This window comes from Cervus canadensis, chromosome 3 (assembly GCF_019320065.1).
Source record: "Cervus canadensis isolate Bull #8, Minnesota chromosome 3, ASM1932006v1, whole genome shotgun sequence".
NCBI classification, from domain to species: domain Eukaryota; kingdom Metazoa; phylum Chordata; class Mammalia; order Artiodactyla; family Cervidae; genus Cervus; species Cervus canadensis.
The window spans coordinates 75,417,900-75,489,988 of record NC_057388.1 but is presented as its reverse complement, the minus strand read 5'-3'; the positions used below and the strand labels follow the sequence as shown (position 1 = coordinate 75,489,988).

Sequence of the window (72,089 nt, the reverse complement as noted above, 5' to 3'; positions counted from 1 at the left end):
CTAGAAGCTTCTTTGTTTTGGTGGTCTGGTAGAGAAGCACTCACCCAGAAAATGAACTCAAAAGACTCTCCTATGAGTTCTGGGTTCACTGTTTTATTTTTCCCATGTAGTTTGCCTTCCAAGAAAGGCTGGAATGAACAAGACAAGCAATAGATAAATGAAACTTAATTTTTCTCTGTTGTTTGTCTAGAACATAATAGGCAAGAAGATTAGTAAGTAAAATGATAGTTTTTTAAAAATTTTTCTAGAATTGTTCTTGAAGCGTATGTATGCATATCATTCTAAATGTTTGTGGTAGATTTGGGAAAGAAGAATGCTCTTCCATTTAATCAAAGAAGTAATACCAGTATATCAGTGTTTTCTGCCAACAAAGTAAAAACTTGATTAGAGCTATAGGAAGTGTTCTAATATTCATGTGGATAAAAAAATGAAATGTCTGTTTTCCTAGGTCAAAACTAGTTGGGTATTGGAAATTTCATATAGTCCGATCCATGGATGAATTAACTGGTTAATTCTTTCAGTATTCAAGGAATAGCTATATGTGGTCATGGCTTTTATTCCTGGATGAACATGTAACAATTTATTAAAAAGAATATTCTATAATAAATGTGAGAAAATAGAGATTGATTTCTCTCATAAAGGGTTTCCCTTATAGCTCAGATGGTAAAAGAATCTGCCTGAGATACAGGAGATCTGGGTTCAATTGCTGGGTCAGGAAGATCCCCTGGAGAAGGGAATGGCTATCCAGTCTGATATTCTTGCCTGGAGTATTCCATGGACAGAGGGGAAAAGGTAGATGATAAAAATATAAAATAATTTGAAAAAGAAAAAATATAGTTGTAACATAAAAATTCTATGAACAGTTCTATGAAAATATATAGTCCATGGGGTCACAAAGAGTCAGATGCAACTGAACCAGTAACACTAAAACTTTTCACTCATAAAAGTAGATAATAAAGACAAATGAAACATGTAAAAGTAAATAATGCAAAGAATTATCTACCATAATAAAATAAAACATACCCAGTAATGTTGATGTTTAGATATGAGACCCTCTCTGTATAATACAGTCTGCATAAAGTTACTATAGATGCCTTGACAAGTTATATATACATTCCTAAAAAAGAACATTGATTTCAGGTAATTACAAAAGCATGTTAATGCATTTTTAAATAAAAGAAACACTATCTTTTCTAAACTAATAGCCAAAATTATTTGTAGTGGACAAATATTAAAGATTTTCGACATGGATGGAAATACACCTATCAGAAATACTTGGGAATAGGTTTTAGTCTCTGGAAAAATAGCAAACAGATATAATCCTCTGATTCCCTTCTTGCCAATGCTGCAAATAATGCTAATACTGTAAAACCAAGAGCCATGTTGCTGCATCCTGATAAACCCCTGGAGAGAGAAAGTGGGACTGAGTAAAGGATGATACAGACACCCAGAAGGGGGAAAGTCTAGGAGCCAAGGGCAGGGTAAGACCTTTTCATTGCATGTGTGTGTGTGTGTGTATGTGTGTGTGTTTTCAAACCACCTTCTTACACATATCACTGGGCAAACACTGTCCTTTATGATTCTACTTTGAGACAGAGAACAGGCCATACTTCTTAAGGGCAGTCCAGGGATTGTTCCCTACACTGTTAGGATTGTCCCCCACACTGGAGTATAACAATTAGCCCAGGCAGTTCATGAGTATTCCTTCTTTTGTTTCTCCCCATCCACCCCAAAGTCTTAAGTGATTACAAGCAAGGGGTGTAGCTTTGGGAAGGAAGCAGTTTCTAGATCGAGTTTTCTGTGGGGCAGAGCCATCTACTCAGGTTTGCTAAGGTCAGTAAAGAACAATGAACCCATACTTTGATGACAGAGGCTTTTTTCAGTGAGCGCTAACACACACACACACACGCACACACACACACACACACACCCCAATGAGCGCTAACACACACACACACCCCTCTAAACTTATTGGAAGGGGCACAAGTTAGGGTCTGGACTTCCATCCCTCCCTATGGGTGTATATTGCCAGGTACGGATGAGATCCTAGGGAATAATAATAAATCCTCTGAGTAATATAACTCCTTTGAGAGACAAAAAGCTAAACAACTTATCCCCATGAAGAACTGTCTACAGAGAATAACTTTTTAAAGTCAGAACAGTAGGTTTTTTTAAAGAGGTAAGAATGAATATTGATGAACAGAAATAGAAGTAAATAATTATCAAGAGGCAATTGTGAAAATTAAGTATGAAATGGCATAGCAGATTAAAAACTATAAAAAAGTATTGAACAGTAGATTTGATAGAGCCGCAGAATGAAGAAGTTTCTCTAAAATCAAATGAGTAAATTGTGTAGGGAGGAGCCAAAAAGAAAGGAAAAAGTGGTGGACATTTTTAAGTAAAATTTGAGAGATATGAAGGATAAAGGCAGAATTGTAAGCATTCATTTAATAGAAGTCTTAAAATGAGATAAAAATAAGTAGAAGGAAGGAAATAATTGTCAAACTAATTATAGAGATTTTACCATAAATTAGGAAAAATTAAATGCCTCAGGTAAAAATGACTTAAGAGAGTAAAAGAGTATTTCTAAAGGGGGATGGGAAACAGTGTCCAGATCTATTAAAATGAAATTTAAGAATATCAAAAACAAAAATCAAAAGTACAAAAAAGTAAGCATAGGATAGAAAAACAGAATAATATATTTTAACTGATAAATATAAATATGTGGGGAGATTTATATTCAACAAACAGAGGTTTCATATTATTTTTGAACATACATGTAATACACAAACTGTGATGTGTAATATCAACATCATACAGTTTTCTAATCTTAAGGCAATGAAATTATATGTCAATAATGAAATAATGGCTTAAAAGCTAAAATTTATACCATTTAATAACATTTTGTTGAAGGTATAATACCATTAAAAATGACAAAATTATTTTCTTGAATGAGAAGAAAACTCAAAATTTCCTAGATACAGCTGAAGAGGCACATAGGGGAAATTGAAAATTTTAAATACACTTCTCTAAAAGGAAGAAATATGGAAAGTAAATGAGCAAAGCTTTCAACTAAGTAGGAGGAAGTGTTTCAGAATTAACCCAAAGATATCAGAAATAATATTAAATATAATAGCAGAAATTAATGATACACAGAATTAAAACAATAGGAAATAAGAGCTAAAGAAAAATCTGGAGTTTTTTTAAAGATAGATAAGATGGGAAAATCTGGCATTAAGGGGAAAAGGTAGATGGGAAAAATATAAAATAATTTGAAAAAGAAAAAATATAGTTGTAACATAAAAATTCTATGAACAGTTCTATGAAAATATATTTTATAATCTTGTTAAGCTTTTTCCTATCATAATATTGCCAACATGGCACAAGAAACAAGAGAAAAGCCAATAAATAAGCCAAAATACAGTTCAACATCCTTTGTTCCTAATGCAGAAGCTCAGATGTTATTTTATATATGTTCTTTCAAATTTCTAAGAAATAGATAATGTTTATTTTATGCAAGTGGTTTTTAAAAAACACATAGGGAGAATTTATCAACTTATTTTATGTGATTTGTATTACTTTCATACCAACATAATACAGGGAAACAGATATAAAGTCCATTTCCCTTCTTAAAGTACATATAAAATCCTACATAAGGTTAGTTTATTATATCTGTATTGTATTTTATACATTCTATATAATACATATCCCATATATTATATATATAAATTGTAACATATTGTTATAACTATATATGTATATAGTTATAATTATATATAATACTACAATATATCACCTTCAGGTTTATCCAAAGAAGGCAAGTATGTTTGGCCATCAAAAGTTAATCAACATGATTTGTCACACTAATGGTCTATGAAAGAACACATATTTGTCATAAAAATTAAGGAAAAAATATTTAATAAAATTTGAGTAAATAACTGATATTTATAATAAAAATTAGAGACAAAAAGCATCCTTTAAGTTATACAGTGGAAGTGATAAATAGATTTAAGGGAGTAGATCTGATAGAGTGCCTGATGAATTATGGATGGAGGTTCATGACTTTGTACAGGAGATAGGGATCAGGACCATCCCCAAGAAAAAGAAATGCAAAAAAGCAAAATGGCTGTCTGAGGAGGCCTTACAAATAGCTGTGGAAAGAAGAGAAGTGAAAAGCAAAGGAGAAAAGAAAAAATATACCTATTTGAATACAGAGTTCCAGAGAACAGCAAGGAGAGATAAGAAAGCCTTCCTCAGTGATCAATGCAAAGAAATAGAGGAAAGCAATAGAATGGGAAAGATTAGAGATCTCTTCAAGAAAATTAGAGATACCAAGGGAACATTTCATGCAAAGATGGGCTCCATAAAGGACAGAAATGGTATGGACCTAACAGAAGCAGAAGATATTAAGAAGGGGTGGCAAGAATACACAGAAGAACTGTACAAAAAAGATCTTCATGACCCAGATAATCACGATGATGTGATCACTCACCTAGAGCCAGACATCCTGGAATGTAAAGTCAAGTGGGCCTTAGGACGCATCACTACGAACAAAGCTAGTGGAGGTGATGAAATTCCAGTTGAGCTATTTCAAATCCTGAAAGATGATGCTGTGAAAGTACTGCACTCAATATGCTAACAAATTTGGAAAACTCAGCAGTGGCCACAGGACTGGAAAAGGTCAGTTTTTCATTCCAATCCCAAAGAAAGGCAATGCCAAAGAATGCTCAAACTACCACACAATTGCACTCATCTCACATGCTAGCAAAGTAATGCTCAAAATTCTCAAAGCCAGGCTTCAGCAATACATGAACTGTGAACTTCCAGATGTTCAAGCTGGCTTTAGAAAAGGCAGAGGAGCCAGAGATCAAATTGCCAACATTGTCTGGATCATCGAAAAAGCAAGAGAGTTCCAGAAAAACATCTATTTCTGCTTTATTGACTATGCCAAAGCCTTTGACTGTGTAGATCACAATAAACTGTGGAAAATTCTGAAAGAGATGGGAATTCCAGACCACCTGACCTGCCTCTTGAGATATCTGTGTTCAGGTCAGGAAGCAACAGTTAGAACTGGACATGGAACAACAGACTGGTTCCAAATCGGGAAAGGGGTATGTCAAGGCTGTATGTTGTCACCCTGCTTATTTAACTTATATGCAGAGTATATCATGAGAAACGCTGGGCTGGATGAAGCACAAGCTGGAATCAAGATTGCTGGGAGAAATAGCAATAACCTCAGATATACAGATGACACCACCCTTATGGCTGAAAGTGAAGAAGAACTAAAGAGCATCTTGATGAAAGTGAAAGAGGAGAGTGGAAAAGTTGGCTTAAAGCTCAACATTCAGAAAACTAAAGATCATGGCATCCGGTCCCATCACTTCATGGCAAATAGATGGGGAAACAATGGAAACAGTGGCTGACTTTATTTTTTGGGGCTTCAAAATCACTGCAGATGGTGACTGTAGCCATGAAATTAAAGATGTTTACTCCTTGGAAGGAGAGTTATGACCGAATCTAGATAGCATATTAAAATGCAGAGACATTACTTTGTCAGCAAAGGTCGGTCTAGTCAAGGCTATGGTTTTTTCAGTAGTCATGTATGGATGTGAGAGTTGGACTGTAAAGAAAGCTGAGTGTCAAAGAATTGATGCTTTTGAACTGTGGTGTTGGAGAAGACTCTTGAGAGTCCCCTGGACTGCAAGGAGATCCAACCAGTTCATCCTAAAGGAGATCAGTTCTGAGTGTTCATTGGAAGGACTGATGTTGAAGCTGAAACTCCAAGACTTTGGCCACCAATGCGAAGAGCTGACTCATTTGAAAAGACCCTGATGCTGGGAAAGATTGAAGGCTGGAGGAGAAGTGGACGACAGAGGATGAGATGGTTGGATGGCATCACCAACTCAGTGGACATTACTTTGGGTAAACTCCCGGAGTTGTTCGTGGATAGGGAAGCCTGGCATGGTGCAGTCCATGGGGTCACAAAGAGTCAGACACGACTGTGCAACTGAACTGAACTGAAGTTAATAAAAGCTTTTGTCAGAAGCTTGGGTCAGACGTTTAACTTCAGAAAGTTTTAATAAACTTATTTTATAATGTGAGACCAGATGAAGATGCCCATGTAATCACTTTCACTCAGGACATTTTCAAAAGTCCTAGACAAGGCAGTAAGATGAGAAAAAGGAACAAGAGGTAAATATCTGAAAGCATGATGCAAACTGTAACCATGCCTAGATTATTTGATCTTTTACCAAAGAAAATTCCTCAAAACCAACAGACAACCTTTAGAAATAATAGGTCAGCAAAATAACCATATAAATGAGATTAATTTAGAAACACTGTGTTCCCCTACTCCAGCAATAGTATCATAATAAAAGGAAAATATATCATATCATAACTCGTGTGTAAAGCAAGTAAGGAATAAGCTTAAAAATACATTGAGCAACGGAAATAATAAATAAATGAAAAGGGATAACATGTTCATTTATGGAATGAATGAATACTGATTTGTCTGTAAATTCATGTCAGTTCTGATAAAAATTAGGATAGAATGTTTTTAAGAATTCTACCAACTCACTGTAAAATTAATATAATGATACAAATCACAAATCACTAGATCAGTTAAAAGTAGTATAGAGAAAGATCACTTGCACCACAAGGATTTAAGACACATTATAAAGTCTGATTAATAAAATGTTGGCCAAGAAACACACAGCTCAATGATGAAATAGGTCTATGTACATGTGGAAACCTAGTATATGAAGTAGATAGCACAAAATTCAGTAGAGAAGGCAAGGCTTATTTAGTGTTGTTGAAACTACCTCACTTTATAGAGAGAAGGAAAATAAGATCATTTCATTAAGCGGAAAAAAAGGAAAAGGACCAGAGAAATAAATATTTAAAGATGATGTATAAAAATCTAAAGAATATAGTAAGCTAATGGCTTTATATCTTTATGTGAAGAAAGGCTTTTTAAACACATCAGTGAACCCAAATGCATAAACAATATGGGAAGAAAAGGATGCTTTTGTCACAATACTTAGAATTACTGTTTAATAAAGTCATTATAGGCAAAGCAAACAGAAATGGCATGCTAAAATGGTATTTGCAACATCAAAAACTAACAGTTTCACATGTACAAAGAGATTTATCCTTTAAAATGTGATATATACATATAATAGAATATTATTTAGCCTTAAAAAAGGAAGTCCTGCCATTTCCAACATCATAGATGAACTCGGAGGTCATTCTGGTAAGTGAAATAAGCCAGATATAGAAGGACAGATACTGCATGATACCACTTACATGAGACATCTAAAATAGTTGAACTCATAGAAATAGAGAATAGCATGGTGGTTGCCAGGGACTGGTTTGTATGTGGGGGGAATGGGTAGGTATTAATGAAAGGGTACAGTGTTTTAGTCATAGAAGATGAATAAATCCTAGAGATCTCCTGTATAGCATAGAGCCTACAGTTAATAACACTACTGTATTCTACACTTAAATTTTTGCTAAGAGGTAGATCTTATGTTAAATGTCCTTGTCAAAAAAATGGTTATAACTTAAAAGGGCAGAGGATACGTTTGGGTGTGATAAATAAGTTTGTGGTATTGGTTTCATGTATATTTATCTCCAAATACATCAAGTTGTACACATTAAATATTACAGCTTGTTTGTATGTCAGTTATAACTTCAGTAAAATGGTTTTAAAAAATAAAATCAGAAACACAAAGAGAAAAATACATGATTTAATAGAATAGTGGTCCACATATGTGGATAGGCAATTCATTAGAGGGGAGTCTTGAGTAACAAACAAGTCCATGAAGAAGTGCTCAACCTTACTTGCTAATAGGTATAGGAAGCTCATGCAGCCAGTAATTTGGCAGTTCTAGGAGAAACTGAGTAGGAAAATTTTCACAACTCAGCATATTACTCAGAGAAATGCTTGTTTCTATTTGTTTATGGTGGCAGGGCATTAGAAGCAGCCTAGATGTCATTCCATAGGGAAATGGACAAATGAAATGTGTTTGATACTAATACATCTGCTCTCCAGACTTGCTAAGTTAGAATTGCTGTGATTGGGAGACAGGAATCTGTATTGACTCATGGAATTTTTATGTCCTTAATGCTAGAGAAAGCAACTAGCTTATGCTCAGTGGCTGAGATTTAGTATAGTAGAAAGACCAAATAGATATTTTAAATTTATCTGGGGACATAGTATTCTTTGTGTGTGTGTGTGTGTGTGTGTGTGTGTATAGGAGGTGGTTGTTCTCTAGAAAAACAGAAATGCAGTGTCATTCTTGCGTGGTTGTGGCGGGGAAGATATTTTGTGAAGGATTTATGGGATGGAAAACTGTTCCTTATGTCATTATTGTTGATAATCTGGGGTTGCTAGTTTAGTTTGCTTATGTATATGTTTGTGTGTGTGTGGTGGGAGCTATCTCCTGGAGAAGTGTCTTAGCAGATGAGTTTGTATATGGGAGGTAAAACTGTGGAACTTTGAGCCTTAAGTTCTGTCATTTTGAGCCCTAAGAGGCAAAGACTGATTCAGAACAGTGAGTAGAAGGGCCCCCTCCCACTCTTCCGTCACGCTGAGCTCCATGGGGGCTGAGCAATGGGAATACCAGTACATAAACCCCTAGACACTCATCCTTTGGGAACATAAGCAGTAAAAGGTTCAGAGAAGCTTTATGTGTGTGAGTGGAGGCCTAGAAATCTAGTGCCTAATATGTCAGAGAGGTCAGTTTTGAGGTGACTAATCAGAGAGCCCCAACCAGACAAGAGGCATTACTGGTGGAGTCATTAAAATATGACTAAGCAGACAGCTCAGCAAAAGCAAATGGGTAATTCAGGAAATGGAGAAAAAGGTTGTGTGATCTATAATCAGCTCACCCTCAGAGAAAATAAGAATGTTTGAGATCCCAGAGGTGTTGGGTCAAGATCCACAGGATATGACTGGGCTCATTAGAAGCTGAGGCTGTTGGAATGGAAGGTCAAAAAAGTGGAGAAAGGTGAACAGCAGTGAGTCAGAATATCCACTGTAATATTTAAGTCACTAGTGATGACAAAAGAAAAGGGGCCAAAGGTGATGAATCAAGGGAAGAAATGCTTGAGGAAGGTGATACTGTGTTGCACAGGATGATAAATGATGGTGAAGAGGCTGATAAAAATAAATCATGTGGACTTCCAGTGTAGAATTGATCAGTAATCAGGAAATTGCACGGGGAAGTGAGACCCAGACTTTTACTACATTAAGCAGAGTAGAGGAGTACAAGTAACCAGAAGAACATTGATGAGGTTACTAGGTCATCAGGGGAATGCCAGGTTTTACAATGTAGATGATGGTTTGAAGGGAGACAGTGAAAAAATATTACAGATAAAAATAAACTTGCTCATAAATGAATAAAACTGCTAAGAAACTTAAAAATAAAAGGTACTAGAAGTTGAGTCAAAGTTGTTTTTTTTGTTTTATTGTGTTGTATTTTGTTTCTCCCTCTATACTTAAAGCATAGAGCTCTAAGGTGACTTACTATCTCTAACAAAAACTCGTGTAGGCTGGGGGATATAATCTTGTTCCGGTTAGACTTTCTGTGGTTTAACACAGATGGGGAAAGTATTTTAAGAAGCTTAGCTATTTTGCTAAATGTTTATGACTTGTAAATTCCCAGCCTTTTAGGATTACCCAAATGTGTTGACATTGATGGTGAATTTGAAGGGAAATTAGCCAAATATGTTTGTCTAATTAGCCAGCGGGGTCTAATAATAGCTGTCTGGGTTGGCGTGTAAGTCATGGCTACTTATTTAATGCATGGGGGTATGTTCATACTCTTTCCCTTTGAAGTTTAGATTTCAAATTCTTTGCCCACCAATTTCTAGAGAGTAACTAAAAGAGTTGTCAGTGAACGAATCCCCAGTCTCTTCTTCGTACAAAGAAAAAAAAAAAAAAACCGTAGCCTACTAATTCCATTTCACCTAAAGTCTGACTCTTCCAAACTTCTATTTCTGTGCTTCTCATAAGATACAGAAAGGAAATCACCCTCTCTACTTTTGGCTATGTGGTCTTGAGAGATGATAAGTTTTACTTTCTCGTGATGGTTTTTAGTCTCTTGGGCTGCATAGTTTTATAATTCAGCAATTATATATCATCCTTGTTTAAGTAACTGTAGCAGTTGCATGTAAAGTTGTAATAATTCTGTCAGATCAAAATGGTAATATTTAGCCAGTTACCACAGGACCTCCTGTAGGGAGTAACATAGGAGAATGAATGCTGTCATTTAAGTGAATATTACTTCAGATACTCTCCAGGTATTTTGTATTCAATGTCATTCATCTTCACAGACTGTACTGTATTATCTTTTATTATAAATTTGTTTGACACATAAGAAAAAATATTCATTAGCCCATAGGCTATATTGGAAAGCATTTTCTTTAGACCTGAATATTTCAGACTCTGAAGTCTATGCTTTTTCCCCAGTTGATCACTGTTGACTTACCTATTACTTAAGTAAAATAGACCTAAGTGAAAAAATTCTCACAGTCCTGCTCATCTGTGTATCAGGCATACTGGTTTGTAGCAAAATGTATTTTCTATTGTAAAGATAAAATTGAAAAATATGATGATGATGAATGGTTGTCACTTGTTCATAGTTCTCCACCCAGTGGATGGGTAAAATAGTAAAATAATTACATATGGGTGTTGCTACTTATATAGTGGGCCTTAGGGTGAAATATTTATATATTGGATTTCTCAGCCGATGAGTAATATAAAAAGCAGATGTACTATAAATGTAATCTGTTTTTTTTATATCAAACTTATTAGTGATACCACCCCCCGCTCCAACAATCACCTGAAATCAAGTCACTTATTGGAACTCACTCACCACGAAGGTTGGTTAAGGCACTACCTTATAACTGTTTCTGTACTGATTCTGCCACTGATGTACATCTGGCTTTCCAGACTTCATTTTTTATCTATAACATAAAGGAATTTTTTTAAGTCTTTTTTAACCATAAATTTCTTTTATTTGTCCCTTTTAAATATCATCTTGTAGTTTAAGCAGTATGGGGTAAAACATTAGTATTTTTATTTAAAATATAATGCCATTTCTTCCTCTTATTTTTATATAGTGCTTAAGTATCTTTATGTTTGAAATTCATGCAAAAGAGTATTACTTCTGTATTTTCGTTTGCTTCAGCATTTTCAGCTGTTTAGCAAATTTTACTTAAAAAAAACTGCTGAATAATAAATATAATGAGATAGTTTCTTTATTTTAACTTTAGTGTATTTTTAAATCTGTAGGTCACTTTTTTGTGTGCATTTTTGGTTTTGTATTTAGTATTGTTGACAATGCTACATCAACTTGGCCCCAGGATAGTAATTAACAACCCAGTCAGAGGTTGCTAGTAATTTCCCACTTATTTGGAAAGAAGATTTTATTAAGTTGGAATCATGAGTATTAGGTAGAGACGACTTTTGAAATTACATTCGCATAATAGTATATATAAAAAAGAAGTAAACAAAATTAAATTAAAATTCAAGTCTAGAAGTTAAGAAAACAGGAGTTTTGAAAATAAGACAGTCTTTATAAAAAAGGCTATTGTTGACCTCCCAGTATGTGTGAGAATGTGTTTCAGGTCTTTAGTTAGAAAAAAAATCAGAACAAAATTTAAACTCTACAATGATAGCTGAAAAAGAGTAGAATGTCCTTATTTTTAAAATTCGAATGCTTTAGAATTATAAATTTGTATTTAATGGCCTTCTCTGATCTTGACTGTGCAATAAAGGAAATATGAAAAGAAATATAAAATGTAGGGGAGGCAATAATAGTAACAATATTATATACAGCATATATAATAAAATGTATATATTAATAGTATGCAAAAACCAAAGCATAATGTGTAGGTATTTCAGAAATGTGAAATATATGTTGTTCCCAAATTCAGAGCCCTGTTGAGATTGATGCCCAATCACAGTAACATATGCTGACCTAGAAACATGAGTCACGTGGTAGATGGTAAGGTGGTGAATGGTGGTCATCGGGTGATAGCAGCTGATGTTTGGGAGAAGCCTCATAGTGATCACCTAGCAGGTCTCTAAGAAGCTTTTGCTTTTGATACTTATTCATCCACTTTAATATGCATAGAAAGAAGTTAAGTGTTAACTAAAGTTAGTAGTTTTGTGGAAATAAGTATTGTTCTAACTTAGAACATAACTGCAATTTAGGTATTAATAGAATCTTTTTTAAATAGTTCAAAAATTAATAAAGATTAATAGTTCTTTTTTTTTTTTAAATAGCATGACTAGAATATTTTCAAATTAAAAGTTTTGTTGACCTGTTTTGTTGAAATAAAATTCAGTAGAAATTTACTTGAAAATCTTCAACATTTTTTTTTTAAGTAGATTAATGGGCAATAAGCTAAAATATCACTGTTTGCCTTCATTTATATATGTTTTTTTCACATGTATGACCCATGTTGTAGAGATTTTACCTTAGAAATTATCACTATTATGTCTGTGTTTTGTATGCTGAATTGTGCAGATCCTGATATTATGTTATAAAAAGATATAAAAGAGTCATAGAGTGTTATACTAATGTCCTACTCTAGGGAATGTATAGCAGAAAGTCTTTGACTCATGACATATTAGAAATGCAAGGGCCTTTAGCCATCATTTAGATGAGAATTGGCAGACTACCACCTGGGACCACATCCAGCCTGATGCCGGTTTATTTATGCCAAAGAACTAATAATAGTTTTTCTATTTTTAAATGGTTGAAAAAATAAAAAACAATACTTTACTAAATGGGAAAGTTATATAAAATTCAAACTTCACTATCCATAAATAAAGTTTTATTAGAATAGGGTCATTCATTTCTGTTTACGTATTACCTGTAATGGCTTTCTTGCTCCATTGGCAAATAGAGTCGTGACAAAGAGCGTATGGCCCACAACACCTAAAATGTTTACTATCTGGCCTTTTATAGAAAACATTTGTAGACCCCTGATCTAGACAGAAAATAGGTTTCCTCTCTGGGACTGATCCTCAGGGATTGCTAAGACCCTGTTTGAGAATGATTCTTTTTGTGAACTTCATAGAAAAGACCACAGTGATTGACAGTCAGTGTTGACAGTCAGTGTCTATCTCAGATAAGGGAGGGGGACAGTGGTAAAGGTTTAGCATTTTCTAGTCAAATTTCTAGTGTGTATGTTCCATTGTTACTGAGTTTGTATTAAAGCTCAGTGGAACACAAAGTTATTACCCTTCCAAGTTTTATTTCCATTATTCCAGACCAACCATCAGAGGCAACCTTAGTGCACATTAAGAATCATGGAAAGAACTTTTAAAAAATGCACCCCCCTCCATGCCAACACATACAAGATTATGATTTTATAAGTTTAGTGTGAGGCCTTGGACTTCTGATTGAAACTTAAGATGTTGAAACTTAAATGATGTTTATCTAGGACTGAACTAGTCCACTAACTGCTCAGTGTATGTGATTATTTAAATTCAAATGAAATAAAATCTAAAATTCAGTCTCTCAGTTGCATGAGCCACATTTCAGGTGCTCAATAACTATATAAGCCTAGTGGCTTCTGAATTGAACAGATCAGAAGATTTCCTTTGTTGCAGAAATTTCTGTTGGACAGGGCTGATCTAGGTGATTTCAGGATCCAAATTTAATCTCAGAAGCTCACTAATCAGGTTTAGAAAACAACATCAGTTTGTTTTCATTCTGTCAGAAATGAGCAACAAAAAAAAAAAGAGAAGGAAGAAACTCAGGCTAAAGATGGAAATCTTCATCTACTATCTAACTCATCTACCTAACCATTAAGATGACTGAAAAGATACATAAATTGAGTACATTTTCATGTCAGATACTTGGAAGAATTTTCATAAAGCATAGTGAGGGTAGACAGGATTAAGATAGAGCTGATCGATCTATGAGTCAATGGATACAATAGAGAATTTTGCCTGAAGAATAAGACTTTGAGATGATGGGAGAACCCCACAGGCTTCAGGAAATTTGCAGCTGATGCCTGAGTGCAGGTGAACCACTGTGAAGTCAGTGGGCAGCACTGACAGCCCTGATGAAGTGCAGGGATACTAGCTCCCTAATGCAGGAGCAGTGTTCTCTCCCTGGAGTATGCCATTGACATCATGCTTTGTAACACACGCTGCTTTGTCCAGCACCTAATGGATGTAATACTTGCCACTTAGAGGAAAGGTGAATCACGGTGAATACATCCTCTGAAATAGTGTTGACTGGCATGGTTGACCTTGCTTGGCTTCACTTATTAAATAGCCTTTATACCACAGTCAAAAAAGTCTGAAGTGACAAAAAAATATCTACTGCAAACCTGTACTTTTCTTTTCCCACTAATTTGGTGTATGAGAGTAGCACAGTGTATTTAATGTTACTATCTTACTGTCTATGTACTGAAAAATCGAACAAAATAGAAATAAACAACAAACTGTAAAGATGAGCAAAGAGAAAGGTCACCAGATATACAATATATAGTCAGTAACCCAAGAGCAGAAAGCTTATGGAAGACTAAATGCTTCTGCAGATCTACGGAACAGATTTATTGCAAGAAATCTGAGAAAATGTTTAAAACCTTTTTGTGATTCAGGGAGCAATTGTGTCTCCAAACAAGGCACCTATCAGAAAAGATAGCTTTCAGATGAAAGATGATGAACACAGTTTGATTATGGTGTGAAGGCAAAAATGTATGTTGAAAATTCCAGGAAACCAAATCAGAGAATGACTATACCAGATTGAGAAAATGTCCTAGAATTTAGAGTAAAAGAATTAAGGAGACAAATGTACTAATCAAAAGTACAAAATACATCCCTAAGAAGTCAAAGATACATACAGGAAAATACAGAGCAGTTATGGGAAAAGCAATTCCCAAAGAAATAATGGTAGAATATTTTCTTGGTGGTGGGGACTTAAAGCTTAGGAAAAACCATTTGTCCAAAACTGTGATGATGAAAATGCTGAATTAAAGAAAAGTTAAAGCATGAAGATGACATGGGAGAAGAAGTTTGTTTATAAAAGGAAAAAATTCAAGTTGACATCAGTCTCTCCACAATTTGAGAAATACAGAAGAGAAATGAACACAAGACTCTTGAGAGAAATATATTGAAACCCAAGAATGTTATAGCCAGAGAGGCTATCATTCATATTTGAGACCGATAGAGTGATATTAATAGACATAAAAGGACTCCAAATGTTTTTACCTACATTTCTTTTCTGAAAAAATAAGATTGAAAAAAAAAACTTGAAAAAGTATTCCAGCTGACTGAGGAATGAATCAAGCTAAAAACCTAAATAGTGAGAATTATGTGTTATAAAAGAAAATGTGGTGAATAATTAGAACCAAAGGGGAATAGATTATGTCCTAAAAAGAAGGGTAGTGAGTAAGAAACCAAAGAATCAATATTTAAATCTCTGTTGTTAATACAGTGAGACATTAACAATAGAAAAAAAAATTAATTCTTCCAAGAGAGACTAAAAATGTTAAAAAAAATGATAATATTCTGTGTATGAAATCACAAATTACACCAACAAAATCTTAAAGTATAGGGGTGTGAATAATTGCTTGCAAAATGTTTCATTTTATGTGTGTGGGTAGGGGATTCTCAAATACATGTATTTTATTTTTAAAGTGATAAAGATAGAATTAAATAACATATAAAAGTATTTTACATGTAATTTAACCATTCAGTTCAGTCGCTCAGTCATGTCCAACTCTGCGACCCCATGGACTGCAGCACGCCAGGCCTCCCTGTCTGTCACCAACTCCTGGAGTTTACCCAAACTTATGTCCATTGAGTCAGTAATGCCATTCAACCATCTCATCCTCTGTCGTCCCCTTCCCTTCCCGCCTTCAATCTTTCCCAGCATCAGGGTCTTTTCAAATGAGCCAGCTCTTCACATCAGGTGGCCAAAGTATTGGAGTTTCAGCTTCAACATCAGTCCTTCCAATGAACACTCAGCAATGATCTCCTTTAAGATGGACTGGTTGGATCTCCACGCAGTCCAAGCGACTCTCAAGAGTCTTCTCCAACACCACAATTCAAAAGATTAATTATTTGGCGCTCAGCTTTCTTTAGAGTTCAGCTCTCACATCCATACATGACTACTGGAAAAACCATAGCAACTTTGTTGGCAAAGTAATGTCTGCTTTTTAATATGCTGTCTAGTAGGAAAAAAGTTATTTTTAATTTACAGAAAGTAAAAGAAACAAAGAAAATGTGGGTACATAAGAAACAGATCTGAAAACATACAAATAACAAGGAAACAAAAAAATTAATGAAATCATTAAAATAAAAATGAAAATCATAAGTAAATAAACATGATTTTTTACTTCTGGCCCAAACTCACTGCCTTTCCAAAAACTAAACACCGTGATCTTGTCCCCTTAATATGTTAGCAACTATTCATCTTTATTTCAAGTTTGATCCTTTTATGTTTTGTTTGGAAAGCTTCTTGAAGAAAACAGAAATACCTTCCTGTTGCATGGTTATCCATAATTTTAGTTCCATTACCAGCAGTAGTCAAAAAGTTATAGAGATTTTGGGAAGGATTTTTCTGACTTCATTTGTTTTGTTTTTAATTTAATTGGATGATAATTGCTTTACAATATTGTGTTGGTTTCTGCTGTGTAACATCATGAGTCAGCTATAAGAATGTGTGTGTGTGTGTGTGTGTGTGTGTATGTGTATATGTATCACCGTCCTCTTGAGCCTCCATCCCACCCTGCCCCCATCACAGAGTACCAAGCTGAGCTCCGGGTGCTCTATAGCAGTTTCCCAGTAGCTATCTATTTTACTCTTGGTAGTGTATGTATGTCAGTGCTACTTTTGAAGTTCTTGGTGATCTTTTAGTCAGTGGTCCTATCTCATCTTGTGAACTTCTGCTTGTCTTCTTTGTTTGTGCCTTGTCCTCTATGTACAAGCCACTATATAAGAAATATTGAATATATATTTGTTCAGTCATTCATCTGGTGAATATTAAATAAGACCTACCTTTTGCATAGGATTGAGAGTAAAATCCAGCCCTCATGGAATTTAGAGACTATCCAAAGTAATGTGCCAAGACATCACTGAAGCCCCTGTAGCAGCCGGGCTAGCCTGCACAACCCAAATGTGTGCCTCCCTTCTATATCCTTACCAATATGAAACCTTTCCTCCAGTCATTTTAAGTTCTTCTACTCTCTCACTTTTTTATATTCTATTTGCTCCACTTGTTGCATGTCTTTACTTTTATCATGTTGGTCACTCTGTTTTTCTTACAGTCATTTCCCATGGTTAACCTGGAGTCAGTCAGTTCAGTCAGTTCAGTTGCTTAGTCGTGCCCGACTCTTTGCGACCCCTTGAATCGCAGCACGCCCGGCCTCCCTGTCCATCACAAACTCCCAGAGTTTACTCAAACTCATGTCCATCGAGTCGGTGATGCCATCCAGCCATCTCATCCTCTGTCATCCCCTTCTCCTCCTGCCCCCAATCCCTCCCAGCATCAGGGTCTTTTCTAATGAGTCAACTCTTCGCATGAGGTGGCCAAAGTATTGGAGTTTCAGCTTCAGCATCAGTCCTTCCAATGAACACCCAGGACTGATCTCCTTTAGGATGAACTGGTTGGATCTCCTTGCAGTCCAAGGGACTCTCAAGAGTCTTCTCCAACACCACAGTTCAAAAGCATCAATTTGTAACCTGGAGTAGTAACTCCTTAAATCACCATTCTTGAACTTTTGCTTCCACTGTCACCAGTATGAATGATAAATAGCTGTTCCTGAATTTTAGCTTCATTCCATCTAGATCTGAAATCCGTGGAATGAGCTTTTGATTGGGTGAACCTCAGTCACTTGAGCACATTGGGTGCTCTCAGTTTACTTGCCAAGGGATAGAGAGAGACACTGTCAGCTTTAATCTTCTGATTTGCTTCCTCCCAAATAGAGTTTGGATGATGAAAAAACAGCAAATGTTCTCTGGATTGCCTGTACACATGTATTCATGGGAATGTTTTAAGTGTGTGTGTATTGGATAGATGTGTATGGATAGAGAATCTTCTGAATTCATTTATTGATATTTAAACTCTCCTGAGTCACTGTTTCCTTATGATTAAAAGAAGTTTCTCGAAGTCTGTGCATCTCATATCATGTTCCACAGACTTAAAAATCTTCCATGAAAAAAAAAATCTTCCATGGAAGGTTCTAGAAAATGACTTAAAAGGCCCTGGGGACTGTAAGAGTACCGCCAGGGCTCTGGGTCCCCACCATTCCTTAGTGTGTGTGCACAGGTGTGCTTCTCGTTGTTTTATCAGATTTTTTTAAGAAAGTGCCCTGCCACTCAAAAGCTTTGAATACCACTGTGATAGATTCTTGCATCTCAAAGGTGTACAGTATCACACACTGTGGAACTTCCAAGTCAGAATCTGTCTTTTATAAGATCATTAGCTCTCAAATTTAAGGATCATTGTCCTATTTGATCCCCAGAGTCACTTTTAGCTAGAGCACTGTGCTCTAATATACATTTATGCAATATATATTTTATATTTCTTTGCTTTTCTTTGTCCTGGGCAGTTTGGTCAGAGAAAAAGAAACCCATCATGGGTATATAGCATCAAATTTTGATTGACTATAAATGGGGCATGTGAATTGAATAAGGTTCCACCTTTATTTTATTTCTAGTAATAATAACTAGAGCAAATGAAAGTTACCTGGCCTGATTTGATTATACATCTTGTTCTTCCTATGAGAAAAATATGAAGCCAAATATCCTATAATTAGTGAAAAAAAAGAATCTTCCAAAAATTGTTGAAAGGAGATTGGGAGAGTGAAAGAAAAGCCCATTAAATGGGCTTTTACCATTATTGATAATGATAAAAATCAAGCGTGGTGTGCCCTTACAGTGGTAAAATGTTTTAGAGTTTACTGAGTATCTGAATATTCAGCAACTCATTGAAGTCATTAACAATTCAGGGAAGAAAGCAAATTAAATATTTTCAACCACAGTTTACAAATAAGGCCTGAACCAGTAGTCTATGATAACCAAGGCTGGTTCATATCATTTCTCTCCCTTTTCCTCTAATTTCATGCTAAAACAATGTTAGCTCAAGCATAAATGGACTTGGAGAATGATGTTTTTACAATATTCACAATGTCTGAGGTTGACATTTTCAGTTGTAGAAATGTCTCTTTTTTTTGGTTTCCATTTTTCTTACACTTCCCTGTAATTTTTTTTTACCTTTTTATTTTCTCCTTCCACTTTTCCCCGTCAGCTTCTTCCTTCCTCTCTAACTTCAGCAGCATCTGAGGCAGACTCTGCTGATTTGCATAGTGGATTCTGTTTCTTCCTCCCCACCTCTGCCCTCACAGAGGCTTCATCCTTTCCTAGGGCCACCTGCCTCTTCATCATCCTTGCTGGAACCCAGGGTGGCTCAGCTCTGTTCTACCTCCTCCTCTCCACCTGGCCCAACCACTGCTCTGCCAGGCCTCCCTTGACTGCCGAATGTCGTTATGGCAACCGACAGTCAGTGGGCAGAGGAGACACCATGCTGAGCCAAAACCAGCAAGAAGAGACACTATGCAGCATCTGTGGGGGCTGATAAGGCCAAAGTGTTGGGTCGGGCCCCTCCCCTGTGAGGAAGAGGGAGGAAAATGTGAAAATCATGTCAGTGGTGGTAGATCTCCCAGGAATGATTTCTGACCCAATAGAATGGTTGGAAGACTGTTGCAGACTTTGGTTGAGTTATTCATGTAACTGCTTTGTATGCCCAAACCAACATCTTTTGATTCAGCATCTCCATTTCCAGTGCTAATCCCACAACCATCAGAGAGAGAGCTGAACACGATTCTATGTTGTGGGTGTAAAAGTGCAGGAGAAAATATTGTTTGCTCTGTTGAGTACAACATATTACTACATCCCAGCTTTATCTGTATTGTTAGCTCTGATGATCATGGAGAGTGGTAAATGATAATTTTACCCTGTAAAGTGCACACACTAGGATTTAATGGGAAAGTTCTTCTTTGCAGCAAAACAGACAAACATGAACACCCAATGAGGCCATTAAAGGTGATTGCCTCATATTTTCAAAATATCTTCAATGACTCAAAAAGATGGAGGTATTGATGAGGGTTTGATCTCTGGATTGAGAAGATCCCCTTGAGAAGAAAATGGCAACCCACTTCAATATTCTTGCTTGGAAAATCACATGGACAGAAGAGCCTGGTGGGATGCAGTCCATGGGGTCATACAGAGTCGGACACAACTGAAGTGACTAAGCACAGCACGTTGGGAAGAATATGTCTTTATCACTTAGGATCACTTAGAAAAGTAGAATTAAAAATAGGGATTGTTAGAATACTGCTGCAGTATCATTGTACCTGCAACAGATTTCTATGTCATATTCAATAATTTAGAATATTAAAATGCTGAAGCTAGCAGAGGAAGACTAGTTTATCTCAGTCTACAAATGAGAACAAGACCCAGAAAGCAAGAGGGCTTACCTGTGGGTCACACACCTTCTGAGCTTTGTCATCTTTTCATTAGACCTGAATGCCGCCCAGAAAGCTAAAACAAACTTACAGAAGAGTCCTTTGGACTTTAAATATTTTGAAACATTGTGTGCATGCACAAAAGATCAGATTCTCATTCTCATGGGCCCATCACACCATATGTTGTTGTTGTTGTTCAGTCACTAAGTCATGTCTGACTCTGGGACACCATGAACTGCAGCATGCCAGATTTCCCTGTCCTTCACCATCTCCCTGAATTTGCTCAAACTCATGTCCATTGAGTCACTGATGTCATCTAACCGTCTCATCCTCTCTTGTCCCCTTCTCCCCTTGCCCTCAATCTTTCCCAGTATCAGAGTCTTTTCCAAAGAGTTGGCTCTTTGCATCAGGTGGCCAAAGTATTGGAGCTTCAGTTCCAGCATCAGTCCTTCCAGTGAATATTCAGGGTTGATTTCCTTTATGGCTCTGCAGAAAATTATCCACACTCAGTCATAGTTCCCACAGACACTGGCTCACTGCCTTTGGATCTTAGACTTACTTTAGACATTGGCAGGGAAGACTTCACTGTGTTTATCAAAACAATATAAAAGTTACAAGATTTAGCAATATAAAAAATAATAAAATGAAAACAAAAGAGAAGGGGAAGTAAAGCAAGGGGATAGTGGTAAGTATGCTAAATTATTCATTTTAATTAAAGAAAATTAACACTGTGTCAAAGAGCATATCAAGTTATACATTTGTTTATTGTTTAAAAGTCATAATGCTAATCATCAAAAGTCTAAAAAAAAAAAAGAAATCCCAGAAACTGTTTAAAATTGATTATCTTTTAGAGAAGGAACAAGAGGGCCTCATTTTTTTTTTAGACCATTTAATGTGGTATGACTTCTAAATGTACATGTATACTTGTTTAAGTGTAAAACTGACATTCTCATTAATAGGGATTTTGTTAAATAAACCCTGAAATGGAATACTTGCCCTCCATTGAGAGAAATGAAGTTACCCTGTTTATTCTGATAGAGAAGAATGTCCATGATGAAAGGATAAAAGAAGTTAAGTTACAGAATCATATATAAAGCATTGTCTACAAAAATACATACCCCTATCTGTGTGCATTTCTATAGATTTCTATATTATAAAAAAAGATGTGGAAAGACACACACCCAACTCTTAGATTTGAGAAGAGAAGAAATGAAAGAAACTTAAAAAAAAAAACAACTTCTATAAATGCTAACATATTAATCTTTAAGTATTTTAAAATATTAAAACAAATTATAGAACTTAAAAAGTCATAAAAGTGTATGGCTTATTTTGATGATATGTTTCACAAATATAATTTTATCTAAATTTAACACAGACTCATTTAAGTATAATATTAAAGAGAAAAGAAGCTTTCTAAATTATTTATTTGAGTATGTTTATGACTTTTTTCTGGTGGGTTATAAAATAATTAAGTGTATTAAGAAAAAATGTAGAGCGGTTGGATTCAATTTGAAAATAAACAGTGTAATGAAGATTCCTCCTTGGTAACTAATCAATTCTGAAATATAATTTAAAAATCTTGCTTTCAAATAGGTAAAATTTGTCTAACCTAAACATTAAATGAGATAATTATGTGATTTTATTTTTCCCGTCCCCATTAATCCATTTTACTATATTGAGAAGTTTAGTGAATGAATATAAAGTCATAATGAAAGCTATGATGGTGACTATTGTCTTCCATGTTTATTGGTATTTGGGCCAAATCCCAACTGGCCGTGCCCCCTCTCTTTTCCCAAACCAGCTTTGAATATCAAGTTCTTTGTTTAATTAGCTCACTGAGAGCACAAAGAAAAATAAACAGTGAACTGAAATTTGAGCTTTAAAGTATTGAAGGGTTCATGGTTTTGTTTTAGGTTTTTATTTCTGACTTTTGTTAAAAGTAAAACAGAAAAAGAAACCATGAGTTCCCTTAAGATCTTTAGGTGAAAATTGGCAATTTTGAAACAAACGAACAGATTATTTTAGCAATAAAATTCAGACACTCTGTTGTACACCTTAATGTTTCATAATATTGCTTCCATAAAGTTCTCAAATTTGAAAGAAAATAAGGCATACAAAGTTTTGTAATTTATAATAATATATACAATATAGATGACAATACATTCAAGTGGTGTGGAACCATAAGTGTGTAGGATGTGCATATTAATAAATATTTGCAATGTTAGTTTCATTATTTGAATCTGTATATATTTAAATATATTTTTACCTTTTGGTTGACAAAATGTCCTGGAAATTTTTAAAAAAGTATGCTATATGTAATGCAGAGATTAGTAGAATGTGATTTATTGTAGTTTCTTTTGTCTTAAATGTATTAATTCCTGCTTTAAACAGAAAATACAAAATTAAAAGGACAATTTAGAGTCAAATGAATCATGAAACAAATTCTCATATGAGACAAAAAAGAAATTATAGCTTACTGCCAGTATTTTCTTAAAACATCTCCTTTCCAAAAGAAATTACTGAGAGTGGAATAAAGATTTTAATTTCTTTACATTGAGGATTGAGGTTTATGACAAGATAAAGAAGTAGATTCAACATTTATTTTCTCCTCTCCTTCTTTGTATAGATATAGTGAAGTTATGGTCCAAACCTGGTATCCCCTAATATGTGTATTTGAATTTTATCTTCATTCTCTGAATATCATGTCTTAGACTTCCTGAAATCAGCTGTTTCTTCTGTTTTAGATAAAGGCTGTATATATAGTTACACATACACCATCAAGTCACCACAGATTTTTGCAAATAGGTGGAATAATGTCCAACTTTGATGGCTTGGTGACTCCTAAAAGGTATTCACACTTCATTTGGTATTAGCATCAGTATTTCCTAATTCAGGTCATTCTCTCACCTTGCTTCCTCACCCACCAGACACATACCACAGTACCTCTCCAAGTAATATGTATTGTACATGGACACCTCCTTAACAGTGAATTTCCTGGACCATGAAAGCAGGGGACATACCCATCTCCACTGCAGAAAGAATTAGATCTGATTCTTCACTTGCCTCTGTGGATCAAACTGTCCTCCCAAAGGCTGTAAACAAACAAAAAGAAATAGAAGAAGGCAGTGGGGGCCCTGAATTTTAGGTGTATATCCACAAACCATATTACATCTCAGAGTCCTGTCAAGACCCTTGTTTTATGATGAACCGTTGCCTAGACCTTTTTTATTTAAAATTATTTTTCTCATAGTCCTCTCATTTCAGTTGACTTCACTTTAGGGTAAAAATATGTTTGGGAAACTGTTTGCCACTTGTGAATTAGGGAGTATGAAGTATCTTATCTTGAAATATGTGAAGCTAAAATCTTTAATTTCTGAAAACAACTTTGTAACTTTTGTGTAAAGTATTTGTAGCATACTGGTTTATTAGGAATATTAGGAACATAGCAGTTTTCTTGCTTCTCCTCTTTCTTAAACGTTATTTTCTAGTATAAAGTTAGTAAATTATCAGTGTGCTCATCTGAAAATATAGATGGACTTTGAAATGAAATGAAATAGCAATCACTCTTTATCACATCTAGGGAAGAGATTTTCTCATATTTTCAAGTTTCTCATTTATACATTATTTTTATTTGCAATCACTATGTAGACAATTTTATAAAGTGCTGTAATCTACTTGACATTCCAAGTTACTAAAATCTTGAAGTTATTAAATCATTAAAAAATACAAATTGCTCAAGAACATGCATTTTATAGAAATACGGCAATATTTATAAAGAAAAGAAAACTATCATGCATAATGTTATCATACTGTGCCAACAACTGTTAGCATTTTAGTACATTCTTTCCCAGTCTTTTTTTGAGTGTATTTTCCTTTTCACTCAGCTGTGTCCAGCTTTTTGCGACCCCATGAGCCCACCAGGCTCCTCTGTCCATAGGATTCTCCAGACAAGAGTACTGGCGTGGGTTGCCATGCCCTTCTCCAGGGGATCTTCTCAACCCAGGGATGGAAGCTGGATCTCTTGCATTGCAGGCAGATTCTTTACCATCTAAGCCACCAGGGATGTCTTCCTTTTCCATAGTTGATATATACTTCCCTGAAACCTTTTACTTTTGCTTTGTGTTACAGAATTTTCCTATATCACTATAATTTTACATTAAAAATATCTTCTTTAGCATTTTTGATGGCTGCATTGTAGGATACCATAATTTAGTAAACTATTTGAAACTTGACTTTTAAGGGTGTCATTTGTTTGCAAGGAAGCTTTGAGAGGATTTATTTCGTTTGACTATTTAACATGGAAGTTCTTGAAGCAGCAAGTGAATGTAGGGTATACCAGATAACAGGGAACTTAGGAAGGGCTCTGGGGGCAGGGCCAGGTAGCCATGTGTGAAGGAAGGATAGCTGGAGTGAGGGTCGGGGAGGGATTGAGTCCATCTAGCACCGTGAACTGCTGTAGGACACCAATTTGTCTTCCAAGAGTTCTCGTGGCAACAGACCACAAGAGCTGAGTAGGAGTGCCCAGAATTGTTCCAGCCATTTTTAAGTTCAGTTTTATAATCTGAAAGATTGTATTGTAAAGCTGGAGGGATTGACTTCGTCTGCAGCACCTTAGCAAGTTATCAAGCTGTGGCCAGAGAAACTTTTAAATTAAGGTTACTCCAGTGTTTTCCACAAAGACCAAAGGCATCAACATGAGATTACTCAAAGGTCAGCATTGACTCTGGTCTGTTGTAAACCCAGAGGATGAATTTGGCAGATTGAAGGGTTTATCTTGGATAGTGAAACTAGACATATATTAGTATATTTCTTTTTACTGTTACTTTTCCTTCAAATTAGTTTAATATTACCAGGTGTCCTCCACTGCTCTTGTTGGCTATCAAACTATTGTCAGTTAGAAAAAGTTAATCCTTGTAAATTCACCAGTCACTATGGTGTTTTTATAGCTTTGCTGTCTGGGTCCATCCTTCCTTCCTTCCTCCCCTCCTCCCTTCCTTCTTCCCTCCTTCCTACCCCTTCTCCTTCTCTTCCTTCTCTCTCTTTCATTCTTTCTTTTAGGTTCATGTTATAAAATCTATTTAAAGCTAATGGGACTAGAATATGAAAACTAATACAGAAATGTAGATTTCTTTGATGACACAACCTCTTCTCTGATATCTTCATTAGAAAAAAAATAGAGAATTGTCATATTGGACTCTCGGAAGAAAAAAAAAAAAACAAGTAAGAAAGAAAGAAGAAACAAACAGAACGGATACCCACTATGACAAAAGAGAAATTTGGATGGAATTCAGGAATACAGAATCTAGGTGAGAACTAACCTAGGTGAAGATCAACCAGCCTGACTTTTATCTCATGCGAAGGATAAAACTATGTGGAACTTGAAAGGACAGGAACCCACAGGTACCCTTAAGAGACAAGGGAGATGGAGAATATAATAGGCCAGGGAAGCCCAGAATGAGAACTCAGTAGCTTTACAGTTGCCATCTTCAGAACTACAGGCCATGCTCTCAGCCTGCCTACACTTTAGCTGGATGGTACCCTAACAAAAATGTAACACTGAGGCACTTGGCTCCATTTAAGAGCAGTTGTTCACAATCAGCAAAAGGGAGACATGCTCCAGCTATCTCTGGGCTAGTTAAGAAATATGATTATAAAACATGATTAGTGCAACTTACCTTTAGCCATAACTTTAGGAGGTGACAGCTCTGACTTTAATTTGCTGAGGATGACTTGTTGAGTGAAGTGGGAACTTACTACAGGGTCACTAAGACAGTCACACCAGTTAGAGAAGTGGGTGATGCCCAGTGAATTCTGGTTCCCACCATAAATAAGTCCCCGCCATGGATCTTCTGGTTATGGCTCCCTCACTACTAATCACAGATGGAAAATGGACTCAATACAATTAAGCTGTTAAACCACCCTGCTTTCGTTTGGAACTATGTTGTGCCCTTGGGACAGTTTCAGGTTCAAGTAGTGTTAAGTAACAGAATTAAACAAGCAGGGACTGTCATGTGAAAGATAAATAAACTGCAAAGAAAAAAATTACTCCCCTCCCTCCAACTTTACTGAGGTATAATAGACAAATAAGTTGGTAAGATATTTAAAGCATGTGGCATAACAATTTGATTCATATGTTCATTGTGAAAGGATTCACCCCACTGAGCTAATGCATCCATCACCTCAGATACTTACTTTTTTTTCTTTCTGGCTAGGACATTTAAATTTTATTCTTAGCACATTTCAACTATGCAATATAGTGTTATCAACTATAGTTATCATGTTGTACATTAGATCCTCAGAGAAAGACAAATACCTCATGGTATCACTTAAAAGTGGAATCTTAAAAAATTTTTTTCGTAACTCATGGAAACAGGAGAAAAGCAGGTACCAGGGACTAGGATGGGGATAATAGAGATGGGACTAGATCTGATAGACAGAGTGCCTGATGAACTATGGATGGAGGTTCGTGACATTGTACAGGAGACAGAATTCAAGACCATCCTCAAGAAAAAAAAGTGCAAAAAAGACAGGAGTCAAGACCATCAGCAAGAAAAAGAAAAATGCAAAAATTTGTGAGGAGGCCTTGCAAATAGCTGTAAAAAGAAGAGAAGAAAAAAGCAAAGGAGAAAAGGAAAGATATACCCATTTGAATGCAGGGTTCCAAAGAATAGCAAGGTGAGATAAGAAAGCCTTTCTCAGTGATCAATGCAAAGAAATAGAGGAAAACAATAGAATGGAAGAGACTAGAGATCTCTTCAAGAAAATTAGAGATACCAAGGGAACATTTCATGCAAAGATGGGCTCAATAAAGGACAGAAATGGTATGGACCTAACAGAAGCAGAAGATATTAAGAAGAGGTGGCAAGAATACACAGCAGAATTGTGCAAAAAAGATCTTCACAACCCAGATAATCACGATGATGTGATCACTCACCTAGAGCCAGACATCCTGGAATGTGAAGTCAAGTGGGCCTTAGGATGCATCACTACGAACAAAGCTAGTGGAGGTGATGGAATTCCAGTTGAGGCTATTTCAAGATCGCTGAAGATGAATGCTGTGAAAGTGTTGTACTCCAGTTTATGCCAGCAAATTTTGGAAAACTCAGCAGTGCCACAGGACTGGAAAAAGTCAGATTTTCATTCCATATCGCCTTAAGAAAAAAGCAATGTCCCAAGAGATGCTCAAAAGCTGACCACGACCAATTGCACTCATCTCACATGTGAGTAAAGTGATATCCTCAAAAATTCCCAAGCCGAGGCTTCAACAATACATTGAACCATGAACTTCCAGGCTGTTCAAGCTGGGTTTTTAGAAAAGGCAGAGGAACCAGAGATCAAATTGCCAATATCCGCTGTTATCATCGAAAAAAAGCAAGAGAGTTCCAGAAAAACACTCTATTCTGCCTTATTGACTATGCCAAAAGCCTAGTTGGACTATGTGGATCACAATAAACTGTGGAACAATTCTTGAAAGGAGATTGGGTAATACCAGATCCACCTGACCTGCTTCTTGAGATATCTGAGCAGGTCAGGAAGCAACAGTTAGAACTGGACATGGAACAACAGACTGGTTCCAAATAGGAAAAGGAGTACGTCAAGGCTGTATATTGTCACCCTGCTTATTAACTTATATGCAGAGTACATCATGAGAAGCGCTGGGCTGGAAGAAGCACAAGCTGGAATCAAGATTGCCAGGAGAAACATCAATAACCTCAGGTATGCAGATGACACCACCCTTATGGCAGAAAGTGAAGAAGAACTAAAGAGCCTCTTGATGAAAGTGAAAGAGGAGAGTGAAAAAGTTGGCTTAAAGCTCAACATTCAGAAAACTAAGATCATGGCATCCGGTCCCATCACTTCATGGCAAATGGGGGAATAGGAGAGACAGTGGCTGACTTTATTTTTCTGGGCTCCAAAATCACTGCAGGTGGTGATTGTAGCCATGAAATTAAAAGATGCTTACTCCTTGGAAGAAAAGTTGTGAGCAACCTAGACAGCACATTAAAAAGCAGAGACATTACTTTGTCAACAAAGGTCCATCTAATCAAGGCTGTGGTTTTTCCAGTAGTCATGTAAGGATGTGAGAGTTGGACTATAAAGAAAGCTGAGTGCAGAAGAATTGATGCTTTTGACCTTTGATATTGGAGAAGACTCTTGAGAGTCCCTTGGACTGTGGGGAGATCCAACAAGTCCATCATAAAGGAGATCAGTCCTGGGTGTTCATTGGAAGGACTGATGTTGAAGCTGAAACTCCAATACTTTCGCCACCTATGTGAAGAACTGACTCATTGGAAAAGACCCTGAAGCTGGGAAAGATTAAGTGCAGGAGGAGAAGGGAATGACAGAGGATGAGATGGTTGGCTGGCATCACTGACTCAATGGACATGGGTTTGGGTGGACTCCGGGAGTTGATGATGGACAGGGAGGCCTGGCGTGCTGCGGTTCATGGGGTCGCAAAGAGTTGGACACGACTGAGCAACTGAACTGAACTGTATAGACATGGGAACAAACCTTTAATTTTTAAAAATAATGTTTATAAAAACACTTATTAGTACCAAACATGGGCACCAGTCTAAGGAATTTAGAGGAAATATTCCATCACCACTCCCACCCAGTAAATAAATCTACTAGAAAATTAACAGTGAAATGTTTTTTAAAATATATTCAATTGTTTTCTTAACTGATGCTAAACTACATCAATTACATAAAGTATAACTTGACTTTAGATTTTTTAAATTCCCCAAATTAAAATACAGTAGAGTCAGTGAAGAGCAGATTCACTACATCAGCAAAATAAATTAGTGAAATTTGTAGTCAAGCACTCAAAAATTTTTGTACTTTAGGGGAGAAGTATGAGATAATTATGATGGAGAAATATAAAAAACAAGGAGGAAATGCCTAGGAGTAAACCTATAGAAATTATATTATTCACAATTGGTGTGAAAAAAAATGTAAAAATTACTAAATCTTTGAAAACAATGTCCTTGAGTTGAAGAGTTGATTTTTGGTTATGACAGAGGAAAATATTAATGGAGGTAATTGGATATAAACATACTTGAATGAAATATTTTAATTTCTGATAATGTAAAAATTCTTTAAGCATCCAGTAAGAAACAAAAGTTGCTAAACAAAAGGAAGAAAAATCCGGTTGGCATCAGACATCTCAGTAACAATAAATAGTAGATAGCAGGATTCATGTTTGCAGTTTTCCGTGGAAATATTCTTAACCTAGAATTCTATAGCCATTGAAACTATCATTCATTTGTGAAAGCAACAGAAGCTCATTCTTAGTCATGAAAGTTTTACAGAGTAATTCATTTCATCTAAGTGATTACAAGTCAGATGCTCCAAAATAGCTAGCTTTCTTATAACTAGCAATAAGCAGTTTAAAGCTATAATAGAAAAAGGTATTTTTATTAAGCAACAAAAGTATAATATAAAATGTCTGGCAGTACATTTAGTGAGAGGTATGCAAAATATGGTAATACGATCCACTTAGCAAGTATTTGTTTAATATATACTGAGTTTCCAGTATTGAGAACATACTGAGGGACACATAAGAAAATTTGAATATGAACACCAGTCTCCTAAATTAAACAGGAAACATCAACAATGAAAATACGTAAGTTATCCTCTAAGTATGTCTATCATCTATCTTTGTCTCTATCTACTAATTGAACTATTCTCCTGATTATTTTAGAATTGAGGAAGAAATTTAGAGAGATAATTATTGTATATATACAAATGAGCATATGATAGGAAAGTTTTTTTTTTTTTTAATAAGATAGTTTTGGAGGGAGAGGCACAGAATGAAAAAAAAAAGAACTTCTTTTTTCCATTTATTTTTATTAGTTGGAAGCTAATTACTTTACAATATTGTAGTGGTTTTTGTCATACATTGACATGAATCAGCCATGGATTTACATGTATTCCCCACCCCGATCCCCCCCTCCCACCTCCCTCTCCACCCGATTCCTCTGGGTCTTCCCAGTGCACCAAGCCCGAGCACTTGTCTCATGCATCCAGCCTGGGCTAGTGATCTGTTTCACCCTAGATAATATACATGTTTCGATGCTGTTCTCTCGAAACATCCCACCCTCGCCTTCTCCCACAAAGTCCAAAATTCTGTTCTGTACATCAGTGTCTCTTTTTCTGTTTTGCATATAGGGTTATCATTACCATCTTTCTAAATTCCATATATATGCATTAGTATACTGTATTGGTCTTTATCTTTCTGGCTTACTTCACTCTGTATGATGGGCTCCAGTTTCATCCATCTCATTAGAACTGATTCAAATGAATTCTTTTTAATGGCTAGTAATATTCCATGGTGTATATGTACCACAGCTTCCTTATCCATTCGTCTGCTGATGGGCATCTAGATTGCTTCCATGTCCTGGCTATTATAAACAGTGCTGTGATGAACATTGGGGTGCACATGTCTCTTTCAGATCTGGTTTCCTTGGTGTGTATGCCCAGAAGTGGGATTGCTGGGTCATGTGGCAGTTCTATTTCCAGTTTTTTAAGAAATCTCCACACTGTTTTCCATAGCGGCTGTACTAGTTTGCATTCCCACCAACAGTGTAAGAGGGTTCCCTTTTCTCCACACCCTCTCCAGCATTGATTGCTTGTAGACTTTTGGATAGAACGTTTTTTTACAGAGTTTTGTAGTTAAAGTAGTGCTGGTATGAGCCCAAGACAAAAGAGAATAGAATACAATCAAGTGCAAAGAGCATCAAATGTATGTGTATATTAGTATTATATTAGTATTTGATTAAAATGCCCTTTCAAATTAGTGGGGAGAATGGATGTTGTTATGGTTGAGCTACCTGGTTTAAAAAGATGTTAAATGTTAGAAAAATACTGGTGAATGTTTCTCTAATTTTTTTAAGCAAGCCTCCAAAGTTAAAAACTATAAAGGAAAAGACTAACATGGCAGTGACATAAAACTCTCTCCTAGTCTCAGCCTTCTATTTACATAGTAGAGAGAGATTTCTGGGAAGCAGCTGTCCAACCACCTGCGTTTTCCACCATGTTTACTGAGGTGAGACCACATGAGTATTTTTCACCAATGGAATATGTGTGTGTTCGGGGGTCATTTCTGGACCAAGGTGACTGTGGAGCTCCACATTCTCTATATCTGCTTACCAGTTCAATGCATAGGGCTTCCCTGATAGCTCTGTTGGTAAAGAATCCACCTGCACTGCAGGAGACCTGGGTTCGATCCCTGGGTCGGGAAGATCCCCTGGAGAAGGGGAAGGCTACCCACTCCAGCATTCTAGCCTGGAGAATTCCATGGACTGTGTAGTTTATGGGGTCACAAAAAGTCAGACACAACTAGCATTTTGTGTCACCACACAATGAAAGGACCTGGGTTTAAAAGAATTGCATGAAAAAAGCTGCCCGTTGACCAGGATATTGTGGTATGTCGATATGGTAAAGTATAATGCAGCAATAAAATGAAATAAATATTTTCTGTGTTGTTATTTGTATTAGTAGATCACTCCCAATGTGATATGGTGAATGAAAAATAAATTATATATTCATTAGCTAAGTAATCATGAACCTTTTAGGTAAGAAACTCCTAGGCTCGAAGTAGAGATTAAGACAGAACCAAAAACACTGCCCACATCTCTTTACTTCAAATCATTTCTTTCCAAAATATGATCTTACTCTCTTATAGGTCAGTTGACTAGATCATAGAAAGGAAGGGTTTCCCTGGTGACTCAGTGGTAAAGAATCCACTTGTCATTGCAGGAGACATGAGTTCGATTGCTGGGTCAGCCCCTGGAGAAGGAAATGGCAACACACTCTAGTATTCTTGCCTGGGAAATCCCATGGACAAGGAGCCTGGCCAGCTACAATTTATGGAATCTCAAAACAGTCATACACAACTGAGCAATTAAACAACAACTCTTATTTAAGTACTTCTGTCACCTGGAGATGCTGCTTCCCCTTAGCCTCTGAGTCTTTTAATATGTTAGTCCCTCTGCCTGGAACAGAGTTTTTGAAGGCCAATGAAATGCCAGCGGTTGGTATTTGAATCATTGTGATGATTAATTTTATGTGTCATCTTGATTGGGCTAAGGGGTGCCCAGGTAACCTGTGAAACCTTTCTGGATATGTCTGCAAGGGTGTTTCTGGAAGAGATAGGCACTGAATTTGTAGACTGTGTAAAGAAAAACACGTTCCCCGGTGTCGGAGGACATCAGCCAGTTGGTTGAAGACATGAACAGAACAAAAGACTGAGGAAGGGTGAAGTTGCTGTCTATGCTTGGACAGCCATCTTCTTCTTCCTTCAGACATAGGTATTCCTGGCTCTCAGACTTTTAGATTCAGACTGAATTATCCTTTCTTCCCCTAGCTTCCCTTGTTCTCTAGCTTGCAGATGGCAGACCATGGAACTTTTCAGTCTCCATAATTGTATGAGCCATTACTTATAATAAATCTCCTCATATATATTTTATTCATTCTGTTTCTCTAGAGAACCCTGACTAATACAGATGTCGATACAGATATGTCTTAGGTTCCTTTACTTATATATAATACCAAAAAAAAACCCCTCATATACACATAGCCAAATCCAACTCATAAGCTTCCTTTATTGTCAGCTCCCTCACCCAGAAAGATTAAAATTCCCTGGTGCCTGCAGGCTTGGCCCAAAGAAGAGATACCACGCTTCCTTTTCCTGCAGCCGTTTGGGTGTAGTTTGTTTCCATTGGTCCCTGCTCTATGTGTGCCCAACTGGTTTACCTTTCTGATTCAGCCTCATCTGTTATTTACACACATTCAAACCGACACTTAACAATAATGATCATAGCAATCCCTTAGCTTTTTCAATCCTAGAAATGTCTACTAATTTAGCCAATTGTCTTCTAATCATCTAAAAGGAGCCTCAGCTCATAATTAATAAAAATTGAAAAAGCCAGGTCCTAAAGGAATTTCTCAGGATTTCTACTGATTCAGCATTCTTCACTCCCCCATTGCAGACCTGGTCACATTTCACTTATCCCCGGGCCCTTAATTTTGATGTTTTTTTCTTCCTGGAAGATTTCCTTGACCCCCTCACTCTTGGTCTTGCTGGGTTCCCCCATCAAGAATTCCTAAATACCTTTTACTTCCCTGTGACCTTCTCTGTGCTAGACTATCTCTTGTCTGTGCTCTGAGCTTCCTCAAGGCAGAGTGTGTATTTGTCAAGGCTCTTGCTTTATCCATAGGACCTGGCATATGGTAGCAACATGATAAATAGAGCTGAACAAATAAATAAAACAAACTGTGGCAAGAATAGAGCTTGCATTAAAAGTTTATCTCTACTTTCCCCCTTTATCCCCAGGAGACCCCATCCTCCAGAATTTAAAGAAGAAAGTTGAACCCTTCTCACTTTAAGCCTATCTTAAAAGCTGCTTTTAGAAACTCCAGTGCACACTCACACACCATTATATGTTATTTTAGGCTGGTGTAATAATAAAACTGTCAATCCTATGAATAAGAACTGTTTCTTTACTTGGATTCTTGCTCATGTTCGTGTATATTTATGTATTACTAGAAAAGCAGCATTCTTAAGATTTCTTAGATTGTTTTGATAAGATGTGACTCTACTTTTCCCAGCCTTTCTTATTATAAGAATCTTTAACAAGCGCTTTAAACAGTTTTGCACATGCTACCTTACATTTTCATGTGATGTAAAGTGTAGCGAAATCCTTTTTTTTCACAGAATTTTTCTTAATAATATTTAAATAATGAAACTGTTTCTGCTTTTGTAATGCTCTCTGTGCAAATAGAATAGTTACCAATGTTTATCCATGGGAAGCATACCAATTCTTTGGTTTCTGGTGAGGGATAATTACAATGATTATTATTTATAGGGCAAAAATTTTATACTCTATATCTTTAATTTAAAATGCTTCTTTATTTAGGGGTGTTAGCAGCAAGAGATTTTGCTGTTAGCAAAAAAAAAAAAGGTTCTGATGTTAGCTAATCTAGCAATTTGTTTAATGCCTAAATTCATGTGACCTTTACAAGAAAACAGTTTAGGTCATTCACTGAAGATGTGTGGCTCTACAGAGGGCAAAAGTCATGTGTGTAAGATCACAGAGAGCAGCCAACTCCTGGGTGCCCATCCCCGTGACCATCACTGCCTTATTGATCTTAGGTAGAAAAGTGGGCCAAAGGTAGCAACTTATCTTGACCACTGCAGGCTGCCTCTGAACAGTGTGATTCAGGGAGGAAATAGAAACAGAATTCTCTATCTCCACTGAAAAATGAAAAATGATAGAGAAAATAAATGGAGACACAGAAAAAAGAATGTATGGAATTTCAGACAACAGGCTTTTAGACTTGGTCCTCCCTTCCTCACCTTCCTCCTCTGTCCACTGTTGACTGTGGACTTCTGTTTTTTAAGTCAATCCAAGGGACCAATGGAGAAGGATGGTGAGTTCCTTACAGCATTTGGATCCCTCGTGAATACAGACCCTCCCCCTCACCCCCCAGTGGACCCACTATATCTGGGAGTTTGATGAGGCTTATTGTATGGGCAAAGTGAGTGTGTTATGTTTATGACTAAGGGAAGACATTGACATCCCTAGGAGTCCATGTTTTCTGTTCAAATCAGAAAGAAGGCAGTTGTGTTCTAAGACACAACCAACCAAGAAATCCTGGCATATTGTTTCTTTATTCCTGGTATTCTCCTATACTGGCCAACCACTTACACTGAAAATGATGACGCTGAAGGAGACGGAAAAATATGGCAGACTATTGATCTTTTTCTTTCTGTTCTTCTTTACTCATCAATAAACCAAACATATAAAGTGTTGGTAAAGTGTGCACATGTCAAGAAAGAAAAATAGTTTCATTCGGTGTTTCTACAGTGCTGATAAGAATGAAACACATATGCACGTACAAGGTACAGAATATGAATTGTCTAATTTTGGTGATTTAAGTTAGGAGTTAAAGGCTCTTATATTTACATCTAAAAGTCTCATTGCACACTGGTTCATGATAATATTTAAAATATTTTAAATAAATATTTATTTAAATATTAAATATTTAAAATATCAATTAGAATATTAAAACATTTAAATTAAATTAAAATTAAACATTTGATTTAAACATTTAAATTAAATATTTAATTGAATTATTAATATTAATTAAACATTGGATATTAATTAAAATTAATAATGTTTAATTTTAATTAAATTTTTTAAAATATTTAATTAAATATTTAATATTTAATTTTGTGTTTGTTTCATTAATGTCTATTTCTCCCACAAAAGTAGGAATCAGACTTATTTATGTCTTAGTCAGCTATTAATTAAAATATTTAATTTTTTTCTTTACAGTTGAACAACATTAAGGGACCTCTTTGGTGGTCCAGTGGTTAAGAATCCACACTTCCATTGCAGTGGGCCCTGTTTTGATTCCTCATTGGGAAATTAAGATCCCACATGCCACTCAGTGTAACAAAACAAAATGAAACAAACAAACAAATAAAACTTTCTTTAAAAAAAAGCCACAAAAAGCAAAAGTGTTAAATAGCAAATGAAAATAACCTAAGTTGAGAGAGCTACCATGAACAAAAGGAAAAGGCTTTGTATTTTAGTAATTTAATGGAACTTTCCCTTGTTTGTTGAACAATTCAAAAAATTCTTATTTTTCACTGAGCCCCACAAATCATGACCCTGCTTGAGAGAGAAGACAAAGAAAAGTCAGAGCTTCACTGTAGCCCAGAGGTGGGCTGTAACCCAGTGTTACACCCGTGTTCACTTCAGAGTTCTTTAAGCATCACTGTCCTACAGTTTTCACTTGTAGCCTTGGTTTCTCAGCAGCCCTTGAACTTGTCTCTTGGCTTAAAGAGGCCATGCGTCCTTTGTTATAGGAGCAACCACCCCCCTCCCCGCCCCGTTCTGGATTCCAGTTGTAATTTAGTAACTTCCAAAGTGACCTAGATACATCTGGACATTTTTATTCATTCATTCATTCATTAGGTAAATATTGAGACCTTATAATATGGCAAACACTGTCCTATGTGAACTGCTATGGACTGAAGTATGCCCTCTTAAGTTCATGTGTTGAATTCTGTTTTTTTTTTTTTTCCACCTGTTGAAGTCTTAATCCCCTATGTAATGGTATTTGAAGGTGAGGTATTTGAAGTCTTTTGGAGGTAATTAGGTTTAGATGAGGTTGTGAGGGTGGGATCCTCTTGATAGGATTAGTGCCCTTACAAGAAGAAACCAAAGAGCTTTCTTTCTTTCCCCTTCCCCCTCTCTCTCCCTTCATCACATGAGGACACCGCAAGACAGCTCTCACCAGAACCCAACCGTGATAATACCTTGATCTCAGATTTCCCCGTCTCCAGAACTGTGGAAAGTAAATGTCTCTTGTTTCAGCCACTCAGTCTATGATATTTCGTTGTAATAGTTGACAAAGACATAAACAAGTCTGGTTCCTACTTTTGTGGGAGAAATAGACATTAATGAAATAAACACAAAATCAAATACAAACTAAAATGTAGAAAGTACTATAAAGAAAAATAGCAGGGCACCAGGGAAAAATGAATGGGTGACCTGATTTAGGTTGGGGTATCTTAACAAGAGATGATTTAGGGAACAGCACTCCAGGCAGAGGCAACAACACGTGTGAAAGTGGGAAGAATTTCATATGGAGAAAACTGACAAGAGGGTCTGTGTGCCTGTAAGTGTAAACACCAGGGGAAAGCTCGGGTGGGCTCCTGTTGGGCATTTCCCCCTTAAGTCCTGTTTTATTTTAGACTTTTTATATTATTTTAACTGTGTGTGATAAAGTAAGTCTTACTAAATGAAATTCAGAGTAACAGTACTTTCTGAACTTGAAGCCAATGGACAAAATCAATGAAATGCACATGTGCATAACGTCTTTGATACTTTGTGTGTGATTTGGGGCAAGTCACTCTTCTCTTTGTACATCAGATATTTCATCTTAATTTATGTATAGCAACAGCCACCTTTAAAATGAGAGACAGTGCAAATAAAGCCCCCAACATGGACCTCATAAAAAAAAAAAAAAAAGCACTCAGTCAGTGAAAGTTAATATTATGAGGAGGACAGGACAGAATATTTGAGATCTAAACTGTCTCCTGATAGCCTGGGATCCATAGGTATGTGCTTTGTAGCTGTAACATGTAGCATGGTCTATATCATATATCTCTTATTACTGACTACCAGGTACTCCTGGCTTCCCAGGTGGCACAAGTGGTAAATACCCTATCTGCCAGTGCAGGAGACATAAAAGACGTGGATTCAATCCCTGGGTCAGGAAGCTCCTCTGGAGGGAGGGCATGGCAACCCACTCCAGTATTCTTACCTAAAGAATCCCATGGACAGAGAAACCTGGTGGGCTACAGTCTATAGGGTTGCCCAGAGTCGTAAACAACTGAAGCTACTTAGCATGCACGCATGCACTAGGTACTGCAAAGTAGTATTGTGATAAGCTAAATATTCTCTATTTTCCTTTTTTAAGATTTTTTGATATAGACCATTTTTAAGGTCTTTATTGAATTTGTTACAATATTGCTTAAAACATGTTTTGGATTTTTGGCCCTGAGGCATGTGGGATCTTAGCTCCCCAACCAGGGATCAAATCTGCATCCCCTGTGTTGAAAGGTGAAGTTTTAACCACGGGATACCAGGGAAGTCCCCGAATATTCTCTTAAAAAAAGAAGCTGAGAAAGCATTGATATAGTCAGTTTGATTTTAAACATAAACACTAAGCAACTGAGTTGACCCTCTGACTCTAAAACTTGGAAAATAACTACTCTGGGATGCACTGAAGACTGACACCATTCAGCAAGTTTTATCTCATAGGTCGAAACACCTAAGTTACTGAAAGGGGGAGAGTACAAGGAGACGCTCATGTTTAACTCTTACTTGTTAACTGATCATCTGCCCTACTAAGTCAAACGGTTACAGAGGTATCACTTCACAAAGCAGCCTGGTGAGCTCAGTGATCCACATTAGAGACTGTGACAACTGCCCGCATATTTCTCAGGGGCATCATATGTCAGAAACAAGACAAAACCCTCCAGTGCTCTTAACTGAACCTTGAATGATCCATTCATCTAGTTATTCAACAAATATTGATTGAATATGTACCATGGGCTAGGTACTGTTCTATGTCTTGGCATAGAACATATCATTGTCATTCCCAAAGCAGTTTCTGACCTCTGAAACTGTGTTATGCACTCAGTCTTGGAAACTACAACACCAGTTTCCATTAAGAACAGGGGTTATACATGAAGGCCAAGAGTTTAACCCATTTTTTTTTGCACTAAGATATTGCTTTACAGAAATGTCTGTGCATGTGAACCATTTTTCTCCCACTTGCCAGCTTGGCAAACTGGTAGAAAAAAACATCTCTTATCTAATTGTACCAAATTTTCTGGTCCTCCTTTATAGAACTTACCACATTATATTTTGTAGAATAGACGTCACCTGTAAGCTAAGTACTCACATAGACTATATTATTTAAATGTTTGGTGAATTCAGATTTAATAGAAAAGTAACAGTTAAAGACTTTATTTTCTCAGTGTTGAGATGAGTGTACCTTATGCTCTCAAGTAAATTTAAAGATGCTCAAATATATATAATCAAGCAAGTTGTCTCTGAGCCTACTGTACTTCTATTCAACCAGCTATACCCCAAATTTCAGTGTGAAAAATCAGTGGAGTCTAAAGAGGTCATATGGAGATTTGCAAAAATAGTCCTAAATTTATGAAAGTTAGGTCTACTGAAATAAGAAAATTTTGAAAAGGAGCCAGCATGTTTTTTATTTTAAATAAACAAAGCTTCAAAATGTCTAGTACTAAAAATTTAGATAAGCGATATATTTAATCATTTAAGCAAGATGTGCAAATTAAAGCCTGTGATCAAATCCAACCTGCAAAAGTTTTATTTTTCACATTAAAAAAAAAGTTGCATTTGAATCTCCTTAGGTGGGGCCTGCATTCCCTTGTTTAGCCACTAACTCTGCCATTCCCTTATTGCCCTTAAACCAGCGGTCCCCAAACCCTGGGCCACAGACTGGTTCTGGTCCATGACCTTTTAGGAGGTGACTTAGGAGGTGAGCAATGAGGGAGCAAAGCATCATCTGTATTTACAGCCTATCCCCATTGCTCACGTTACTTCCTGATCTGCCTCCTGTCAGATTAAGGGCAGCCTTGCTTCCCTGGTGGCTCAGAGGTTAAAGCGTCTGCCTGCAGTGCGGGAGACCTGGGTTCAATCCCTGGGTCGGGAAGATCCCCTGGAGAAGGAAGTGGCAACCCACTCCAGTATTCTTGCCTGGAGAATCCCATGGACGGAGGAGCCTGGTAGGTCCACGGGGTCACAAAGAGTCGGACACGCCTGAGCGACTTCACTTACTCACTCACTCACTCACTCAGATTCTCATAGGAGCTTGAACTCTGCTGTGCTTGAATCATCCTGAAGACTTCCTACCCACCAAGTCCATGGAAAAATTGTCTTCCAGAAAACCAGTCCCTGATGCCAAAAAAGTTGGGGACCACTGTCTTAAACTCTGCCCTTTATATAGGTGTCTGGTCCCTAAATTCATTTGTGTTTGGATCTGGTTCCCCTTAGCCTTAGGGCAAAAATCTGTCATTTTACAGAGAACTCCGCATTAACCTAAAACTGTTAAGATAAAACTATAGCTGAATAGAGGGAGGAAAGTTCTCTGGTTTGGTTTAGATCAGGATTTGGAAAGAGGGTATGGACACAAATCCTTTCCCTATAATAAAACATAAAGTAGAAAAAAAAAATCTGTTCTAAGCTACAGTTCTTTGAGCCCTTAAAATGTTAATCAAACCATGATGCTTTTTCATATTGTATCTATAGGGCTCTCTTTGGCTGAAATGAAGTCATCTCTTAAATCAGAACCTTTTGATGGGATCCTGGTTTGCTAGTTAAAGAAGTGTAAACTAGGGGGAGTGAGAAGCCACATTCACCAACAGTGGATGGTGGGGCTCTTTCGGGGTTGGGTGCTGCCTGTGCGTAGCACCGAATGACCAGCAGTAGCGCACCCGCCAGGGCAGTGAGTGGTGTTCAGAATGGAGCCCCACGCGGAGCTGACGTTCCACTGGTGTTGCATGCTCCCCACCCCTTGCTCTTACCATAGGGAGACCCTGATGCCAGCTTGCCCTCCTATGGGATAACAATGCCAAGGAACCTGCAGGCACTGAGCCACTCATGCTCAAACAACCTTGAACCCTAGGTTCCTTCCCTCTCTCTCTTCTCCTCCTTTCATTTCAGACTTTCACACAGCTGATTTCTGACCTTGGCATACACTTCATTTTGAGCGTAGTTCGTCTCAACCGGACACCCAGCTAACTGTCTCATGTTATCACTTTTATTCCTTTTTACTTCTGGTTTACTTTATAACTTTTGTTTTTATGCTTTGGAAAATAGGGTAGAACTAGTTACTCTGTTCCTAGCTGTACTAAATCTTCACGCTGGAAGAGCTTCTTCTCTAGAAACCTTCATTAGAACATTTGAGAAATGATGCTAGTCATTTACAAACCTCACAGGGTACCACTGGGATTATAAAACAGTCAAAGAACAGAAACAGCACTGTTTATACAACAGAGAACCTTCTTTTCTTTTTTTTTAGAGGATCCTTTTATACATTTATTCAGGTATTAACTATTTGACACATAGAACTGAAAGGCAGTGATTTTGGACTCCACTGCAGATGGTGACTGCAGTCATGAAATAAAAAGAAGCTTACTCCTTGGAAGAAAAGTTATGACCAACCTAGATAGCATGTTAAAAAGTAGAGACATTAATTTGCCAACCAAGGTCCATCTAGTCAAGGCTATGGTTTTTCCAGTAGTCATGTATGGATGTGAGAGTTGGACTATAAAGAAAGTTGAGCACCAAAGAATTGATGCTTTTGAACTGTGGTGTTGGAGAAGACTCTTGAGAGTCCCTTGGACTGCAAGGAAATCCAGCCGGTCCATCCTAAAGGAGATCAGTCCTGAATGTTCATTGGAAGGACTAATATTGAAGCTGAAACTCTAATACTTTGGCCACCTGATGCTAAGAACTGACTCATTGGAAAAGACCCTGATGCTGGGAAAGATTGAGGGCAGGAGGAGAAGGGGACGACAGAGGATGAGATGGTTGGATGGCATCACTGACTCAATGGACATGAGTTTGAGTAAACTCTGAGAGCTGGTGATGGACAGGGAGGCCTGGCTTGCTGCAGTCCGTGGGGTTGCAGAGTGAGACATGACTGAGCAACTGAACTGAACTGAACCTGAAAGGCAGGGTCTATAACTATGCGTAGCTCAGTGCACCTGTAGCATTCAGCTTTTATACATGTAAACATTCATAGAAATGAACTGTATGGATTTGAATAAAGACTTGATCACTGATTGGGATCAACTAGTAAGTCTTCTACTCCCTGACACAGTACAAAGGGCAATCAATGCTTCTATGCAGGGGCAAGAGAAATTCAGATGGGGCAATGAGTGAAAAACAATAAAGTGATCACGAGTACCATATAATTGTATTTCCTTGGGCATGATCCTGGATATTGTGCTTAAATGAACTGAGAAGAGTAACTTAGGAGAGCCTAAATTCAACATCATGTAAGAAAAATTGGGCTTAATAATAATAGTAGCCCTTGTTTTTATTCTTTTTGTTTGTTTGTTTGTTTTTAATGGAGCACCCACTAAGGGTTAGGAGCTATAATTGACATATTTTCATATATTACATTTTTTTGGATTTCACAAAAGTGCTATCATTATATTATAGAAAAGGAAGCTTCTACTAAATAGCTGAGCAGAGATTCACACCCAGGTCTCCCTGGCATCAGAGTCCATATGCCTTCCGCTTTGCCAGGCTGCCCCAATTACACTCATGATTTGAAAACTATGGCACTGGGAGTCAGGAAAGGAAACCGTCCATCTGATTGTGATCCAAATACCAGGAAGGCAGGAAAGATAAAAATAAAGGAGGAAGGTAGAATAGAGGGTAAGAAAGGCATCTGGGAACAGATTTCACAAAAATAGAAGAGCAATTAAATTGATGTCTTCCAAAATGGTCTGGACTCACACACCTACAGCCCTGGCTGCTCTGTTTTATCTCATTAAATGCCTGGTTATGGATGGGCAGGTTTGCCATCTGTTTAAATAATAGTTTTCTGTTCTTCATGAACTGAGCTGCAGTGTTGAGGACAATTAAAGCATCACTTCCACTACCATCTCTCTCAGCGGGAACTCTGGTATTGCTGGACCAACGTACCACTGCCGCCCTGGCATCCGCTCCCAGCTACAATTTCACTGCTTTCCCACCTAACCTTCCCAGCAGAGGTAGGCCTTCCTGGCCAAGATGCAGGCTGTACAGGCATGAATGCCCACTCAGAAAAGAACAGAAGACAGATTAGGAAAAGTTCCAGCACCCTCCTTCTTGGCAATCCCAGACTGACGGATGTGACTTCCTGTGAAATCTAACGATAAGCTATTTTCAAAAATTCAGTTTAAAATGAGTGGGCAATGATGGGGTTTAATTTGAAAGTGACATGCTTAAAGCTAGAACTGGAAGAGAAGCCAAGTGGCTGCACTTGTGACAAAGGAGAGAGATCCAGGCTCTGCAACTGTTAGGGACACTTTAAAAGAGAGACCCAGTTGGTGGTGGTAGCACGTGGATGGGAGGCGTAGAGGTACATCCTCAGACATGGCTTTGGAATGGAAGACGGGCTCCTGTGCTCCCGGATTTAAATCAGGAAAGCATCGCACAGTGATGATAAAAACAACTGTGCTAGTATTTATTGGACAATAGCTGTGAACTAAACACAGTGCTAGGTTCTTTATTAATCAACGCATGCAATCATCATATCAACACTAGGCTGTAAAGACTGTCATTAATATTATGAGTATTTCTATTTTACAGATGAGGAAACTGAGGTTTAGAGTTTAATTGGCCTATTTGATGTGTAGATGAGGTGAAAGTTTAGACAAATCTGTGATACAAATCTAACAGTTTGTCTTCAGAGTTGGTATCTATTGGGTGACCAAAAGTTTATTGTCCAGACTGGGACACTTTAGAAGTAGAATGGGGTCCTGTTGATAATAATGTCAGAGGAACAAGCATAATAGACTGAGACTGCCCTGAGCCAACTTCCCAGAAAGCCCAGTCACCCTATTCACACTGCTTCCCTAGTAAGTTGAATCTAGGGTAAATATGTGACAGGATCTCAGAACAGTTCATATTTACTGTTTCTGGTGCATTGCAATCATCTTTATTATTTTTTAGTAAATAATTTTTCTAAAGGATCTGGATCCCTAATACTACTTGTCTCAACCCAGGATCCTTCTGGAAAAAAAAAATCAACCTCTATTCAATTCTAGAACAAGGAAACGATTTTTGACAACACTGGGAAAAAAAAGAATAGACCATAACCCTATATGCATGTTTTCTGAGAACTGGCACTCAAAATCCCATAGATGTATGTGTGTGTATAATATGTATGTGTATATAATATGTGTATGCATTTTTTACTTATATATATATATATATATACACATTCATACATATACATATTTTTGAAGCATCCTTTTTATAGTTTATCATGTTATTTCTAATTTCCACTGCATTTCAAACTGGTTTGGGTTGTTCAGAAATCTTTCAACAAATTGTCAAATAGTGATTCCTTTCACTTCTCTAGTGTTAAAGTTGAGTTTGGATTTAGTGCGTATTTCTTTCCTTCTGTTATGACTGTGTACCTAATACATTCTACTAAAGAGCTCTGTGAGCTCTATGAGAAATCCCAATGTCTCCAAGTGAGCATCTGCTAATATTTATACCATAAGAAACTCATTGTGGTTGAAACCCAATGGATAAAAAGAAATCAAAGAAGAGATGTGACAATATCGTAAGTACAAATATTGCTATAATTTGTATCAATTAGATGCTTTAAGTTTCTTTTTTACTGAAATTCATCTTTACAAATCTGAATTCACTTATATTCTGGGAACTCTGTCTTTGACCATGAGTCCTGATGTCCATGCAGTCTACTTTGAAACTCTGCTGTCTTGATGCAACTACTGGCTTGATTTTTTTTTCTTTCTTTTCAAAATGCCATCACATAATTAGTGATTTCTGTTTATCATTAGAGCCACTGGCAGTAAAATGTAGCTGATGCAAAAGCCACACACAAAAAATGAAGAATTAGAAGTGAACTAGTAGTAATATTTGTTCTCTCATAAGAAAATAACAAGCTGCTCTATGAATAGGATGGTCTCTCTTTCATTGCGTGGAGGTGCCAGGAAGCATAGGAGCTCATGAGCAAGGACAGTCATGATACCCTGTCTGTGGCACTTCGGTATATCCTCACCACAGAGCCTCTCAAGTAAACAGTGGCGTCCTCACAAGTTTAAAAGTTCATTGGGAAAGCATCAAACTGCAAAGGTTGTTTGAAGATGCTTGCAAAGATTATACCTATTATAGGTTAAAGTGTGTCCTCCTGAAAGATATGTTGAAGTCATAACTTTCAGTACCTCTGAATGTGACCTTTTTAGGAGATGAGGTCATTACAAATGCAGGTAGTTGAGAAGAGGTCATTATGGTGGATGCTAATCTAATATGGTGTCCATAAAAGAAGGGGAAATTCGAACACAGATATTCAAGGGGAGAAGGCAATGGCACCCCACTCCAATACTCTTGCCTGGAAAATCCCATGGACGGAGGAGCCTGGTAGGCTGCAGTCCATGGGGTCGCTAAGAGTCGGACACGACTGAGCAACTTCACTTTCACTTTTCACTTTCATGAATTGGAGAAGGAAATGGCAACCCACTCCAGTGTTCTTGCCTGGAGAATCCCAGGGACGGGGTCGCACAGAGTCCGACATGACTGAAGTGATTTAGCAGCAGCAGCAGCAGCCACAGCCATGGAGTGCCTGGGGCTACCAGAAACTGGAGAAGGCAAGGAAGTGTCCCCCATAGAAGGTTCAAAGTGATCATGCCCTGCCCACACTCTGATTTCAGGCTTCTAGACTCCAGAATTGTGAGATAATACATTTTTGATGTTTTAAGCCACTCAGTTTGTTATGGTAGTTCTAGGAAACTAATGTAAAAACCAACTAATATTTCAGTTTATAATTTTTTTTTATACTATATGCTGTTTTATCTTTTTGCCTTTTCATGCTGTTCATGGGGTTCTCCAGGCAAGAATACTGGAGCGAGTTGCCATTTGTGTTCCTTGGCCTGCAAGGAGATCAAACCAGTCAATCCTAAAGGAAATCAGCCCTGAATATTCATTGGAAGGACTTGATACTGAAGCTGAAGCTCCAATACTTTGGCCACCTGGTGTGAAGAGCCAACTCATTGGAAAAGACCTGAGGCTGGGCGAGATTGATGGCAAAAGGAGAAGTGGGCAGCAGAGGATGAGATGGTTAGATAGCATGTCTGACTCAGTGGACATGAATTTGAGCAAATTCAGGGAGATAGTGGAAGACAGACGAGCCTGGCATGCTATAGACTATAGGGTCACAAAGAATCAGATACAACTTAGCAGCTGAACGAGAACAATGCTGTTTTATAATGGACAATTTCAATTTCCTGGCTAATTCTTCTGTTCTCTACTGAATCATTAGTTACCATCTTGTCTCAAGTACTTTTACCTAAAGTAACCTGGGTGTGAATAACTGCCCATTGATTCTGTTATATATGAGGCCACTGTGTTCCATGTCAGCACCTCCAAGACATTCTAGGAGATGGCATAAGATACTAGTCATGACAGTTCTGGATGGGGAGGGAAACTTTTAAGAAAAGTATCTGTTTTGCTTGTCTGATAAGTTATGTCAGAAAGTAGGTTCTAAAAATGCAAAATCTGAGGAGAAAAATACATTTTTCCACTTTTCAGCAACACTTAGGAGAAATTTTTTAAGAAACAAACAAGATGTGGGCCTTCATGAGCTATCTCATTATGGTATTAAAAAGCATGATTTACTCTGAGCCCTGAATGCAAAATTACTAAAAAGGAAAAAAAAAAAAAAGATTTTTTTCGCTTCTTTCCCATCTCAGTACACGTGTTCTTATCTACCATATTTTGTTGCATTGAAAATGTTTTAAATATTTTAAACAATCTTATGCATGGCAGAATATTTAAGAAAAACGATTTCTCTCTTCGTTATTGTCTTGCACGGTGATTACAAGCTCAACTATGAAATTATGTGATCCTAACCCAGCAGATCACAAGGCATGTCAGCTTGAGTCAGAAAACCCTGGGAACCCTGGGTCGCCTTGGCTGAGACTAGATAAAGGTTTGCATTCAGGTAGTTTGTTCTGGGGAAAGTGAGGGACAGGGAAGATTAAAATAAGTGAGAAAGTAAAAGCAACAAAGGACTGTTCTGAGATTGGTAACCACTGAGGTCAACAAGGGTTTGGCCCTGCCAGGACTTTCTGAGATGACTGTTGAACTATGGCTTAGACCTGTCTGTCCAAGGAGAGGAAAGGGTGAGCATTTATCCACAGCTTTCTCTTCTCCACTTACTAAGGCTTGCCCCACATTGCATTAGCTCTCTCACAGTTCCGATCTGTGTGTGGGTGAGTGCCAAAGAACTCCCTGAGAAGTCCTGTCTCACGGCATATGAATGGCTCCTGGTGGAAAGTTAGAAGTAGGGGGTGCAGCTGAGGTGGGCTGCAGTCAGGTTATGTCTGTGCAGAGTTAGCGCAGTTGTGATGGTGAGAGTGAGAGGTGGGCCTTAAAGACAGGAGCCCCTGGAACATAGGAGAGGCCTGTACTGGCCACACTTTGCACTGCTCAGGTCCACTTGTGCTCTCCATGAAATTGACACCATTATTGAATCTCCCAGGTGGCAGCCAGCCACATTCTATAAAATACATGGTGGCAAGAAGCTTCATCCAAGCTGCTCCACCCAACCCTGAAATTTGGATCATCACTGTCTCTCTACATTGCAGCCCATACTAGGTTTCCTTTATTCTTGCACAAATCTGACCAAGGTTTCTGTGATTGCCCACTTACAGTTCTTATTAGGCCTAGAAGAAGCTAGGGGCTTCATGCCTTCACTATGTCATAACAGTTCTTACTTTTCATGGTAATAGCTATCAATTGTCCCTTCTAGTATGCTAGCCCCTTTCTTGCTGCTCTGTTGGCATGTTCATGTGTGTAATATCGCTTCAGTCATGTCCAACTCTTTGCAACCCCATGGTCTGGGGCCCACCAGGCTCCTCTGTACATGGAACTCTCCAGGGAAGAATACTGTGGCTTTTTCAGTTTTGGTTTCTTCAGGGTATATGCCTAGAAGTGGTATTGCTGGGGTCATATGGTGCCATGGGAATTTGCTGTTTGCCTCAGGGAACTGAAACTGGGGCTCTGTAATAACCTAGAGGGGTGGGAGGGAATTCAAGAAGGAGAGAACATATGTACACCTGTGCTTAATTCTTGTTGATGTATGACATAAATGAAACCAGTATTATAAAGCACTTATCAATCAATTAAAAATAAATATTAAAAAAAAAAAAGAATACTAGAGTGGGTAGCTGATCCCTTTTCCAGGGAATCTTCCCAACCCAGGGTTTGAATCCAGGTCACCTGCTTTGCAGGCAGATTCTTTACCATCTGAGCTACCAGGGAAGCCCCTCTCTTAGTATGTTGGGCCAACATGCCAACAGAAATGCCCAGGTATCAGGTAAGTTCATAGCCGTAGGTAAGTGAACCTCGTCGGTGAGTATACCCAGGTGGAAGTATTCCTGCCTGACCCCAGAGAGCCTACAGTAGGAGATGGGAGCCCACGTTGCACAGGTGGAACACAGAGAGGTCACAGGGTCATGTGAAAGGGGCTGGTCCTACTTCTACCCCTTAAGTCCCAAATTATTTATTCTAGGGACGCACATCCTTTGGGAAAGACTGGGGCTATAGTTATTGTATATACTTTTGATGTCATGGCAGGTCCTTTCTCAAGGGGACTCACTTTCCCTTAAGCTTAGGGCTTGCTTCTGTGAACTGCTTTAGTCTGGAAACTTGGCAGGGGATTTCCATTTCCATTGTGGTGGATGACATGCCCTACGCCCTCAAACTCACAGAGGGTACAAAAGAATCTGGATGTTCAATTTGTTCAGGCTTACTACCGCACAATTGCACTCATCTCACATGCTAGTAAAGTAATGCTCAAAATTCTTCAAGCCAGGCTTCAGCATATGTGAACTGATAACTTCCAGATGTTCAAGCTAGTTTTAGAATAGGCCGAGGAACCAGCGATCAAATTGCCAACACCCGCTGGATCATCAAAAAAGCAAGAATTCCAGAAAAACATCTATTTCTGCCTTATTGACTATGCCAAAGCCTTTGACTGTGTGGATCACAATAAACTGTGGAAAATTCTGAAAGAGATGGGAATACCAGACTACCTGACCTGCCTCTTGAGAAATCTGTATGCAGGTCAGGAAGCAACAGTTAGAACTGGACATCGAACAACAGATTGGTTCCAAACAGGAAAAGGAGTACATCAAGGCTGTATATTGTCACCCTGCTTATTTAACTTTTTTTTTTCTAATTTAACTTATATGTAGAGTACATCATGAGAAATGCTAGGCTGGAAGAAGCACAGGCTGGAATCAACATTGTCGGGAGAAATATCAATAACCTCAGATATGCAGATGACACCATCCTTATGGCAGAAAGTGAAGAACTAAAGAGCCTCTTGATGAAAGTGAAAGAGGAGAATGAAAAAGTTGGCTTAAAGCTCAACATTCAGAAAACTAAGATCATGGCATCTGGTCCCATCATTTCATGGCAAAAAGACGGGGAAACAGTGGAAACAGTGTCAGACTTTATTTTTTGGGGCTCCAAAATCACTGCAGATGGTGATTGCAGCCATGAAATTAAAAGACTCTTACTCCTTGGAAGGAAAGTTATGAACAACCTGGACAGCATATTAAAAAGCAGAGATATTACTTTGTCAACAAAGGTTCATCTAGTCAAGGATATGGTTTTTCCAGTGGTCATGTATGGATGTGAGAGTTGTACTATAAAGAAAGCTGAGCACCGAAGAATTGATGCTTTTGAACTGTGGTGTTGGAGAAGACTCTTGAGAGTCCCTTGGATTGCAAGGAGATCCAGCCAGTCCATCCTAATGGAGATCAGTCCTGGGTGTTCACTGGAAGAACTGATGTTGAAGCTGAAACTATTACTTTGGCCACTGATGCGAAGAGCTGACTCATTGGAAAAGACCCTGATGCTGGGAAAGATTGAGGGCAGGAGGAGAAGGGGATGACGGAGGATGAGATGGTTGGATGGCATCACTACTCAATGGATATGAATTTGGGTAAACTCAGGGAGTTGGAGATGGACAGGGATGCCTGGTGTGCTGCAGTTCATGGGGTCGCAAAGAGTCAGACACGACTGAGCGACTGAATTGAACTGAACTGAACTGAACATCCACCCTATTTTCCCCATCCTAGCTCTTAGGATTCCATTCTTTTTCTTCTGATTTTAGAATTCCAGTCTTTTCCTCCTTTTCCCTAGGTGGCCTATTGAGAAAGTATATGCAGTCTCTTTTTTGTTCTACTACCATTATAATTAAATCCTAAGTCTGATTATCATGAGTCTGCCTTGTAGATTAAAAAATTAAGATCTCTTAAAATACTTCCATGGAACCTTCTTGATTTGACCGCATGTTTAGAGTTGGTTGTTGGCTATCTTGAGTCATGCTATTTATCTAGTTTAAGGTTTTAAAAGCAACTAATCAAAGCCAACCATTCCTTTGATGATCTCTGCTCCAGTACCGTTCAAGAGCCATAGCCTATGGCTTCATCTATTAACTGTACCTTCTTCCCTTCAGCCACCCTGAGAATCTTAGGAATTGTGGGGCTACTGCAGGCCCAGAGTATCGCCAGGAGGCTGTCTCAGCCATGCAGCTCTTATCACAATCTAGCCATGAAGAGATCCTGAACCATACCTCATCCTGAAGTTCTGTTTTCTAGGGACACTTGCAAAGTTGACTACCTTAGTCTGGGGTCCTCCAGAGAGCAGAGCTGAAGCCAAGGATTGTGTACAGGTAGTTTGTTTTAGGAAGTGATTCCAAGGAACAGGAATGGAGGCTGGAGAGAGCGAACCAGGGAAAGGTTTCAAGCCAGTGCAAAAAAAAAAAGTACTCTCCTATTGGTCCTCCTGAGGGCAACTGGGGCTCCCTTCCTCAAGACCCTTAGGAAAGCTTTGGAGAATTTGCTTCAGAACTGCCCACCTGAGCAACAGAAGAGAACAGCATTTATTCACAGGCGTTACATTTGTCAGGAGTGTGGAGTCTCTTGTGTGCACAGGCTGGTGACGTATGATTTCCATACATCAGGCATGTTTCCATAATGCCTGTGCTGTGACTAAAGAAAAAAAAAATGTCCCAGGGAAAAAAGTGAAAGATTTGAGGTGCTATGGGGCCAGACACACCTGTTAGACACCTGTTAGCAGCCGTTTTCCATAGCAAGCTTTGGGGAAAAGGTGGGCCAAATGGGTGTGAACCTGGACACAACAGATGTCTCATATAGATCGTGAACCTGCTTGTAAAAGCTATATAGGCATCTCTGGGCTGGGGGAAAAAGAAAGAAAAAAATGATGAAATTTCAACATACATTTCATAGAGTAGTTTTGGTTTTATATATACGTCTATGACCCATGACTAAAACTAAATTCTGCTGTTTTTACTAAAATAAAACTCACATATTATTCCTCAGTAAATGCTTTGCATAGACACGACTGAACTAGGATTTCAAAGTAATGAAATACCACTAATCCTCTGCAAACTGACTTCATCTATAATCAACTTAAAAGCAACTCTACTTCCTGATAGCTCCAAATTAGAAAAGAAGATGATAAAAATGCCAAGTTTACTTTGTTTGAAATGTGTTTGAGTCAGGGAAACAGTATCAGCCTTTTTATTATATGAAATAATACTGATTTTTCTCTCCCTAGTCAGGGTCCATTTTCTCCTGTCTAGGCCTGAGGGTAGCCATCTGCTTCTTCCATGCTTCTGTCTAGCATTTCACACAATCTAGCATAAATTCTCTGGATTCCAGAACCGTGAAGGTGATAACTGTGCACAATGCCAAGGGGAATTACCTATTTGTAAACACAGAAAGAATTTTGTACTGTGAACTTTGGGGAGATTATGACATCATGTTATTAAATGAATTAATGCATGTAAAGCATTTAGAACAGTGTTGAGGACAAAGCAAGAAATAATTAGCTTTAACATAACTATGATGGTCATCATCATCATTACCTAGAAGTATCCAAACCTAACAGAATAGTCACTAGTCTAAGGGTTAGAAGACCTAGTTTGTAGTCCTGGTTGGATCATTTATCAATCTTGTGACTTGGTAAACCATTTCACCTTTCTGAGACTCAGTGTTCTTATCTCTAGAAGGATAATAAATTCCATTTCATAGCGTTGTTAGAAGGATGAAATAACATCAGTTATTTGTGACTTGTGGATTTAAAAAGTGCTGTAACAGGATAGATATTTCCAACTCATTTTTGGTTTTGATCAACTCTCATCTCTGGTGATGCTGGCGGCAGAGAGCAAGGCTTGGATTCTGCAGAACCCCAAATAACCCTATTGTTTGTAATGCCATTTATTCTCCTCACCACTTTGACTCTTGATTGCATGTGTAATAAATATTTCTTTGAATTCCAGCTTCTTATTTGATTCTACTACCTCAGATTTATCTATCTATCTATCCATATATATATATGTCTTTATTTATAAAATTCCACTTTTCCCATTGAAGCAATCTGAGATTTAATTTTAATTAATTCAACAAATTGAAAGAATTACAAATTCTTTCTTTTCCTGCATTATTCTTTTTTGCACTTTCCATATTTTCCAGAATGAGAATGTACTTGTTAATAATCAGAAAAAATATTAAATGAAAAGCCAAAGGCCTACATGTATTTCATCCACATATATAAATTTCTAACCAGAAATTTAAAGATTAACCTATAAATCTCTGCAGATGAGACAAACTGAGTATAGTTTTTGAACAACACAAGACTACAGAATGCCCAGCAGGAATGTATTTTAGGCAGATTTTTATTTCTGTAAAGAAAATAAATGTCTTTTAGAGTGAAATTACAAAGTGTATTTGTTTTATTTTTTCTATGCTATGTGTAACTGTGACTAAATCAAGCAGCTTACCACCCTAGTAGTAGTCTTTCTCTCCCAAGTTTAGCTCAGGTTTTTACATTGAATTATTCAGGAATAACCCTTTTTATAAACTGCTGTGATGAATGAACAGTAAATATAAGCTTGTAAAGGCCGACCCTTTAGGGTCTCAGCTGTCAACACAGCAAGTATAACGAATGATATAGAAGATGAGAAGGCAACAGTAGACCCCAGTCTGAAATGTACTTCCTACTGGCTTTTGTATGATCTTCCTAAAAGACAGCAAAGCACTGCCCAATCAATTGAAATCATATTAAGCAGAAATCCAGGCTCAAAATGAGGGCCAGCAAAGACAAGATGAGATCCTGGAAAATCTGACAAAGGCCAATGATTTAACTGAGCCTACAGCAATTATTAATAAAAATATTCAGTACAGAGGCTGGAAGGATTATTTCAATTCAAATCCTATGGAGTGAGCATTGAGACAAAACTTTTAAAGTGATGTTGTTTTCCATGTATTCTTTGCTGGATGTATATGGAATTTATTTAATTATTCTTTTGCTTCTTTTACAGGCTTTGAAAATGAGAACAGCAGATGTCTTCAATTTCCAATGACTATACAGAAATCTTTTGGAAAATGTAAATAATAAATTGTTTTTCAAAATTTTCATGGAAGCACCTTGAAAAAGTAATCTTAGTGATATAATGATTGTGGACTCTGGAGGTGACAGATCTCAGACAAGTAAACTATTATTTTAAATCTCAGTTTCCTTCTCTATAAAATAAGGATAATAAAAATATAGACATTTTACCACTTTAGTAGAGTTATATTAAATGAAGGCAAGAGATTACAATCCCTAGTTACTGTTATTTTTCTTTACTTGGTATATTTTGCCCACTGTTTACAGACCAGGAGCCATGATAGACACTGGGAACAAAAAGTCAAAGACACAATCTCTGCCTTTAAATGCTTGCTGCCTAATGTATCAGTGTGCTCAGTTGCTAAGTTGTGTCCTGTTCTGTGCAGTCCCATGGACTGTAGCCCACCAGTCCATGGGATTTCCTAGGCAAGAATTCTGGAGTGAGTTGCCATTTCCTTCAGTGGATCTTTCTGAACCAGGAATGGAAACCATGTCTCCTGCATTGGCAGGCATATTCTTTACCTCTGAGCCACCTGGAAAGCCCAAGATGAATTCATACAGGGAGTCAAAAGAGGGAGAAAAGTCTCTTGTATCAACAGTAGGGTTATTCTGTGGACATATTTGCTGTAGTTCTGAGTTACTGCCCTCTGTGCTTAAGTATATGTATTCACATCTTTATTTGGACATTTTTGTGATTATGTTGAAACAGCAGAACTGGAACTTCCTAGGTAAATTCAGTTTAGCTCAGTTCAGTTGCTCAGTTGTGTCCAACTTTTTGCGATCCCATGGACTGCAGCACACCCGGCTTCCCTGTCCATCACCAGCTCCCAGAGCTTACTCCAACTCATGTCCATTGAGTCGGTAATGCCATCCAATCATCTCATTCTCCATTGTCCCCCTTCTCCTCCTGCCTTCAGTCATTTCCAGCATCAGGGTCTTTTCAAATGCGTCAGTTCTTCTCAGCAGATGGCCAGAGTATTGGAGTTTCAGCTTTAGCATTGGTCCTTCCAATGAATATTCAGGACTAATTTTCTTTAGGATGGACTGGTTAGATTTCCTTGCTGTCCAAGGGACTCTCAAGAGTCTTCTCCAACACTACAGTTCAAAAGCATCAATTCTTCAGTGCTCAGCTTTCTTTATAGTACTATTCTCACATCCATACATGGCTACTGGAAAAACCAAAGCTTTGACTAGATGGACCTTTGTTGGCAAAGTAATGCCTCTGCTCTATAATATGCTGTCTAGGTTGGTCATAACTTTTCTTCCAAGGAGCAAGTGTCTTAATTTCATGGCTGCAGCCACCATCTGCTGTGATTTTGGAGCCCCCACCCCCACCCCCAATTAAGTCTTTCCAAATATCTTTTGTCATCTGCTAATGGAAAGTTAGGGTTTTCCAGTGGAGAAGCACTTCCACATCTCAGAACTTCTTTGCTGCATGGTCAGACATTATATATTTTCTCCTAGTCTTTTTTTTTCCCCCACCAAATCACCTTGTACCCTTTAAACAATGATCCCTTCTAGATAATCCTTCCACACAGAATGAAATTTGAGGAATTCATCATACCTCAACAAAGTGAAGAATTATTTAACTGTCTAAGGATAAGGTGTTTATTAAATACCTCCTGCTGCATTGAAGTGGGCTTGAACCTAAGCAACCTGGAAATTTGCTGGAAGAAAATAAGTACATTTGAAGGACCTAGACAGCATATTAAAAAACAGAGACATTACTTTGCCAACAAAGGTCCATCTAGTCAAGGCTTTAGTTTTTCCAATAGTCATGTATGGAGGTGAGAGTTGGATTATAAAGAAAGCTGAGCACCAAAGAATTGATGCTTTTGAACTGTGGTATTGGAGAAGACTCTTGAGAGTCCCTTGGACTGCAAGGAGATCCAACCAGTCCATCCTAAAGGAGATCAGTCCTGAATATTCATTGGAAGGACTGATGCTGAAGCTGAACCTCCAATACTTTGGTCACCTGATGTGGAAGAGCTGCCTCATTTAAGAAGACCCTGATGCTGGGAATGACTGAAGGCAGGAGGAGAAGGGGGAAGACAGAGGATGAGATGGTTGGATGGTATCACCAACTCAATGGACATGAGTTGGAGTAAACTCTGGGAGTTGGTGATGGACAGGGAGGCCTGGCATGCTGCAGTCCATGGGGTCGCAAAGAATCGGACACGACTGAGTGACTGAACTGAACTGAACTGAACGGAACTGAAGGATCTGTGAAAAGCAGTTACTGTGAATACTAATCAAGGTGCTACTATACTGATTCTAGTAGCTTGTGTCAAATAACTAAGATCATATGCAAGGGTATAGGTGGGTGGAGGGCGGGTGTGAAGAATTAATTGGGAATTTAGCAAATGGCAGTTACAGAGGGAGAAAGATACTATGCTTGAGTTAATTCGAACCCTTCAGGTATTTTTTCTCCTGAGGATAATTTGAAAGAAGAACCAAATCAAGAGCCTCTTTAAAGAATCAACCACACTGAGTTAATACCTGTAAGAAGAATTGCTACCATGTAGGTGAAATGCAAGGAGAAAGAAATATACCTGTATCTATTTTTAGAGCCTGTGATTCCACTTAATTCATTAACCATTGTTCACATATAATCTTGCAGGGAAAAACATGGCCTCTCAGTAGGAAGCAGAGCTCAGTTGGAAAGGTGTCTCTTGTGACTGTAATTAAAGAATCAGATACACACTTGTCTCATCATTGAATAAAATGGATGAATTATTGCCTTGAAATCAAAGGGCAAAATATCTAGCTACACAAGGCAACTAAAGCCACTATAAGAATTCTTCCATGTAAATGCAGAAGTATACAGCTTATTTCAATGCCATGTTCTATTCTTAGAGGTAAAGCTGTTACAGAGTTGGAAATTAAGAGAAGGAGAGAAGAGGTGCTCAGGAACAGTTTCAAGTATCTCTTTAAAGGATGTCAATCAAGTTAACAGATATATGATTAAGTTGTAATGTGGGACTTACAGGGGTCAAATCCAAGAAAAGAAGGTTTCTTACTGATTTCTTTGAATATCTCCCTCCTTTTACAGAAAAGAAGATTTTGGGGAAGAAAGATTAAATGACTCACTAGAAGTCACACAGCAAGTGAAGAGGTTCCGTGAGCCCTTTGGCTTGTTTACACAGCATGGAATGTCAGATACCCACATCAGATCCTGCCTGGTATGATTCTTGGTGACTGACTCCTAAAATTGGATAGCTCTTGCTCCCAGGGTCTTGGTGTCCATGGCTCCCAAATAACATGGGGTGTTCAATATGAAATATGTCAGGATTATCAATCATGTTATCTTTACTAGTGAATTTTACTCTCTTTATTACTTGGTTCCCTTTTTCAAAGGCAATGTAATCACATGCAAGCTCCTTTAAGGGAAATGGGATACCAGTTTTCAAATCTTTATTAGTAATACTCAACCCGAGCCTCCAAATCCTTTATAGAAAGAAGCAAGGCATAAATACGCATTGGAATATTTAATTAATAATATCTGAGGAGCTTCATCCACTGATGCTTGCACTTCAGCCCCACTCCAGCCAGACTCTGCATTAAGTCAAACATGCAGAGAGATCACGAACCCCCATCTCCAGGTTTAATGAGGTTAAACCATAAGGGAGGCCAGAGGAGGAGTAGGCTTCCTGGGATGGCAATACCATAACCAAGATGGAAAGGCAATGATGGTGTCTTTGCTCTGTGTCCCAGGTCAGCTCTGATGGGTGATGACAGCCTCGTGCTGTGCGGAGAGTGGTTCCAAGAGTGGGAAAGAATTCTTGGTCAATCAGAGGTGGAGGAATGACTACATATACGTCAAGTGTGGCCTATGGGGGCAGGCAGAGACAGGTCGTTGAGGCCAGAGACAGAAGAGATGTCCCGAGAGTCAGATTTCTATGGTTCAAAGAAATGCACTCCCTTTTTTCCAGGAGACCAGAGGGCTTAGATAGGAAAGCTAGAGAGTGGATGACCTTAAATAAAAAATAAGCGAAAGTTCTGCCCTGAGTAATTCCCCAAACAACTCTTCCCTTTTCTTCTTCCCTTTCTCCCTTCCCCTCTCTCCCTCCTCACCCTGCTTCCCTTTTTCTCTTTATTGATCCTGAAAATGTATTTCTAAAACCATCTTGCTCTCGAGGCTATGAGGTAACTTACAAGGATCTCATAAAAAGAAAAAAAAAGAAACTGAGAAAATCAGGCAGGAGGGATAAGGAAGAGGAGGTGAGGAGGGTGGAGGTAAAGAACCAATAAAAATATAATAGAAATGAAGATAATAATACGGTTACCCTCTACAAAATGTTCACTAAGTCAAATGACATGAAGTAATTTGCATGTATCAACTCATTCAGTCTTCACAACAACCCTGAGGGAGGTGCTATTATTACTCCATTTTATAGATGGAGAAACTGAGACACAGGGGTATCTCACAGCTAATAAATGTCAAAACTGAGATTCAAGCCAACTGCAATCCTGGAGCTCCTTCCTGCCAACCAGCCTTTGCTGTTCCTTTTAAAATAGGTGTGATTTGTAGCCATAATACATTATCAAGAGTTCCATACACAGTTGTACAGAGTTTTACTCTCATCAGTCAGGGCAAAGAGAGCCAGAGCCTTGAACGATTAGTCAGAAAGATTCCATCATTGTGTTTGCACAAGAGGTGGGGCTTCCTGGACACTGGGCTGGATGCAGAAGACTAAGCAGGCACTTAAATGTTCTTCCTATTGGGGGCCAAGGCCTTGCATTTCCACCCCGCTGGCTTATGCCAGCCTGCTGCTGGGAGCAGCGTGTGAATCAGCACTTCTCAGATGCCCTTTACTCCATCCCACTGAAGGATCTGCATGGATCGACACCAAGTGTAGGCTGTTTGAAAAAGTTATGTATGATTCAAGTGTATGACAAAGAATGTAAATGACATAATCTGTCCTTTCATCGCTAGGTTGACTTTTATGACAAAATTCAAACTATATGCTAACATCACTTATTTCTCATTATTTTAAAAACTATAAGGAGTAGTGAGACAAGAACATTTATAAACTATTTGGCTCCATGTGAATTTAGAATGATGTGGATTTTTTTCAAAGGCACATTTGGATGCTAAGGAGGTTATGATCTAAAAGAGAAAGATGAGAAAACCACACATTATAAAGCAAACAAAATAATAAGAAACAGAGACCTTGGACATAAGTGGTTTGGTTTAGTTGCTAAGTCGTTGCTAAGGGTTGCAACCCTTGCAACCCCATGGACTGTAGCCCGCCAGGCTCCTCTGTCCACGGGGTTTTCCAGACAAGAGTACTGGAGTGGGTTGCCATTTCCATCTCCAGGGGATCTTCCCAACCCAGGAATCGAACCAGGGTCTCTTGCACTGCAGGCAGAGTCTTTACCAACTGAGCTTCGAGGGAAGCGGTAGATACTGCAAATTTGAACACTTTCATTTCTAAGAGGGCCAATAAGGCTCTCTTAAAATGCACTAATAAGGTGCAAGGGCTGCACAGATGTGTAGCTTGAATTTGGAGTTTAAGGACAGTTGTGAGTTGGGAGCTCAGAAAAAAACATTCTTTCTGGCCCCCATCAGACCTAAACCCTAAAATCCTAGAGCTTTCCAAGTTCTCTGGGGAGTTCCGTGAACCTGTTCAATATTTAGCACCTCTAAAACTCATCTATATACTGGGAGGCTTTTAACAAACTTGATTTTTTGAAAAAGTTTCCCAAGTAGAAGAAAAATTATGTATGTTGTATTGAATATGAGTAATACAATTGGTTCAGTTCAGTTCAGTTCAGTCACTCAGTCATGTCTGACTCTTTGTGACCCCATGAACTGCAGCACACCAGGCCTCCCTGTCCGTCACTAATTCCTGGAGTCCACCCAAACCCATGTCCATTGAGTCGGTGATGCCATCCAACCATCTCATCCTCTGTTGTCTCCTTCTCCTCCTGCCCTTAATCCCTCCCAGCATCAGGGTCTTTTCCAATGAGTCAGCTCTTCCCATCAGGTGGCCAAAATATTGGAGTTTCAGCTTCAACATCAGTCCTACCAGTGAACACCCAGGACTGATCTCTTTTAGGATGGACTGGTTGGATCTCCTTGAAGTCCAAGGGACTCTCAAGAGTCTTCTCCAACACCACACAGTTCAAAAGCATCAATTCTTTGGCACTCAACTTTCTTTATAGTCCAACTCTCACATCCATACATGACTACTAGAAAAATCATAGCCTTGACTAGATGGACGTTTGTTGACCAAGTAATGTCTCTGCTTTTTAATATGCTGTCTAGGTTGGTTTGTTTATTTAGGAGTCTGCAAACTTTCTGTAAAGAGGCAGATAGCAAATATTTTAGGCTTTGCATGCTATATATGGTCTCTGCTGAATATATTTCTGTGTGTGTGTTTCAGTTCAATTCAGTCACTCAGTCATGTCTGACTCTGCGACCCCATGGACTGCAGCATGCCAAGGTTTCCTGTCTATCACCAGCTCCCGGAGCTTACTGAAACTCATGTCCATCGAGTAGGTGATGCCATCCAACCATCTCATCCTCTTTTGTCCCCTTTTCCCGCCTTCAGTCTTTTGCAGCATCAGGGTCTTTTCCAATGAATCAGCTGTTCACATCAAATGGCCAAAGTATTGGAGCTTTAGCATCAGTATTTCCAATGAGTATTGAGAGTTGATTTCCTTTAGGATTGACTGGTTTGATCTCCTTGCTGTCCAAGGGACCCTCAAGAGTCTACTCCAGTGTTTAATGATCCTTAAAATAAATGTAAAGTGATAGCTCAAGGGCCATATAAGAACAGGTCATAATCAAAGGTCAGCAAACTTACTTATCTTGTATTTAAGCAATATTACATTTATATTGATTACATTACTGACTAATTTCCTAAAAACACTTTTTTTCCCAACACCACATGGAACATTTACAAAAATTGATGAAGGAATGACAGAGGATGATATGGTTGGATAGCATCATTGACTCAATAGACATGAGTTTGAGCAAACTCTGGGAGATGACGAAGGACAGGGAAGCCTGGCATGCTGCAGTCCATGGGGTCACAAAGAGTCAGACACAGCTGAGGGACTGAACAAAAACAAACAGCCAGAGAAGAAATATGATAGATTTTCTAGATCAAGTCCTAAAATTCCTGCAGTTCCCTAAGAACATTGAGGCCATACTCAAGGCCAAACCTATTTTCATTATAATAGATGATGTATTTTCTTAATTTGTGTTCAGCCACTCATGTGGATACAGTGAAGTTTTCTAAAAACTGCCTGACACATTACATCTCAACAGATTGAATGCAGGAGCAGACACGAGAATCTAGTTGTCTTCTACTGAGACAAACTTTAAAGAGAAAATAGTGTTACTTTCTTCATTTTTGTTTGGAAAAAGAGTCATTTTCCATCAAAATGTGTTGTATGTATTGAGATATAATGAGTATATTATTGCTATTGTTAAAATAATTTATTTGTAGGTATTTAAAATTTCTCAGTTTCTAACTTGGTAAATATTGACAGATATAAACCACATAAACCAAAGCTTCCTGGGGGTCTTTTATAAATTTTAAGAGTGTTAAGAGGCTCTGAGACCAAAACATTTGAGAGTTGCAGTTCCAAAGAATAATTGTATAGAACAAATATATTTTTCATTTTTAATACAATTCCCTGGTGGCCCTGATGGTAAAGAATCTGCCTGCAGTGCGGGAGACTTGGGTTTGAAATCCCTGGGTCGGGAAGATCCTCTGGAGGAGGGAATAGCTACCCACTCCAATATTCTTGCCTAAAGAATTCCATGGACAGAGGAGCCTGGTGGGCTACGTTCCAGGGTGTCCTGAAGAGTCGAACATGATCAAGTGACTAACATTCACTTTTCACAATGCATTGTAGACATTAATTAGGAATATTTAGTCTTTGGTAAAGGACTAGTCTGAGGGGAGCATGGCAACCACTCCAGTATTCTTGCCTTGAGAATCCCCATGGACAGAGGAGCCTGGCAGGCTACAGTCCCTGGGGTTGCAAAGAATCTGACCCAACTGAGCAACTAAGCACGGCTCAGCACGGTGGACTAGTCCAGATCTGAAATTTCCTAAAAACTGTCTGTCCCTTCTCACCAGTAGACCATCTGCCATGCACCTAAGAAAGAAATACAAATATACACAGAGCAAAGGTTATCACCTTCCAGCATCCTTTTTCAAGGATTTCAGACAAACTCATTGGAGTTTGGATGGACAGGATCCAAGCTTCAACTAAAGAAAAAAAAAAATTTCTAATGGGCTGCAGAAACAGAATTGGGAGAATAGTGAATGGCTAACAAGGAATAAACCATGGCAATTATATTAATTCAAGATGGGACAGTGAAACCAAATGAGAAGCTTTAATTTTTAATTGATTAAGTGATTCCTTAAGAACTGTGGGCTTCCCTGGTAAGTAAGACAGTAAAGAATCTGCCTGCAATCCAGGAGACCTGGGTTTGATCCCCTGGAGAAGGGAATGCCAACCCACTCCAGTATTCTTGCCTGGAGAATTCCATAGACAGAGGAACCTGGCGGGCTATAGTCCATGGGGTCACAGAGTTGGACACCACTGAGCGACTAAACACATACATGCAAGAACTGTGCAAATGATGTTTGTTTTCAAATTTCAAAGAATATATTTACTTTAAGACTGAAAGCAGTTGTAAAATAACACATAGAAGAAAAAAGAAAAAAACAAGTTTATTTATGTCCAACCAGTTTAATGACTTGGGAGAGTGTTAAGGAATGTATACCTATGGCTGATTTATGTTGAGGTTTGACAGAAAAGAACAAAATTCTGTAAAGCAATTATCTTTCAATTAAAAAATAAATTTAAAAAATGCATTGTTTATGGATTTAATTTTTTATTTTTTAAGTGAACTTTTATCAAAGTACAAAATACATTCAGTAACACATATAGCTCATTTGTGTGCAGCTTGAGTTGTGTTCAACTCATTTGTATTTTCGCAAAGGATGATCATAGAGTAAGCACCACCCAGAGGAAAAACTATACATCACCATCCTTGAAACACCCCAGTCACTGTATCCTCTTTTGCCTCAAATAATTTATATAAAAATAATCATCTTTACTTCTAATGTCATAGATCAGTGCTTCCTCTTTTAGACATTTATATAAATGGAATCATTCATCATGCAGCCTTTTGTATCCGACATTTCTGTTCAACAGTATGTTTGGGAAATTCATGCACATTGTTAGGTGTAGTGGGTGAGTTACTGGTTTTCATTATTGTCAAGAATTAGATTATATGAATTCCACAGTTTATTTATCCATTCTATTTTTTTCATGGACAGTACATTTTTTTCTAGCTTTTGGTTGTTATAAATAATTCTGTCAAGAACATTCTTCTCCATTAATTTTTTGTGTATGTTTAAGACATTTCTGTTTGGTACATATCTATGGATAGAATTGCTGGGTCATGTGCATATTTAAGATTGGTAAGAACTTTGAATTTTCCAAGTGGGTGCAACAGTTTACACTCCACACAGCCAACATTTTGGATTTTTAAGTTTTACATTTTTAGCTGTTCTAGTGGAGATATAATGACATCATTGTTTTATTTTCCATTTCCTTTATGTTTGAGATTGAACACTTTTATATTTATTGGCAAAGTAGATATCCTTTTCTATGAAGAGACTATTCCTGTTCCTCCTTAAGTGGGTAAAAAAAACCAAACAAACAACAGTAGTGTTGGCCATTACTCAGTGCAGCTTTAATACTGGGTTACCCATACTTTCTTATTGATTTATAGTTCTTCAGTATATACTAGAAATGGTTGTTATTTTATATACACATTATAGATATTCTCTAGCCATATGTGGTTTGCCTTTTCATTGTGTCTTTTGATAAATAGTAGTTCTTATTAATAGTTCTTATAGTTCAACTTATTAATCTTTTATGTGTTGATGTTTATGTTGTATTTAAAACACCTTGGTTTTCCTGAGATTATAAAATAATCTTTTTCATTATTTTCTAGAAACTGTATTGTTTCACCTTTCATATTTTGATAAGTGATCTAATTGCAATTGAATTTTTGTTTATGGTATGAGGTAGTGATCAAAAATCTCTTTTTATTTGAAAATGCAATTGACCAAGTGTCATTTATTGAAGAGATTGTTCTTTCATTCTGTGATGCTGTTTGTCATAAATCAGGTATCTACATATGAGTAGGTGTCCTAGATTCTGTCTTATGTCCATTGGTCTGTTTGTCTGTGTTAGTATACACCATTGACTTTATTCTTCTTCTAGAATATCTGGTCCAGTATTGACCATTGTACTTAATTTCCACATAGATATTGTAATTAATCTATCTATTTTAATTGAAATTAAAATCCCCTGAGATTTTGATTAGAATTGCATTGAATGTATAGATTAATTTGAGGCAGTTTGGTATTGGAAAACAGCTCTTCTGATTCATGTGGAGTACATTTATTTCATTTATTTAGGTACTCTTTTTCTATCTCTCCATATTGTTTTACAGTTTGCTCTATGGGGGTTTTTCACATCTTTTATTACATTTATTCCTAATATTTGATGTTAGAGGTGCTAGGTAAGTATTAATATTCTCTTTAAATTGTATTTTCTAATGGTTTACTTAGGAATAGTTTATTTTAAAATATTATTAATTTTTGAATCTTGTGTCTGGCAAAGTTGCAGTATTTGCTTACTAAATAAAACAGTTTATCTAGCTTGTCTATATTTAAATTGTCTACAAATAATAATTTTATTTCTTTCCAATTGTTATACCTTTTATTTCTTTGTCTTGCTTTTTTGCACTAAACTGGGATATTTGGAAAAGTGTTGAATAGAAGTGGTTGGGAGTATCCTTTTTCCATTCTTGAACCCCTGGATGGACATGGTGGGGAACTTTGAAGAGTTTACCATTAAGTTTAATATTTGTAGATTTTTAAAAAAATCAATTACATAAGTTCCCTTCTGTTTCTAATTTGCTGAAGATTTTTTTCAACTAAATCATGAATGTTTATTAAATTTGATACATTGGCTGAGATGATATGTTTCTTCTTTTTATTCTGAATGTGGTAAGTATTAATACATAAATTGAATATATGCTACATAAGCTTATATTTCTGGAATAAAACTTCTGAGTCATGATCTAGTTCTGTTTTTATATATAGCAAGATTCACTTTACTACTATTTTCAGTGGTATTTGGCAACTGTATTCCTGATAGACATTGGCCTGCATTTTCTTTTCTCATAAATGTCCTTTCAGGTTTTTGCATCAAGGTTATGCTGGCCTTATAAAATGAATTGGAAGTGTTCTCTCTTTTCCTATTTCCTGTTTTTGTAAAATTTGGATAAATTCACTGGTGATGCCATCTGGACCTTCAGTTTCTTTGTAGGAAAGTTTTAAATTACAAATTCAATTTCTTTAATAGATATAGAATTATACAGATTTTCCATTTCTTTTTTGTGACAGTTTCACAGTTGTGTTTTTCTAGGAATTTGTCCATTTTTTAAACTTTTCAAATTTATTGGCAAAAAATAATATCTTCTTCTTATCTTTGTAATGTCAGTAGGATCTAGTAATGTTCCTTGTTTTATCTCTGACATGGGTAATTTGTATTTTCTCTTTTATTCTCAATATTGCTAAAGCTTTATAAGTTTTGTTAATTTACTAGCTTTTTGTTATTCTTCATTATTGAATGTTTATTTTCCAGTTTATTACTTTCTGCTTCTTTTGTTTTCCTTCCTATCTTATTTCTTTATTTAGTTTTTTTAATTGACTAATATTAATACATGACAATAAATAAAATGTATATTTCCTTCTACGTACAGTTTACCTGTATTTCACAAATTATATCATGGCTATATTATGAATCACTTCATTTCAAAACATTACTTAGCTCTTACTTGAATTGCTTTTTTGAATCAATTATTTATAGTTCTATTGTTTATTTTCTAAACATCAGGGATTTTCTAGTTATCTTTTTATATTGGCTTCTTATTTAACTTTACTGTGTTCAGAGTACATTTCTTTGATGAGTTCAGTTCTTTGAAGTATTTTGATCACTGCTGTGACCCTGAATTTGGTCAATTTTAGTGAATGTACCAAGTGTTATTGAAAAGAATAAGTATAATGCAACCATTGGGGGCTTTTTTCTGTCTCAACTTGTTCAAGTTAATTTTGTTCTTCAAATCTTCCATATCTTTACTGATGTTTTTTGTAGTCTTTCATCAGTTACTGAAATATATAGATTGTTAATTTCTCTATAAATCCTAAAAATTCTTTAAATCTTACTTTACTTGTTTGAGCTTATATTATTATATGCTTATACATTTGGAATTTTTGGAATCTTCTTGGTGACTCCTTTCATTATTATAAAATATATCTATATCTCTAATAATGCTGCTTGTTTTAAAGGCTAGTTTGTCTGATATTAGCATGGCAATATCAGCTTTCTTTTGATTAGTGTTTGTATAATATTTTCTTTATCCTTTTATCTAAAAAACTCTGTATTTTATGTAACTCCACTGACCGTAGTTCTGCTCTTAATGCAGTTGTTTCAGGTAATTTAACTCTACATGTAATTGAAATTTTTCCCTAGTCTGAAAAATCTGTGTTTCAAATGGGAATGTTTAGTCAGTTTCATTAATGTAACTACTGATATCTGGGGTTTAATCTCCTATCTTCCTACTTACTATTTATCCATTTGCTCAATATTTCTTTTAATCTCTTCTCTTTAGAAATATATTCTGCATTTTTAATATTTACTTTGCCCTCTTTGTTAGCTTGTTATATATTCTCATTTTCTTTTAGTGCTTGAAGTGGATTGCTAAGTGTTTCCCCAAAATTCATGTCCGTGCTTCAGAATTTGACCTTTATTTGAAAACAGCATCTTTGCCATGGTAATTAGTTAACATGGGATCATGCTGAATTCATGGTGGGCCCTACATCCAATAGTTTTTGTCCTCATAAGAAGAGGCGAAGACGGATAGAGAGGCACAAGAAAAGAATACCATGTGACAATGGAGGCAGAGATTAGAGTAATGCTGCTGCAACCCTAGAGACATCAGGCATTGCTAGGAGCCACCAGAAGCTGGAGGAGATGAGGAAGGATTCTTCCCTGGAGACTTCAAAGGGAACGTGGCTCAGCCAGTACCTTATTTTGGTCCCCTAGCTCCCAGGACTCTGAGAGAATAAATTTCTGTTGTTTTAAGACACCCGGTTTGTGGTAATTTGTTGTGGCAATCCTGGGAAACTAATACAGTGTTTACCCTAGATGTTATGTAATGTAACTTTGACATAGTCCAATAATTGGTGGTGTTACGGTGATGGACAGGGAGGCCTGGCATGCTGCGATTCATGGGGTCGCAAAGAATTGGACGCGACTGAGCGACTGAACTGAGCTGAACTGAATTGAACCAAATACATGAAAGAATCTTGGAACATTCTAACTTCAATGACTCCCAGTTTTGTCTTAGAACACTGTTGTTTCATATGTTTATTGCTACATATATTGTTTTCTCAGTCAATGATAGTTTAGGTTTATCCAAATATTGACCTTTTCTGTTATACTTCTTTCCTTGAATTTGCATGCTTCCAACCTGGATCATTTTCCTTCTGTCTCAGAGGACAGATTTATTGATTTATTTGCTGATTTATTTAGTGAAGTCTGTTGGTAAATTCTCTCAGATATGTGTGTTTGTGTGTGTGTGAAAATGACTTTATTATGCCTTTATTTTTCCCAACATTTTATTATAATTGTTTTCAAATATCCAGCAAAGTTAAAAGAATTTTATAATGCAAACTTGTATGCAGGTATATACCATGTAGATTCTAGCATGAACATTTTACTACACTTGCTTTATTAAGATCACATATCTATCGATTTGCGTTCTCATCTAGTCCATGGGATTTTTTTGATACATTTAAAAGCAAATTACACATCTTATATAATTTTCCCTAAATATTTAGATTTTTGTCATTAAATAAATTTGTTTTTTGTTTACTTTTTCTTTTGACATAAGATTTACACAATGAAATGCTAAATATTAAGTGTGAATTCACTGAGTTTTGACAAACACATATACTGTGTTATCCACAGAATGTTCCCTCATGTGTCTTCTCAGTCAACCCGTCTCTGCCCTCCTGCAGTCAACCACTGTTTTCGATTTTTCTGCCACAGATTTGTTTTGTCTGTTCTAGAATTTTATACCTTTTTCAGGTAAGGTTTCCTTCATTCAGCATACTGTCTTTTGAGACTCACCCATAGTTTTTTGTATATTATTTTCTTTTTTGTTGCTTAGTAATGTTTCATTGTATGACTATATTACAGTCTGTTTCTGGACACTTGAGTTTTTATAGTCCTTGGTTATAATAAATATAACTGCTGTTAACACTTCATTGTTCTTGAGCAAAAAAACTAGAAGTGGAATTATGTGTATTTACTTTTATGGGAACCAACTCCATAGAAAACCAGGTGTCACTAGTGGTAAAAATCCCGACTGCCAATGTTGGAAACATAAGAGATATTCAACCTCTCGGTCAGGAAGATCTCCTGGAGGAGGAAATGGCAGCCCACTCCAGTATTCTTGCCTGGAGAATCCCATGGACAGAGAGGAGTCTGGTGGGCTACAGTTCAAAGGGTCGCAAAGAGTCAGGCATGACTGAAGTGACTTAGCACACATACTTTTATAAAAATATGTCAGAATTTTTAAAAAATTGTTCACCACTGTACATTTCCACTAATAATGTTTAAAAAGTACCAGCCACACTACAGACTCACCAATGTTTAGTGTTGTCATCTTTTATTATTATTATTAATGATATTTTTAGCCATTCTTGTGGCTATATTATAATTTGCTTTTCCTTTATGAAAAGTATTATTAAACATTTCTTTTATTGACTGTGTTCTTTTTTTAAGATGTGTGTTTGAATCATTGTCCTTATTTTTGATTGGGATATTTGTCTATTATTGGGTTATCAGAACTCCTAAGACTAATCCTAGATGCCCAACCATTGTCTGGTATTTAAACTGCACATATTTTCTCTAGTCCATGGCTTGAATATTCATTTTTAATGGTATCTTTTGATAGCAGACTATTTTAATTTTGATGAAATCTGTTTTATCATATTTTTGTAGGTATTAATTTCTCTGACCCATCTCAGAAATATCTGCCTTATATCTAGAGAAAACTATAATTCAAAAGGTTATGTGAACCCCAATATTTAATACAGCTCTATTTATAAAAGACAAGACATGGAAGCAACCTAGTAAATATTTAGGTTGCTTCCATGTCTTGTCTTTTATAAATAATATATATAATATATAATATGTGTGTATATATACACACATATTAATATAATAGAATATTACTTAGCCATAAAAAAGAATGAAATAATGCCACTTGCAGCAACATGAATGGACTTAGAGATTATCATACTAAGTGAAGTAAACCTAAAGAGAAAGACAAATATCATATGACATTTCTTATATGTGGAATCTAAAGAAAAAAGATACAAATGAACTTATTTACAGAACAAAAATATATCTATAGACCTAGAAAACAAACTTATGATTACCAAAGGGGAAAGAGGTGGAGGATAAACTAGGAGTTTGGGATTAATATGTACACACTACTGTATATAAAATAGATAACCAACAATGACCTACTGTATAACACAAGGAACCATATCAATATTTGATAATAACCTATAAGGAAAAAGAGTCTGTGCTGTACCTGAAAATAACACAATGTCATACACTGACTATACTTTAATAAAAAAAGAAATATCTGCCTATCTCTAAGTGATCAAAATATTTGCTTATATTTTCTCTTAAAAGCATTCAGTTTTAGAATTTGTATTTAGGTCTGTGATCCATCTTAAACTATTTGTGTGTTTGGTATGAAGCAGGAATGCATATCCTCTTATTCTCACACCATTTGGTGAAAAAACTTTTCTTAAGCCCATCAAATTGCCTTGCTGTCATTGTCAAAAATCAAGTGACTATTTAAGTAGGTATTTTTCCAGGCTATCTAGTCTGCTGCTAATGAATTTGTCAAGCATTATTTCAGTGTAACTGAGTCTTGATTAGTTATAGTTTATAATAGATCTTGAAACCAAATCATATAAATCCTCCACATTTGTTCTTTTCAAGATTGTTTTGTATATTCTGGTTCTATTTTCTATTTCTTATCTTTATTGCTATCATTTCCTCTATTTCTTTTGACTTTCCTTTGATCTTCTTTTTCTAGCTTTTTAAAAGTGAAATTTTAGGTCACTGATTTTAGACTTTGCTTTTCTAGTATAAGCATGTAAAGCAATTAAAAGAAATAAAAAAGCAAAAAAAAAAAAAACCCTCAGCACTGTTTTTTATATGCATTCCACATATATGCATATGCATTCTACAAATGTTGATATGCTATATTTTCATTATCCAGTTAAAAATATTTCATAATTTATATTATTACTTTTCTCATGGATTATTTAGAACTGTTGTTTTATTTCCAGTATTTGAGTTTTCTTTAGTTATTTTGCGATTCCCTGGTGGCTCAGATGGTAAAGAGTCTGCCTGCAATGTGGGTGACCTGGGTTTGATCCCTGGATCAGGATGATCCACTGGAGAAGGAAATGGCCACCCACCCCAGTATTCTTGCCTGGAGAATCCCATGGATGAAGGAGCCTGGCATCAATGGGGTTGCAAAGAGTCGGACATGACTGAGCGACTTCTCTTTAATAATTTTATTGTTATAGATTTCTAATTGTGTACAGAATACAAACTCTGTATGATATCAGTTCTTTGAAACTCATTGAGCGTTGTTTTATGGTCTAGAATATGGTCTCCTTTGGTGAATGTACTGTGTGTCCTTTTCTTTAAGTTACTCCTTAACTACTGTGGTGTCCAAAACAAAAGCCTGGGAAAATCACCAGAAACCCTTCAGTGGGCCCTGAACTCTAGTTTCGACTTCCCATTGTAATCAGCCTGCAAATACTCCCACTGTACTTTTCTGTCTCCTAGCCTGTCACTGGTGAATCAGCAAATGCCTCCAGGGGGAAGCAACCTTGACTCTTGGGCTCAACTCCCCAGGTGTCCCTTGCTTCCTCAAGTTATCTTGCCTTGCGAGCTCTGTGATTCTTTTCATATATTTTTCAATATTCTATCCAATTATTCTAATTGTTCTCAGCAGGAGGACTGGTGTCTAATGCAAACTAATCCACCATTGACAGGAATGGAATACTGAAGTCTTCATTTTAAAAGATGAAAAATATCAGACTCTAGATATTTAAGTCCTGAGCTTTATGTTGTAAGGCTTTTCTATAGAGTTAGGCAAGAAAAAAAATCTTGCTTATTCATTTACATTTTGAGGGTTACTCTTAATAATTTGTGACAAAGCATTTCATTTTTTAAAGCAAATTATTATAAAGCATTAGACTCTAGTACCACATAACAAATAGTTATATTTTAATAGATTTTTTCCTTAAAAAACAGAAAATTGTTTTGATTTTGCAGCACTTTAAATACTGCCTGGTACATGGGAGTTTAATGTGTGTGCTCAGTCATGCCTGACCCTTTGCAAGCCCATGGACTGTAGCCTGCCAGGCTCTTCTGTCCATGGGATTTTCCATTCAAGAATACTGATGTGGGTTGCCATTTCCTTCTCCAGAGGATCTTCCCAACCCAGGTATCAAAACCGTGTCTCTTGTGTCTTCTGCATTGGCAGGCAGATTCTTTACTGCTGTACCACCCGGGAAACCTGAAATCAGAAAATTATTAAAGATTCTCTGAATGGCATATAAGATTGTGCAAAGAAAACTTTTACATTATTATTCTATATGTGGGCTTCCCTGCTGGCTCAGCCAGTAAAGAAACTGCCTACAATGCTGGACAACATTTTCTCTATCAATATAGCCACAATCTGGACTTGATCATCAAAATTGCTAATTTTGGGGAAATAGTTTTTTGAACATTCTCCATCCATTGTTTCTATTACATTTTCCACTTCTGGCCTTATTCTAGGTTTTCCCAATGAGAAGGAAATAAAAATGATCAGTTCTTGGTTGTAACCATTTGATCAGTCTCAAAATCCTAGTAAATTGAAAGCTGAAGAACAAATATATGACTTCTATTTGGCACAATTGACCTATTTTTGAATAACTTTGTTTTTGCAGTGATAGATAAGACAATCTATAAATTAACACTTTGCACAAATAATTTTCATAAACTAAGTACCTGTGCTACCTAAAATATTAATCCCCTCAAAGTGGCATTTGTGAGATGAAATGTAGTTATTTCACAATCTTCAAAGTCCCTTTCTAAAACTAATTCTGATACAAATCCACTTTAATTAAAGTTGGAATATGGATTTACATGATAAACTGTAGAAATTAGAGAATTTTTATTTTTAAAGCAATATTTATTTATTTGTTTTAAAATGATGTATAGTTGATCCACAATATTAGTTTCAAGTGTATAATATTCAATATTTTTAATAAATTGTACTCCATTTAAAGTTACCAAAAATAGTGAGCACCCTTGTCTTGTTCCTGATTTTAGAGGAAAAGCTTTCAGCTTTTCACCATTGAGTATTATGTGTGATGTATTTTAAAATACTTTCTTTTGTAATGTATAACCCCCAAACCAGCTACATACAAAGCATTTTTGCTCATCTGTGGACAAACCTGTTCGTAATGGGATTTTAAATGACAATATTCATGTAATGTAAACAGCATCTTTAGTTGTTACCCTTCATTTATCCCTCTTCAATTTTTCCCTCTTCACTCACTCTCTGGTTCTTGAGTGAATGTATTTTATTGAATTTCT

At 37.1% G+C, this 72,089-nt stretch overlaps 1 long non-coding RNA gene across 1 annotated transcript; it reads right to left on the bottom strand.

The window, feature by feature from the left end:
• Positions 1–20,934: 20,934 nt before the first annotated feature.
• Positions 20,935–26,300, bottom strand: LOC122438898. The gene is made up of 3 exons (XR_006268684.1): positions 26,175–26,300; positions 23,520–23,591; positions 20,935–20,985 (listed from the first exon to the last, which is right to left on the bottom strand). It is a non-coding gene; the product is annotated as an uncharacterized LOC122438898 (long non-coding RNA).
• Between the last annotated feature and the right edge of the window lie 45,789 nt (positions 26,301–72,089).